The sequence below is a fragment of the Nerophis ophidion genome, linkage group LG11 (assembly GCF_033978795.1).
Source record: "Nerophis ophidion isolate RoL-2023_Sa linkage group LG11, RoL_Noph_v1.0, whole genome shotgun sequence".
Classification (NCBI taxonomy): domain Eukaryota; kingdom Metazoa; phylum Chordata; class Actinopteri; order Syngnathiformes; family Syngnathidae; genus Nerophis; species Nerophis ophidion.
In genome coordinates, this window is record NC_084621.1 from 57,551,357 (window position 1) to 57,623,445 (window position 72,089).

A 72,089-nucleotide genomic window follows, 5' to 3' on the forward strand; every position below is an offset into this window, starting at 1 on the left:
TTCTCTCTTGTTTTCATGTGTTTTTTTTTTTTGCCTTTTGGTTCGGGACCCTTTGGGACTAAGTGACAAGGGGTGGTACTTTCGTGATTTCTGCTGTGCTTTTTTGTGAAGTTCTGGATCTGCCTCCCGGGATTGTTTTGGCAATAGAGACCAGGTGCTGGGTCTCTGCCACACCAGAGTCCGTTTGGAGAGACTGGAGGAGATGCGGATGACGGGACGGACGGGCTTCACAGTGTCTTGGGTGAATGAGCAGGTATCGGACACCTCGGTCTCCTTGGACGTATCCTCGCTCATCCATGCGGACTGGACACTGGCCGAAAGTTTGTGGGCGGTCAAGGGTGGAGTCGGCTCTCTTGGTTGCTTTGTTGGGTCTGCTCCTGTCTCTGGCCATGCTCCCCCCACCCAAGCAGACGATGGTGTGGAACACCGCAGAAGCCACCACAGTCTATATGTTGTTTTTTTGTTGTTGTTTTACTTTTGTAGCTGTGTGTAGAAATGGCTGGATGTATCAGCTCTGCTCTTTTAATGTATTTAATGTCATTTAATGTTTTCCTCTTACAAACATGTTTATGTGTGCTATGGCTATGAGGTTTTTTCTTCTTCCTTGGCCTCAGTCTGGACCCTCTTTCCAGGGGCCCAGGCTTAGCCTGAATATTTTTTTTCTCATCCCCCCTCAGCCTGTTTCTCACCTTTTTATAAGGAGCGCCGGAAGTTGGCAGACCCGTCAGCGATCCTGTTCGGTCTCCCTGTAATGTTTGTCTGATCTTGAATGGGATTGTGCTGAAAATCTTAATTTGCCCTCGGGATTATTAAAATATTTCTGATCCTGATTTATCGTTAGTTTTTAGGCCAAAATGCGTCCGTTCTCCCTTTTCTGTCTACACACTGTGTCTGTTTGTAAGTACTCCATGATTGTGCACTGCCGAACATGCTCGTCTGCTCGTAAAACCAGCAATGACACGACATGATGACAACGGGTTGGGGCGGACCGCTACTTTTCAAAGGCGGTATAGTACCGAATATGATTCCATACTATGGCGGTACTATACCAAGACTGGTACACCGTACAACCCTAGTGCAAATGTGTGACCTCAACGCAAGCAGGGCCACAACAGACAGTCCAACTCAGCAGCTTTTGCAGAGTTTAATAAATGACTTTAATTGGCTGTAGAGATGTGCTCCTTTTAAGGAGGCTCAAATATTCCATTTCACCTTCTTTCTTGTCTCTGTCACACACAATCTAGCTCCCACGCGCACACACTTCTGAATGAAGCCATCTCTTTACCTTTACTCACAGTTCCTGGGTCTGCTGTGGCTAATTAGTTGAGTGGGGTTTTAGGTTTGGTAATTAGACAGAGGCGGGAGTGACGGGGGCTGTGGGAGTTGGGGAGTTGAGGGTGTCTGACTGACTGCAAAGAAAGAGAGTGGACTGTCTGGATCCTGGCAGCACAGAGCAGCCAGCGAGTGTCCCTTAGGCATCTGGTGGTGGAGCACCAGTCCACACAACAGCCGTGATGTCTTTGTTTTGCGCCACATGTTACTGCAGGGGAGAACTGTGGGGAAAAAATAGGTTTGTGAGAGTAAAAGGAGAGACCTGTGAGAATTTCGCTCGCTCGTAGTTTGGACATCATCATCATCGAGAACTTGGAATTAAAACTAAATCGAAGAGCCAGACAAAGTTGTAATTTTAGAGCTGTTAAATCTGGAATATAAACTATTGTATAATAATAATAATAATATTATTAATAAGCTTTATTGTATCCGAGGAGAAACTGTCTTGGACATAAGACACAGCGTTTTGCATACATGCATACAAACATACAGTTCATCCGACAATTCAATGACGATAGTGAACAGTGCGCATATCAGTTAGTTATGAGATCACACATTACACTTCCCCCATATATATTAAGTAAAATTATTACTTTTTACTAGGACTGTCAAACAGTGACAATATGTCAACGCTTAATATATCCTGCGGCGTACCCCAGGGATCAATACCAAGAACACAATTGTTCAAACTCTATATAAGCGACATTTGTAATGTAACAATGTAATTAAAAAGAGTCCTTACTGCAGATGACACAAATAACAAATAATTAAAAGAGATAGTTTGACAAAAAAAGATTATCCTTAGATCGCACTAAAACTAAAATAATAATATTCCGAAACAGCAGGAGAGAAAGACAAATACAAAGAGATGGAGGAGAAATTGAAAAAGAAAAACATATCAGATTTGTCGGTGTAATAGATCAAATTAACTCCATTCATCCATCCATCCATTTTCTACCGCTTATTTCCTTTCGGGGACACGGGGGGGCGCTGGCGCTACAATCGGGCGGAAGGCGGGGTACACCCTGGACAAGTCGCCACCTCATCAAAGGGCCAACACAGATAGACAGACAATATTCACACTCACATTCACACACTACGGCCAATTTGTTTTAGTGTTGCCAATCAACCTGTCCCCAGGTGCATGTCTTTGGAAGTGGGAGGAAGCCGGAGTACCCGGAGGGAACCCACGCATTCACGGGGAGAACATGCAAACTCCACACAGAAAGATCCCGAGCCTGGATTTGAACCCAGGACTGCAGGACCTTCGTATTGTGAGGCAGACGCACTAACCCCTCTGCCACCGTGAAGCCCTCAAATTAACTCATTTAGTAAATTTAAAACATAAGGTGGCAAGAAGTGTTTCTATAATGAATAAAGCTATATATGTTCTGGACCAAAAATCACTTCATATTCTTTACCATATCTGAGTTATTGTGTAGAAAAATGGGGGAATAACTACAAATGTACATTTCATTCACTAACTGTGTTACAACAAAAAACAATTAGAATAACACATAATGATTGATCTAGAGAACATACAAGTCCTGTATTTATTAAATCCAAAATATTGAAATTCAATCAATCAATGATTTGGTGCATTTGCAAACTCCTAAAAGTTATGCGCAAAGCAAATTATAATCTGCTATCCAAAATATACAACATTTCTTCTCAACAAAAAAGGAGAAATAGAATTAAAGAGAAAAACCCAAGTGTATGTACACACAACCATAAAAACCTTTTATCATATCAATATGTGGAATTGAATTATGGAACGCATTAAGAAAAGAAGTCAAATAATGTACTAATATGATACCATTGAAGAAACTGTTTAAACTACAAGTGTTTACAAAGTACAAGAAAGAAGAAATGTGATATACGTCTTGAACTTATCGAAAAAAGGATATCATTTATCTAATTGAATAAATCATAACCGACTTTTTTATGAATAGAACTATTGTATTTAGAATGCATCAATGTATTATGTACAAATTGATAACAGGAAGTGAACATCCATCCATCCATTTTCTACCGCTTGTCCTTTTTGGGGTCGTGGGGGATGCTGGAGCCTTTCTCAGCTGCATTAGGGCGGAAGGTGGGATTACACCCTGGACAAGTCGCCACGTCATCGCAGAGGAAGTGAACATATGTGTTACTAATTGCTGTCAAGATCGCTGAATTTCCCCCAGGGATCAATAAAATACTTTCTATTCTATTCTATTCTATTCCATGCAGAAAAGGGTTAGGATTAAATAAACTTTGATTATTTCTACTCCTTTTTGGGACACTTGGTAAAGAAATATGAAAATAACTATAAGATGCGATGTATCAAATTTGAAACGGTTTATATGTACAAAATAAACCAACTAAACAAACAATTACAACATGATTAATCACGATTAATCACAAATGTACTTTTTTTTTTCTTAAATATTTATTTTTTTTAATGGTAATTTTTAATACATTTTTCACCATTTTTCTGCAACTAACTCTCTGACTTGTCACTAGTTTCTCTGTCAGTCTAAGCTTCGGCGTGTGGTGTCAACTGCGGGCAACTGGGGCCGCAATAAACCAGCAAACCTGTGAGAAAAGAACACACTACCTACCGACGCAGACGCGTTTTGCTTTATTGTGAGCAGAGAAAAGCAAGACCACTACACGTTCAAAAACAGGCCTCCAAAAAAAAAAAAAGCAACTTGAAACCCACAAACTTTTCAAGCTACTTCAGATAAAAAAAAGTAATTTGTAATTTGCAAAAAAATATACGGAAATAACTTGGGTCTTGTGGAGCGAGCAACCTGCCAGGGCTTCGAAGCGTACCTTGCCATTCAATATAACCTTTTCTTTGTCCACTTCTGCTCTCTATTCGTTCCAGTGACTAAACATCAGCTGAAACGCCACTTCTTTTCCACTGACTGAGGGTCGCAGAGGACGCACGTTGATAACGCGATAAAAAAATAATAGTGTTGTTAAAGAAAATATTCATTAACCTATTGTAATCTTGTTAACTTTGACAGCCCTACAATGTATATACATGCATCCCTGTGGATATTTCAAACATGGTCTTCACTATTTAGGGAAAAAAAAAGTACTGTAGTAGTAGCGTTGAACCTATAAGAGACACACTTTGTCATGAGAATAAAAATATTTTGTAAAATGTCTAAAGAATTATATATGATGGACACATTGCTTAACCTATTGTACTATAACAATCTACAACATGGGTGTCAAACTCTGGCCCGCGGGCCACATTTGGCCCGCCGTATAATTTCATTTGGCCCTTGAGGCAATAACAAATTAACATTAGAGCTGGCCCGCCGCCGTAACACCACATTCACCGCTAATACTCATACTCGTCAACCCTCCCAATTTTCCCAGGAGACTCCCGAAGTTCAGTGCCCCTCCTGAATTTCTCACGAGTTCCACCCGGACAATAATATTGGGGGCGGGCTGTAAAAACACGGCTTTCGGCGTTCTCTACATGTCGCCACGTCCGCTTTTCTTCCATAAAAACAGCGTGCCGGCCCACTCACATAATATATGCGGCTCATACACACACACAAGTGTATGCAAGGCATACTTGGTCAACAGCCATACAGGTCACACTGAGGGTGGCCGTATAAACACGGTTAACACTGTTACAAATATGCGCCACACTGTGAACCCACAGCAAACAAGAATGACAAACACATTTCGGGAGAACATCCGCACCGTAACACATCATAAACACAAATATCCAGAACCCCTTGCATCACTAACTCTTCCGGAACGCTACAATATACACCCCTGCTACCACCACACCCCGCCCCAACTCAAACCCGCCGCCGAAAAAAGGCACTAAATTTGTGTTTTTATTTTATTTGATATGCCAATGATATTTTTTTATTATTATTATTTGAAACTGGATTTTGCATGTCACTATAAAGTTATAGAAGACTTGCTTGTTCAATATTCAATGCAAAACTTGTTTGGGTCCCTATTAAAGGGTTAATTTGTTCAACCTCAGCCCACGGCTTTGTTCAGTTTTAAATTTTGGCCCGCTCTGTATTTGAGTTTGACACCCCTGATCTACAAGGTTAATACAGTTGGCTTCTCTTTCTTCTCCTTCATTTATCTGCTTTATTTTCCATTTCATGTTATCATTGCATATACGTATGTTTGAACAATTGTAGTGTTGATAATAAAAGTAGTTATTGTTAAATTTGTTATTAAAAGTGCTATTTATATTGCTATTTGTATTGCTCCATTTGTAGTGTAATAGTGTTCACTGATGTTGTTGTTGTTGTCTTAGCCACCTCTTGTCCCCACAATTTTCTCCCTCCTGCACCAAATAATAATATAAATCAATTTAATAAAGTCAAATACAAATAAGGCAACAAGAGAAGTATCCCACACTTCTCTTTTGTAAAGTACATTTGTACAGCTAATATGGGCACCTACATCAACAATGTGATTTGCCTGAAAAGCTGGACAGTAGGGGTGTGGGAAAAAATCGATTCGAATTTGAATCGCGATTCTCACGTTGTGCAATTCAGAATCGATTCTCATTTTTAAAAAATCGATTTTTTTTTTTAATCAATCCAACAAAACAATCCACAGCAATACCATACCAATGCAATCCAATTCCAAAACCAAACCTGACCCAACAACTCAGAACTGCAAACAACAGAGCAATTGAGAGGAGACACAAACACGACACAGAACAAACCAAAAGTAGTAAAACTAAAATGAATAATATCAACAACAGTACCAATATTAGTTATAATTTCAGCATATCAGTGATTAAAAATCCCTCATTGACATTATCATTAGACATTTAAAAAATAAAAAGAATAGTGTCACAGTGGCTTACACTTGCATTGCATCTCATAAGCTTGACAACACACTATGTCCAATATTTTCACAAAGATAAAATAAGTCCTATTTTTGGTTCGTTTAATATTTAAAACAAATGTACATTATTGCAATCAGTTGATAAAACATTGTCCTTTACAATTATAAAAGCTTTTTACACAAATATACTACTCTGTTTGCATGTCAGCAGAATGGGGTAGATCCTGCTGAAAGCCTATGTATTGAATGAGTAGAGAATCCTTTTAAATCGGGAAAAAATTTTTGAATCGAGAATCGTGTTGAATTGAAAAAAATAAAAATCGATTTTGAATCGAATCGTCACCCCAAGAATCGATATTGAATCGAATCGTGGGACACCCAAAGATTCGCAGCCCTACTGGACAGACCAAAAAAAAAAGAATGATATATGATGGGGTGCTTTATATGACATTATACATAAATCTGATTTTACAGAAAAACATGGCAACATTCACCAATTTATCAGTCAATCCCTAGTGGTATAATGGCGAGCTTCTTCCTCTTGCGGCTGAGGGCGAGGGTACGATCCCCGGCTAGACCTGTAGGGGTATTCTGTTCAAACATAAAGCAAAATCATCATGCAATTGTCTGGCAGTGGCAAACCCTAATGGAACAACTTTACAGTCCACAACATAGAATGAGATGCCATATTGGAAATGTATCAGAAGACTCTAAATATTCCAGTAAATACTATAACAGAGCTGTCAAAGTTGATGTGATAATGAGTTAACACAAGTTCCCTTTTAAAACACAGCTGTTTTTTTTTAATCGTTTGATTAACACGTGTGTTGTGTGACCTCGGTCCATACCATAGCAGTGCAAATCATGACATTCCAGTTTATGCTGAATCACTGGAACTAATAGGGAGAAGAAATGAACAAATAAAAAGATATATTGCATGGCAAGTTTAGCGTCGATGCCCTGGCAGGTCGTTCTCTCCACAACACCAAAGTTAATTCCATCCACTGTCACTGTGAGTTAAGTTATCACCGTAGTTACTAGCTGCTACAAGCAGCAGGTTAGCCAAGTCTGCGTATTACTTTCTTCCTCAAGTCGCTTACAAAATGTTTATTTTGAGCTTGTTTCTGAACGTGCGGTTGCTTTTTTTGGGCTTGCTTTTCTCGCCCCACAATAAGGCAATACCCAATACCCTGGAACGTAGTTTGTCATTTCCTACATGTACCCTACAGTTGCATGCAAATGCCTGAGAAAAACAAGTGACGAGATAATAGGAGAGTCTGGTGGCGGTAGGTGTGGAAAACCTGAGAAAAATACCATTTAAAATATAAATATACACTTCATAATGGGATAAAACAGTGCACTAAAGGACTTGAGTAAACCCCAGGTGGAAAAAGTTTTGCGTATGTGTTCATTGTGTGTTGAACATTTGCATAAAATACTGTCCAGACCTACAGTCGTGGTCAAAAGTTTACATACACTTGTAAAGAACACAATGTCATGGCTGTCTTGTTCAAGACAGCCATGACATTACATGACAAGACATCCAGTTTCCAATTAATTCTACAACTCTTATTTTTTTGTGATAGGGTGATTGGAGCACATGCTGTGGGGCAAAAAAGTATTTAGTCAGCCACCGATTGTGCAAGTTCTCCCACTTAAAATGATGACAGAGGTCTGTAATTTTTCATCATAGGTACACTTCAACTGTGAGAGACAGAATGTGAAAAAAAATCCAGGCATTCACATTGCAGGAATTTTAAAGAATTTATTTGTAAATTATGGTGGAAAATAGGTATTTGGTCAACCATTCAAAGCTCTCACTGACAGAAGGAGGTTTTGGCTCAAAATCTCACGATACATGGCCCCATTCATTCTTTCCTCAACACGGATAAATCGTCCTGTCCCTTTAGCAGAAAAACAGCCCAAAAGCATGATGTTTCCACCCCCGTGCCTCACAGTAGATATAGTGTTCTTGGGATGCAACTCAGTATTTTCTTCATCCAAACACGACGAGTTGAGTGTATACCAAAATGGGTACATGGATGACACAGCAGAGGATTGGGAGAATGGCATGTGGTCAGATGAAACCAAAATAGAACTTTTTGGTATAAACTCAACTCGTCATGTTTGGAGGAAGAAGAATACTGAGTTGCATCCCATGAACACCACACCTACTGCGAAACATGGGGGTGGAAACATCATGCTTTGGGGCTGTTTTTCTGCTAAGAGGACAGGACGATTGATCCATGTTAAGGAAAGAATGAATGGGGCCATGTATCGTGAGATTTTGAGCCAAAACCTCCTTCCATCAGTGAGAGTTTTGAATGGTTGACCAAATACTTATTTCCCACCATAATTTACAAATAAAATCTTTTAAATTCCTGGATTTTTTTTCACATTCTGTCTCTCACAGTTGAAGTGTACCTATGATTAAAATTACAGACCTGTGTCATCTTTTTTAAGTGGGAGAACTTGCACAATCGTTGGCTCACTAAATACTTTTTAGCCCCACTGTACTTGTTGGTCACAAAAAACATTCATGAAGTTTGGTTCTTTTATGAATTTATTATGGGTCTACTGAAAATGTGACCAAATCTGCTGGGTAAAAAGTAAGTGACACTATTTAAATATACACTTTTATTTGCGAATAATTATGAGTTAACAATGGACAAGAGGCAATTGTGATTAAATATTTTGTTTGACGACCCTAATATATATAGATATATTTGTTTCAAATACTGAACATTAAAACACAGTGCAGTCCAGTTGTGCCACATATTACAGTGTTTCAACGTTTTCTTAAAAATATACAGGTCATTTGAAATTAATCTCATTAGATTGTGCTCCTAATGAAGCGCCATTCATTTAAAACCATGCACTGTGAAATTTTGCTTTTTAATGGGCAGTGGAACAATGTTTAAAAGTAAAGGATTGATAATAAGGCAAATTCTTGAAATTAAAACAACACGGTTGCACAGAAAAACTGTCCCTAAAAAAAAAGGCTTTTTCAATCTTTAATGTCTTGTTTACTTCCAGCAATTCCAGGTTTCTTACCTATGTTGCCGGTGAGAAGCCTCCGACTGCAACACAATCCAATTAAATAAAGAGTGTTGTCTCTCCAGGTTCCTCTGTTCTCTAATTGGGGCTGTGACTGCTCACTAATCAGCAGAGGTACAGGTGGGCCCTGGAGGACGCAGACAAGGCTTCTCCTGTTAATTGAAGAGATGCTAAACCTGGACTACTCATTGCCATGCAACATAGATGCAAACACAACTCGAGCATGCTAAATTTATCTAAACACTCCTTTGCATCATCTCCCCTCACCTTCTCTACGGATGCATTTTTTTTTGTCTTAAAACAATGCACCATAACAAATATTGATGTTACACAGATGATTGTGGTAATTAAATGATCATAAGCTCAAATAATGTTCTGCTTCTCTCTTAATTATACTCTTTTAAACCAGTCAGAAAAAGGACAATTTTGACTTGATGTTCATTATGCACATGGAAGCTATTAAGGACCTTAAGAAACCTGCACTAAAAACATTTCTCATTTTAATTAATTAACCTGTTATTTTGTCTATTTTCAGTTTTTTTCCCCCTCAAGGGCTGAAGCCATCTTGGCCAGGTGTGTTTGGGATTTCCTGTCCCGTCTGGTGATAGTAGCTGCAGTGCATGCTGGGTCACAGCTGAGTATATTATATAGAGGAAATAACATGTCCACAGCACACCAAGTCCACATTCATACTTGCCAAATAGCAAGTTTTTTATTGTTTTATTTGCTGCCTGATTTGAAAACTAAAAACTAAACTTGCAACTATTAAGTGCATTATCCTTGTAATAAATACATTCAGCATAATGGAGTTTGAATGTGTTACTTACATGTTCTTGCCCTTCAAATCTCAATTTCATACAAAACATATAAAACTTAATGTTAAAACTAATCCACAGTAGTTCCACCATCATTTTGACTGCCAGTTAGGTGGACACATTTTTTTTTATTATTATGTGCAGCTTTGGGGCATGTGAAGGCAAAGATTGATTATGTGGATTGTGTTCCTGTCAGCAACACACAGGCACTAAAATATAAGGCACACCTGGAGCAGTACTCACATTTGACATACCAACGTAAGCCCCTGAAAGACAAACAATGAAGTCTATAAAACATTTATGGTAGATAAAGTGCTGTAGAGTGCTAAAAGCAAGCAGAGTGAGGCATCTGGTCTGAAATGAGTGAAAGTGGGTGTATGAACATTAAGAAAGTGTTGCAGCATCCATTGTAAAAGAGGTTAGAGCTATAAATTAATACACATTTATTTCTAATATGAATCTGTGATTTTACAAAGAAAAAAAAAACGGATCTGACAACATTAAAAAAATTAATGACTTGCTTTTTATTTGCAATTACAAAGTCTCAGTAGCAGGAGAAAAGTTGTTAATAAATCCTTGCATAGCTGTTGTTAATCTTGCAAAAGTTATGCTGATTTACTTCATCACATGCCATAATTAAATCAAAAATGATGTTAAAGTGCAAGAAAGAACTCTTTGGTGCAAAGAATTTCACAATTTACTATCATATTTTGAGAAAGGCGCCACTTCCACCACAACCTTGCCCAGGTTCTTGCCTGCATACATGTAGTCTACAGCTCTGAAGACTGACTCGAGGCCAACAAACCTCCCCCCTTGAGCCAAATCCCCATAATCCACCTCGCACACGAGCTTCCCCTTGGCAAACATCTGCATCATGCTAGCCAGAGCCTCCTTGTAGTCGCTGATGAAGTGGGGAAGGAAGAAACCTCGAAGGCTGGCTGATTTTTGGAGAAGTTTTACAGGTAAAGTTGCTCCTCTGAACTTGGGAATCCCGGATGCAGACTGGTATCCTGATATGAAGCCTATCACTATGAGCCGCCCTTTTTGAGCCAGACTGTTGACCGCCACGTCTAGAACGTTGCCTCCGACGGATTCATAAACCACGTCTATACCTTTTGGGTACTCTGTCTTCAGGGCCTTGACCAGGTCCTCTGCTTTGTAGTTAATTGGCCGGTCACACCCGATAGATTTAAGGAAGCCTGCTTTCTCATTGGACGAGCAGGTGCCGATCACGTGACAACCGGCATGTTTGGCAAACTGCACCGCAAACTGCCCCGTTCCTCCTGCAGCTGCCGTGACCAGAACGGTCTCGCCTTGGGCCAGGTCACCCAGTCGTTTCAAAGCGATGTACGCAGTAGCACCGCTGACCAGAAAGGTTAGAAACTCGGGCTTCACCGAGGGAACAGGCACAACCATCTTGGCGGGAACCACTGTGTACTCCGCAAAGGCGCCATTGTTGAAGTAGGCCACAGTGTCCCCAACGGTGTAGCGGGAGCTGGCACTTAGGCCCAGGCCGACCACCTCGCCAATACCCTCAAATCCAGCGTCGAAGGGAGGCTGTACAGACGGATCATAACGTCCTGCCGTATAATTAATGTCGGAGGCGTTGATTCCCACAAAACTGAAAGACAATGAAACAAAAAGCTTGGAATGAAAGATGAGACAAATACAGTTGAGGTGATGACCCCGACTTCAGATAAATCTTCACTTGGATTTGTTCTGGTGATAATCTGCATTCTCTCTTGAAAAGAAGTAGCAAACTTCACTGACATGAAATGCTTGTATGATACCAAACAATGCATTAAGTGATTCATTGCTCTCAGAAACCAACAACAAACTGCAATTTAGAAACCATACATAATTGTCTCAAGTCAAGGACGACTGTTCTCATCTTTGGCAACATGATGGAAAGAAACGTGAGAAAAGAAGTGTATAAATAAACCACTTACTATACTGTCTTTAAGTTTTGCATTCTGGTCTTATTATTGTGATGTTGCTTGTGCACTTTGAGCTTGCAGATAATGCGTCTGCAAACTACAGCTGGGTCGCTGAGAGAGAGCATCTCTCTATTGGACTAAATTATATCCTGAAATTTAAAGTAAAATTAACTATAGCCACATAAAAACAGAAAATACAAAAGATTAAATTATATCAAATAAGCAGACGGTTGTGACAGTGTTGTCACAATTATTTCAAAACAGACTTCTCTTTACGGCTTTGAGAAAATATTGTCATTAACAACATATGTTTAATGAATGAGTAATTATTGCAGTAGCTCTTATTACAATCATACCATTTATTTGGGGGGTGTTTACTAATTTAATGCAGAATTATGGAGCAAGTAAAAAAAAAAAAAAAAATCACACTTCAGTGCCGCTTATACTCTCACTTTAACATCATGCATTTAACATGAATCTACTTTCTTTAAAAAGGGATTCAATTTGTTGTAAATAATTTAATTATCAATATTTCTGTAAAAGGACTTATTCAACAGAATTCATAGTTGACCGTGTGAAAACTTCTGCTAAAAAAAAAATAAAAATCAAATAAAAAATCAAATGCACCACTTAACTGTATTACTACCCCGCCTCCTCATTCCTTTCCCTATGGTTGTGACCAACAACCGCCAAGTAACCTGACGGTCAAAGGTCTTAGTTTACAAGCAAATAATCCCGATCCTGCAAGGCTATAATGTGATCTTCACTCAGACCGGTGCAAAACTACATTTTATTGGGCCGTAAATGCCACAATATATAACCTAAACGGATTGTGATAGGCGTATTTAACATAAAATCCCAGGTCAAGCATGCAGATCTAATAAAAAGCACAGGTAAGATATTGCTTTTAGCAGCATTTATCACTTTAAACCAGGAGTCACCAGCGCGCTGCCCGCGGGCACCAAGTAGCCCGTAAGGACCAGATGAGTAGCCCGCTGGCCTGTTCTAAAATTAGCTTAAATAGCAGCACTTACCAGTGAGCTGCCTTTATTTTCAAAATTGTATTTATTTACTAGCAAGTTGGTCTCGCTTTGCTCGACATTTTTAATTCTAAGAGAGACAAAACTCAAATAGATTTTGAAAATCCAAGAAAATATTTCAAAGACTTGGTCTTCACTTCTTCAAATACATTCATTTATTTTTTTTACTTTACTTCTTATAACTTTCAGAAACACAATTTCAGAGAAAAAATTCAACCTTAAAAATAATTTTTGGATTTTTAAACACGTATACCCTTTTACCTTTTAAATTCCTTCCTCTTTTTTCTGACAATTTAAATCAATGTTCAAGTAAATTCTTTTTTTTTTTATTGTAAAGAATAATAAATACATTTTTATTGAATTCTTCATTTTAGCATCTGTTTTTTCGACAAATAATATTTGTGGAATATTTCTTCAAACTTATGATTAAAAAAAAAATATATATATTCTGGCAAATTTAGAAAATCTGTAAAAATCTAATTTTAATCTTTCAAAGTATTTTGAATTTCTTTTAACATTTTTGTCCTGGAAAATCTAGAAGAAATAATGATTTGTCTTTGTTAGAAATATAGCTTGGTCCAATTTGTTATATATTCTAACAAAGTGCAGATTGGATTTTAACCTATTTAAAACATGTCATCAACAATAAATATTTATTGTGAGAAAACATTAAATTATCAGTGTTTCCACAAAGATAAATATCATTAATTATTAATAATAACATAGAGTTAAAGGTGAATTGAGCAAATTGGCTATTTCTGGCAATTTATTTAAGTGTGTATCAAACTGGTAGCCCTTCGCATTAATCAGTACCCAAGAAGTAGCTCTTGGTTTCAAAAAGGTTGGAGACCCCTGCTTTAAACCCTACCGTGTGTTTAGTTCCTGTCATCTTGTGATCTAAAAAACGGCTTCACTTTTGCAAAGGAGAGAAATGGTGCAGCATCTCCTTTCCCACCTCCAGCATCTCATCTGCTGGCACTGGTGGGGGCCCCCCATGACTTTGTATTTGCAGGTTGGTGACGTAGACAGACATGAGGACGGAGAGAGAGAGAGGGAGGGAGGAAAGAGAGAGAGAGATGCCGAGATGGATTGATAGACAAATGCAGAGAGGGGCGGAACTTGGAATTACAGTACGGCTCTTATTCCTCACGTATTTTGCCATTTTGTGATGAGGATGATTGCTGCTTCTGGTGGACATATCCGAATCGAGGTAAGTAAGGCTCTGCAACTTCTAGATTACACATTGTTTTGGGTTTTTTGGTGATATAAAACGACAACTTACCGATTCCTTACGAGCAAGTCCGCGTCCCCGGGTGTGGGAACAGGAACATTCTGCACCGACGCGGCTTCTCCAAAATTGGGGCTCAGCTTGTTCACAACCACCTTTTTCATGCTGCTCGGTATGGAAGATCCCTTGAAATCAATGAAGTGCGCCGAGTAGGACATGTCGATGATAGGGCGTCGCGGAACCGGGAGAAGTCCAGAAAGTGAGTCGGTGCCTCTCCGCCTGGAAGCCAGCGACGATAACAACACCGCCGTCCGAGTATTTCTTGCCCACAGAGGCGCGGACATTGCTCCTTCCTCCCCGGGAAATGTGACAAAGTTCACGGGCAACTTGCTTGCTAGCCTGCTAGCGGGCTCGTCCTACGCGCTGGCGTCATTATTACAGGCTCGAACACGACTATTTGCTTCGAAGCTGAAATAAACAATTTGTAAAGCGAGTCCCCCCCCCAAAAAAAGGAGCTTTAATGGCAAAAACGTTGAGAGAGGAGCACAGCCGCGCCACACACTCGCTAGTCGTCCGTGTTTGTCTGCTAAGTCCCGCCCCCTTCTTCTTCTTCTTCTTCTTCTCCTTCTCCTTCCCGGACACAACATGCACTTCCTAGTGAGGTGAAACTAACCATTTCCCTCAACTTAATAATACAAACAACACGATGAAGAAAGGACAAAAACGTCTTAAAGCGACGTCTTTGAAGGGCGCATACATGTAAGCTTGTATGGCCAATTGAATGTATGAGCCACAAATATGTATTTAATTACGTCGTACGTGTAACAAAATAGACTTTTTTTTTTTTTTTTTGGACGTGACGGTGTTTTAACGTCGGTGTGCTTTATGGCCACCAGGCTGCCATTGTCATGTTTCCCCGGCATGGAGAGTGTTGGTTGGGTAAGGGGACAAGACAATTAAAAAGATTGACAGGTAGCCTCCTCTGTCAGGGCTGACGCTGGCGGAGAAGGGGAGGAGTAAAAAAAAAAAATGTAGCAGGAAAAGCCTCGATGCGTCTGTCTATCAGTTGAGACGGTCTGAAAACAGCTTGTGGATCCATCGCGTTTCCGTTTTTTTTCTTCCTGGGGTTCGAACTCGGATCTGTCCCCCCTCCCTCCTTTCTTGTTTAAGAGACAAGCGTGTTACGAGTCCATGTCGCCAAAGCTTTTTTAGATGCATGCGTCTCAAGTGTTCCTTCTCGCCGCATCAAACAGACCCTGCTCAAGATGCCGCGAGATATAATCAATCCTAAAAGCGTAGGTAAGGTATAAATATGTATATTTGTGCTTTGCTATTTTCTTTTTCATTTGAATCGGAGTCCGAACTAGCGAGACGGAATCCGGGATGAGGTGGCGTGTCGGTGCCTGGGACTGTGACGTTAACGCATCTAATGGCTGTCTCTCTCTTTCATCTCTTTTTTTTTCTCCAGGTTTCTGACTTTTAAAAAAAGGGGTGCACAGAAAGGACTCGTTTCTTATCAGACTGGACTTATTTGTTTTGTTTGTTATTTTTGAGTTTTCTAAAGCGCCGCAAACTATCGCCCCGCTACAACTCCAAAGATTTTTTTTTTTTTTTTTTGTAATTCCAGCGGAAGTGAAGTGAAAACTTTGGGTATTTTGTTGAAATTACATCCACGGGGGGGCGAAATGAAGGAAGATGATATTTGATGGACACGAAGGTCTCCTGAGCTGCTACGTAATTTTTCCAACCCCACGACGTTGGAGCCGATCCGGCTATTAAAGTCTAAAAATATCAGCCGGTGTAAAGAGAAGACTGACATTTTCTGCTCTGAGATCAAAACGCTCCCCCCCGAAAAGGGATGATTTTTCACCACTGACAGACTTCCAGTTCTTTGTCATTCCTGCATGAGAAGCACCGTGGAGGTTGACGGTCACTATGCCGAGGAGAAAGCAGCAAGAGCCGCGGCGATCAGCAGGTATAACCCGCCCCCTCTTCCACTGTCATTTCTCATCTCCCTCCAAGCAAAATAGCTTTTATATATATATATATATATATATGTATATATATATATATATATATATATATATATATACATATACATATATATGTCACTTAATGCAGACTATTTGTCGCATACTACTTTCTTTAGTTGTGCTGCATGCCTCGAATCTTATAATTACATTTGACACACATTTATTGTCATACTTTAACTGCAGGGCTATACCTTAACCTGGGTTTAGTTGTCCTAAAATGTGTCAAATTGCCTGCTTATCTTTCTGATTAAAGTAACAGTTTTGGGGACTAAAGAGATCGTAGGAGGTCCAACTGTGTGTGTCTGTTTATGTGTGTGTGTGTGATGAGTAGGAAAGAAAGGGGAGAAAACAGGTGTTTTTTTGCCGTCCTTTTATTATATTAGAGGATTGACGTCCTAGATTTAACTGGTGATTGATCGCCTGTCATGTGACTATTTCTGATCTGTTCAACACTGATAAGCTTCAATACATTTCCGCATCAAGGCAGGTATGCAAACTATCTCCTGTGATGTTGTCAGCCAGACTTGGGGAAAAAAGTTTTGCAGATGAGTTTTTTTTTAATTGTAAAAATCTAAAAAAGCAATGGCGTGTTTATTGCATGAAAATTACAGTATTGCACCTAAGCAAACATCTCAGGTCACGGATTAGGTTACTTATAAATGTGTGCGTTCCCTTTCAGATTTACCCCACATCCACTCCCAAGAACCAGTCTAGTATCGTAATCGATATCCAGTGCTGGAGGGGAGTCTAATATTTACTGTGTGGCCAGCTGATAAACCCAGGTGTTGGCAGAGGGCTGACACCATTGACTTCTAGTGGTTTGGATCTGGACTCCCCTCTTTTTTTTCCTCTCGTCTCCCTGCAGTCTTTAAACAAATGTAAATGAGTGACAGGGGTTTCTACCTCTGTGCTAATGAGGCCGACTCTTTGAAGTTAGGCATTAACAACTGGAGTGAACAAAAGACAGTTACAGAATTTTAAAGAGATTTTGAAATATGAGGTGCAAAGCGAGTCGAAGAGGAGGGCCAGCCGACGAAGACTTTGAACTCGGCAGGTTTTATCTTTTTAAGCGTGGTGCTGCTGCTGGTGATGTTAAAAAGGAGTAGGAGGAGGAGGGGAATGTTGTGAAGGAGTAGAGAACATGCAACCAGTGCTCGCAGTCGACTTATTTTTCTCATGCCTTTCTAGCAAGTGAGTTCTGATCCACGCTTGTATTTGGAGTGCATGTTTGAGTTTTGGTTGTTGCGATATTTTACAACTCTTGAAAAGGTCATCCTTTTGGAATCAGAGTGACTCTCATTAGCCTTTTGCATGAAAACATGACATCTCTTTGACCCCTCCATTTCCCACTATCCAGCTTCCCTCCCTCTTTCTCCTACCACACACCCCATTGATCCATCACATTGTCTGCTCAGTGCCATCATCTGTTGTAATGGTCTATCTCAACTTGGCATACAGTATTTGTTCTACTACCCTGTCAAGTCAACATTCAAATGGGTGGCATCAGCCTTCTCCTTTTAAGAACCCAATATCAGCAAATAACCAAAACAGACATACTAATTGTCCTTATTGGAGATGTTGCTCACCTCCGGGTTCTCTTCCATTGTGCTGTTTAGAAAATTATTCTAAATCAGAGCTAACATGTAAAAATTGTCCATACTTTTACATTAAATTACTGCGTTTTTAAAGCAGTGTCCAAACTTGTAATCATTTTTTTTAACTTATGCCGTCCAACATTTTAAATGCATTCATTACCAGTATTACATTTATTTATTAAAGTGTATAATATGTTCTGCACTTAAAAGTTCCGTAAATACGCTCACCAGTTATTTTGCAGGAACATTATTACTGTAAAATAATATATCGCATAATAGTTTTAAAGCATTTTCATATAGCTACACAAATGGTCCAAAAAAGGAGATAATGTTAGTTTTGTTATTTGTGTTTTCCTCAATGAATCCAATATACAAAAAAATATAAAAGTGCATCAACAAGTGTAAATAAAAACATTGGTGTATTTTCTTCTTTAAATATGTGTTTTAATTTATACACAGGTTGTATCATTAAATGACCAAGGGTTAGTTTGTTTTAAATGTGTAACTAAAAATAACGAATACGATAGTCAATTTTTTATGCGTAGGATGGTGATAATTCTAAAACTGTGCGTGAGTACATTTGGAGTAGGCAGCGTTGGTGGTAAAGTTGTTTCCGTCGGCTTCATTAGAGAGAGCCCTAATTATCTGTGTGGCTGATGGATTTGTGACAGGGCCTAACGATTAATGCTGACAAATTCAGTAAGGTGTCAAGTCCGCAGCTGCCTTGATGTAATCAAGCTGATATTATACAGTCCCATAGCCCCTAGTGCAGCACCAACTCAATTTGCCTGCACAGGTGACAAATGGACTTTGCTACCTGACTAATCACGTCAAGAGACAATGCCAGTTAATGACCTTTAGTAAGCCCTCGCCACCCCTCTTATAACCTTGTATTAAGCAAGCCAGTGGGACCTTAGCACAACACAGTGATCCATTTACTTTTTTCCTGAAAGAGTTTCCATTTACTCTGACTAAAAGCAAAACAGTGTTTATTTTCTTTGATGGGTGAACATTTCCAACTGTTGCCAAAAGTTGTATTTATCGCATTAATTACAACCTACAGCTTGTTGCTTTATAGGTACTTCTGTGCAGTCCCATGGACCGTGTTTAAGCTACAGGCATTCTGTTGACGTCTTTAAACTTTTTGTATGCGTCGCCCTCCTTGGAGTAAATCACCTCCACATCATAACACGGCCGCCATGTACTTTGGCTGCATGAAAGTAAAACGGCATCCTGACTCAGTTCTGTCGCAGCCTCGCTAGAGGCCTCCTGTTTATTCCCAGCTGGGGGCTCGCTGTGCTCAGGGATTAATGATTTTGCATGCTTGGGGTGGCTAAGATTACACAGCGACCTTTGTGCTCTGACTTGATGACACTGTTATGTGATATTCTCCCCCGAAATAATCAGCAATACAGATTTATGTACACCCCTCTCATCTGTCTACATCGGTGTCCTGAAGAGTGTATCATCAGAAGTTGTCCCTGTTTTGGTTGATAGTGAATAAAATAAAGACGGTCCATTTTTTTTCTGCAAAATAACTGTCCTAAATTATAGAGTGACTCAAAGTCATAGGCTTTACAACTTCTAAAAAAATAATTAAAAGTTGTATTAGATTTACATGTTAACCTTGTGTTTATGTGTGAGAGAAAGTGTAAACATATGTTCCGAGAGTGTAGTTTAGCAAGGACGGGTGTTAGTTTTCCTGGAATGAATAACTTGAACCGGTGTAATGCTAACCACACCATGTTAGTCATCGTCTGCAGGAGGACCTGTTTTCAGAGTCATCCCTTCCCCCCTTTTTTGTTCCCCCACCGGAGCAAAAAAAAAAAAACAAGCATGGAGAGGAGCTCCATGTATTTCTTACCTCCAACTGTCAAATCTGTTGACTCCTCCTAATCAAAAGAGGAGCTGGAACAGATATTGATCCATTACCGCCTGTTTTTATTTTCCTGCTTCAGTCTTACGGTGTGTGTCCAGAGTGTTCCGTCTGTGTATGTGTGTGTATGTGTGTGTGTGTGTGTGTGTGTGTGTGTGTGTGTTTATGTGTGTGTGTGGTATTCAGACGCGGCTCGAGGTTACTATAATTGGAGCAGCCGTGTTGTTAGCAGGTGGCATTGATCAGTTTCATAGATAGCCACTTTTTCCTCCTGGGTCACCTCACAAATTGTTAAATTTACATGTGGGGTTCAGTCCATTCAAAGGTTAAACTTAGTCTTACTTTCATGTCACCAAAGCTGTGTGTGTTTCTTTATTGGCTGGGCTCGATATGCACCGCGGGATTTGAGCATTAGTAAAGTAGTGTTGCAGCGATAGTGTTGATTATAAATTACTAATGAATGGTATTATTAATGTTTTAACAGTGTTTTTTTTGGTCAATAAGTATATATAAAATGCAAACATTTTCAATGAGAACCTCTCTTTGTGCAGCTCTTTACCCAGAGCTGCCCCCAGGGCACTCTGCCAACACGACTAGTGGTTGTGTTGCCCTTGCTGCACTTCACACACACAAAGACAGACATAAACCCATAGACAAAAACACACAAACAAACACGTCGGCCTAACGCTTAAGTGGAGTCGGCACATATCTGTGGGAGGTCATATCGGAGGTGGGTTAGTATGATGGGAAATCATATAATTAAAGTAGCCAGATGTGCTTTGTTGCCTGCCATGCGGCACATAAAAAAACATCATTATGTCATGGGATCCTGAAAACAAAGCAGAAAAAAAGGCTGAGAAAATTAAGTTTAAAACAGATAGAAAACTGCTCTCAGGGACTGAGGTGACAAGCAGCCGTACTCCTGACTGCCATAGAAAAACAATTTCTTCCAAAAAAATAAATGTTTTCATTTTTCACTGTTGGAGCAAAGCTAAACTTGTTTTTTTTTTTTTTTTTTAGTTTGGCACTTAAGATGGAATTGCAACCTTTGATAAATGATCCACGCTGGCTGTCATCAGTTCTTTATTATGAATTACTCTTTATTTTTATCAACAGCAAAAGTGTTCAAATGTAAGATTCTTTGGAAAAAGAAAATGTTGATACGCTACATGTTTTTTCCCGTTCGGCTCTTAATTGAAGACATGAGGAAGATGAGAGGGGAAGTGTTCAAGAAAAGTAGTCATGCAACATTTAAAGTGCAAAAAATGACATCTCAAATTTTCTTAAGTATTGCATTTTTTTTGCCAGGGTGCGTTTCTTGATCAGCGCTTTCGCCCCTCAAGAGGCTATGTAGAAGACAGCTACAGCCACGTTTAACATGTTGCTTCTATCAATAAAATATGAGCAATTACAGAATATTTTGTCTAATAAGTATTTGAATTCCTCAGTGCAAGCAAAAAAAAAAAAACTCTTAAAAAACATGTAGCTACCCACTCATTACATCAGTGAGCAGGGGGAGTGAGAGGCACCGCTTTGATGTCAACAAACAAACAAGACAAACAAGACTGGTCCTCTATAGAAGAGTCCTATCCAGGGACACCCAAACCCTGCACACTGCGCCGTCTCTTCATCCTCTAATGCTGCTCCCCTTCTCCATTTCTCTCTCTCTCTCCACCTCTTTCACTCACCTCTCATCTCTTCCATTTACTCTGCACTTCTCGCTTCTTTTTTATTCCTTGGTCTTTTCCAGTCATTTGCATGTTTTTCCTCTCACATCCCTCCCCCTGCCAGATAAATAGTTGATTTTCTAACACTCACAAGCAAGCAAAAATAAGACAGAATATTGATTAATTTAAATAATGATATTCAGATTTGTAATATTTGTTTATAACGTGAATACAGTTTAGTAGTTATTAGTGGGGGTTATTTTAATACTATCAAATGTATATCATGAAATCGAAATATTGTACTGCAAAAACTGAAATCTAAGTAAGATAAAATATCTCAAATAAGGGTGATATTTGCTTAATTTCTGTCTGATAACATATTTCTTCTCACTAAGCAGATTTCATGTTAGTCTTTTACTTGTTTCAAGGGTTTTGGTCCTAAATGATCTCAGTAAGATATTACAGCTTGTTGCTAAGATTTTTTGACCTATATTAAGTGAAACATGCTTAAAATTAGAATCTCAACAGTTGCAAAGCTGTGTCATAAACACTCACAAGTATAAAACTACTTTTTTAAAGTAATAATTTCTTATTTCAAGCATGAAAATAAAATCATGATGCCGAGCACATATCATTATGTCAAGATAATGGCACTAACATTTACTTAATTTAAAAAAATATTTTTCAACATATTGAGCAAAAAGGTTTCTTTTTTTTCTACCAAGAAAAATACACTTGTTATTAGTGAGAATATACTTATTTTAAGGTATTTTGGGGTTCATTGAGGTTAGCTAATTTTACTTGTTTTGGAAAGTCTTGACAAGCCGAATTTTCTTGTTCTATTGGCAGATAATTTTGCTTGGTTCAAGTAAAATACCCCTCATTTTTCTATTTTTTTTTCTTGTTTTTGAACACTGACTTTTTGCAGTGTGTTCACTTTAGGGATGTAAAGATAAATGGTCATTTTGATAACCGCAGTAAACCTGCCGACAGTGAGTGTTACCCTTAAAATTATCCAAAAATCGTGACTGGTAGCTGCGCTTTGATAAACCCACAGACTGACTGGCGCCAGTTAGCTAGCTTAAATGCCAACTTGAAAACAAGAGACATTAACGTTTTTCTCCGTTAGGAAACAACATATTTCAATCCAAACACATAACTGTCTGAGTAACTAACACATTAAACTGCAAGCTGTGCTCTCTTTGAACGGAGTGATTGTTTGATACTTAGAGAATTACGAAACAGTGTACCCCACCTTCTGCCCGAATGCAGCTGAGATAGGCTCCAGCGACCCCCTGCGATCCCAAAAGGGACAAGCGGTAGTAAATGGATGGATGGAAGGTGCTTTTATTGTGTGTTCAAGGACCGCTGAACAGTGTCAGAAGACACAACGCCCGCCCAGAATTAATAAATGAACATTATAGATTCTATTTGTTACGCACTTTTTATTTAAATAAATCTTACAAAGGGCTACAATAAAAGCTTAGCCATTAAACAGACAACATACAAATACTTCAACACCATCAGTGAAGTATAAGAAACAGGAAACATGCAAAATAGTTGGTTTTCTAACGGTGTGTCTATTTATTTGTTATTTAAAAAAAAATACTAGGTCAAAATATTTCAGTGTGGGTTTAAGTACTTTTTGAGCACATTTAACAACACCGCAATAATAATGATAACCGTGATGATTTTAGTCAATATACCCGTTATAGGAAATTTCCGTACGGTTACATCCCATGCACACAACAGTTTAACGTTGCCTAATGTCACATTATTGTTCATAGAAGAGTTCAACGTGTATTATAGGAAATAGTTTCTAGGAGCATCAAGGAGGACTTATGGTTGGATGGCAGTGAAAAGGGTGGGGGGCACAGCTTTTAGGACGGGTATTAGAGCTGACAGATGAATGAGACGATGGACAAATTCTCCCCCAACAGCTGTGACCGCCACCATTATCTTGACAGGTGTCAATTAAGAATTACTGCTGGCCAAATGCCTCCACCCCACACACATACACATGTAGGTCCCTGCATCACAGCAACGCTACAGCCACACACAAACACACACAATGTCCAGCTGTCGACGTGCGAGAGAAATAACATTTTACCCTTGTCAGTGTTGTCACAGACCCTAAAGCCTTACTCCTATTCCTCTTTGAAGCAACAGCCAGCGGGAGACACTTACTGATCAATACCTCAGTGTGCTTGTGATCATGAGGATGGTTTTGTCTGTCTCTGGAGGGGTGGGTGGGGGTGTCCAGTTTTTGACCCATCATGGTCAGAGGAACTAGGGAGTTTGCTCTGTAGCTCTGCTTACTTTGCTAAAACAGTACACACATATAAACAATTACAAAAACATGTACGTCCACAATATTATGACCACAATCTAATCAGATTAAAAATGAGAGGTCATAATTCTATGAGATTTGTGCGAGATGTGTGCTTTTTCTATAATGTGTAGTTTTTTGTGAAGTATAGGCATACTTTATTGTACTTTATTGCCCTTATGTGGGCCTACCGAGGATGTCGTAGTGGTTTGTGCAGCCCTTTGAGACACTAGTGATTTAGGGCTATATAAGTAAACGATTGATTGATTGATATACTATACCACTATCCAATCCAATTAAATGATAAATGAGTTGTACTTGTATAGCGCTTTTATACCTTCAAGGTACTCAAAGCGCTTTTACACTACTTCCACATTTACCCATTCACACACACATTCACACACTGATGGAGGGAGCTGCCATGCAAGGCGCCAACCAGCAGCCATCAGGAGCAAGGGCGAAGTGTCTTGCTCAGGACACAATGGACGTGACGAAGTTGGTACTAGGTGGGATTTGAACCAGGGACCCTCGGGTTGCGCACAGCCACTCTTCCACTGCGCCACGCCGTCCCCCAATTACTGTATATAGTGGAAATTTGTGTTTTATTTACTTTGTATTCTCATTCATTACTTGTCTATTTGCAATTATTTCATTTGCTCAATTTTCTTATGTTTTCCAGAGTGTTCTACTTATATTTTCTTCTTGTAATTGAGCTACTGTATCAAACAATTTCCCGTTGTGATTAATAAAGTTTGTGTAAATCTAATAAGTTTAACTTCTTGAAGTTTACATGTGAGCTGGAGACTATCCCAGCTTACCTTGGGCGAGAGGAGGGTATACTCTTGATCAAAACCAGAGTACCCAAAGAAACCCCATCTTAGCACAAAGAGAACATTCAAGCTAAGGCTGCACGATTAATCCACATCGACTCGACATTACCGGTTTAATTAGTGTGATTACGTAAAGAGATTTGAGTTTTTATCATTATTTTTTTCTTCACCATCACTGGCATTTGAGTGGCAGCCATGTTGTTGAGCTTTGCTTTTTTTTGTATCTTGCTTCAAACAGGGAGAAAAACGCCTCAATCTATGTATCGCCCTTAGATCTCGAACGTGTTCATTAAACAGTAGAATTAACTGAACGCAGGGAGCCTTCTTTTTAGTCATTCACAGTCTTTGTCTCTGTGGGAGGAGAAGAGAGCGAGGTGCCAGCTTACCCACACACAGGAAGCATGGACAGGCAGCCTCTCTACTCACAACTCGCCGCAAAGTAACAACAAATTAGGAGAAAACAATACGGTTACAAAGCCAAACGTCCTGTTGTGACAATATCCATCCATTTTTTACCGCATGTCTCGGGGGTGCTGGAGCCCACCCCAGGTACACTCGGGATAGTTCAACACGAACGAGCGAGAATGCCGTAATCACGTGATGGCAACATAATGTCCGACCTAGTTTTTCAAACTGAGAAAAATGCCCTATAGGATGTTCAATTTTTATTTAAGTTAATTTTTACCTTACAGAAATGACTAATTTTTATTTTTGTCTATTCATTCAGGATAACAAAGTTATTTACCTCCCCATTACAGTACAATTGTAAACCATTCTACATTAATGAGAAATAAATGTGTATATCCTTTTAAATGATTACTTTCATTATTATGTATAATGGGTATATTACATAATAAAGACTGTAGTTTTAATTGATTATTTCTACAGTTTAAAACTTTGATGTAGAAAAAAAGTCTGTAGTCTGTCAGCAGAAAGTCAAATATTTTTTAAAGTAAATTATTACACATTGCTCTTTGGCACCTTTTAGACAAGAATATTTGAATTGTCATTGTAAAATTAATATAAATGCGTTCACTCGTTATTTCCGTAGTTATATGCATTTTTATGTATTATAGATAACATTTTAAATCAAATCTCAATTTTAGAGAGAAACATTTTCAAAATCGTGCAGCCATAGTGCAAACTCTTTACAGAGATGTCTACCACCATGCTGCTCAAAATAAATTAAATTTGACACTATTAATACCTTTGTCAAGGCAGAACTTTGGCCTCAATAGTTGGGCAAACGGTCATGATTGCCAGGTAGTGTATTCTAACACTACCAAATACGTAATTTTTACCAAATGTATGAAAACCAACCTGCAGTTAGTTGTGAACTGAAAGGCATTTTTCATAATTGAAAATATATACAATAGTTTGTAGTCCATTCACTTCTTAGTTTTGGATTAACTGAGAAGCCACTTGCCTCCCGTTCCCGACCATGCTGGATTACACATGGCTGCTGTTATATTGCAGTCTCCATATACCATTCTCAACTACCAAGTTTCAGTTTCTGTGCTAGCTCGTGGGTTTTAGATGGTTTGCTTCATGAAAGTGCACTGAGTATAAGGCCATGTCCACACCAACATGGATACTTTAAAAAGTGTGTTCCGCAAATCAAGGTTTTTGTGTTTAAAACTGAGTCTTTTTGAAAACTTACGTCAGAGTAGAGAGTTTCAAAAACTATGGCTCATTTGCCATTATCTCATCATTTTAAACCTTATTTAGCAACAGAACCTGGAAATGTTTAAAGTACGTGCACTGGCAGATAGGCTTGCCTTTAAACATGCACAGGCTTTTAAAAAAAACAACTTTTGTTTCCTGTATACAGTGATTTTGAAAATAATGTAAGCTTTATTGTGCATCTGCTGGTTTGCTATATCTTGATGAACCCAGCCATTAATATTTCACCAAGTCAGCTATGGCTGCTTTTTGGGGCTTCTGATTGTAGACAGTTTGTTTTGAAATGTCACTCATGTGATTGAAGATTGTTGTAACACTGAAGTGACACACATGATTGGCTAGTGTGGTTGTGATGTGCGTTAGAAATACACTTTGTTCAATAACCTTTTCTTTCAAACACCGCATTTCTAATTATAGACAATATCACAGACATGTGTGATGTATTTTAAATGTCTTGTATAACTTTTTGGCATACTGCTCTTGGTGTTTGGGTTCTCTGATTCATGCTGTTCAGTTCCAGTACAGACTTAGCACGAGGCTGTTGTGCAGAAATAAGACACATGAATGGCACAGTAAAAAGGTGACACGACTACAAAAATTTCTCTAGGAATACACACATGGATTTACATACTCTCTTGGGAGTTTTGGATTTCAGCCTCAAATAAAAATTCCACACAAAAGATAGTATTGCTGTTATTTTGCTACTTGCGCTCGATTTTGCATATCACATTTTAAAATAAGAGAATCCCTTTGGGGGAAATTTGTTTTTAGAATTCTATTCTGCATCCCTGCTTTTTCCGCCTTAGAACAAACCAAACCTTGTCCTTTCATTTTATTTAATTCTTTCTTTAGGCCTCGCTCTTATGTCTCAAACTGGCAATGGCCTGCTCTGGGTGATTATCAGACCTGAAAAAATTCTCCATCTCCATGCAAATCACTTAGCATGCATGCTCTCTTATCATTCTTGCCTTGCTCCCGTTCACCCTAAACGTTTGTGTGTAATCAAAGTAAACGGCAGCTAAAGCTAAAAGGGAAATGCTCTTTGTGGAGATGGATGGAGGGATTAAATATTAACCGGATGCGGCTGACTTAAGGCAAGTGTTTTACATAGCTGCTCTTGCCGCAGATGCCGCGCATTGATTCCATCTCCCTGGCGCCCCTTACCCATTTGGCTGTTCGCTGTTCATTTTTCACTATCATGGTACTAGCTGAGCTTTTAGAAGAGAATATGAGACCAATGACTGGTTCACTCGTCCACCTCGAATCCCCCCTGCCTCATTGTGTAGGGGCAGGTGAGATGGATGATAGCAATTTGAAATTTTGTTTGTGCGTGTCATCATCGAGATTGTTTTTGGTATTACCATGGTGTAACAATTCCGGTGATTAATAGAGGTGAATGTGTGCAAGTGGGAACACAGAAATAAGGGAGACGCGACGTTTGCAAGTTCTGCCTTTTTCTCCCTCTTGAATGTGTTGTTTATAAGCTGACCTTGAGGTCTAACACCGCTGCCTCTGGCCTTGCAAACTACCACACACTGCCCTTCTCGTCGCCTCATTTCCTCATGCCGCTTTCTTCATCTCATCCAGCTGTGATTTTAAGACAAACATCAAACCACTTAAAACAATGTTTAGCCAAAGAGTAAATTAAACGAAAAAAAATGTCCACAGTAGTTTCACTATATATGTAGTTGGATATTAGTAATAGGAATGTTCTTTCAAGGGCAGTGGCCACTGGTTGTGTGTTTTCAATGTGTTTGTTGTCCACATGTGTATGGCAATATCCTGTTGGTAACAGAAGCAGCTTGTTAATAGGGGTGCATACCATTGGTGGTAAAACCCTCTCTCTCTACTAACCACACACTTGCAAACACTGCTGTTGACAGCATTGTGAGGGCATTCTAGTATTTTTTTAAATGCAATGTTAGTGCTGCTATACCCTGCAGTGGTCTGACGTCGGCACCACTCATCACTCAGCCCTAATGATGCCTTGTTCCCCCCTCCACAGAATCTAACCCTACCAGAGAACACATCTGACGGGGTCGTGAGCAGGTCATGACCTCCAGGTGGCTGCAGTCCGGACAATAACTGAACTCCATGTTGTTGTTTTTTTTTTTCCCGTGTTCTTTTTTACCATTTGGCTTAGTTTCTTCTACCTCAGTTGGATACAACACACATGGTCAGGAAAGTTCATTGCACATTATACAATTAACTGCCATTCCACCAAAAATCCTATAAGGTATCTATGTGTTTGAAGCCGGTTAACCACTAACAGTCCATCAATTTTACATACTCCTTAATCGGTGTATTGTCACTTAGAGTAAAGCCAGTGATAGCAGTTGATTAAGTGTTACTTTAAAAGCAAACACAAATGCAATATTAAAAATTTTGATTACCAGTAGTTGGGAAAATACCTTAATTTTAAAGTATTTTTTATTGAAGGTTTGTAGGCAACGTTTTTGATTTCTTACATTTTCCAATCATTTCTGCTCCCCAAACATTATTGTTGGATGTGACTCTGTAATTCTCAGTCATCATTTTTGGGCATGTTCTTCCCCCCCAAATCATATTGTTGTATCGGGTGAATTGCGTATGAGATGAAAATTTAGAGGCGTCCCTAAAAAACATCCCCAGGTCGCGGTTGCCTTGTGCATGTTAGTTTTTTTTATTCTCCCTTTTTGGCTGGTAAATCTCCAGGGCACTGATAACAGGTCAGCCGTTGAAAGAGAGAGAGGCTGTTAGTGTGTGTGCATGTGTGTGTGCGTGTGTGTGTGTGTCTCAGGAGGGAGTATATGATCAGAGCATGAATAAGAAAGTGTGTACAAGAAGAAGAAAGACCAAGATTGGTCCTATTATACTTTAGCCCACCCATTGTGTGGGCGATGTATGCAGTGGAGGGGTCAATCGGATGCTGTGATAGGCTGTCCGCCAGGAAGGTGGGTGGGGGCAGGTCTCGCGGGAACAGCTCATTGGCTGGAATCCTTTTGCTCTGCAAAATAACATCTCTACATCTCTTCAATGTTTTCATCGTTTGAAGATTGATGGTGCAGGCTTCTTGCTTTTCAAGTGCTTGTGTTTATACTGCGCGTTTGCATGTGTGTGTGAGTGGCTTACTTTTGTAAGTTCAACCCCAGTTCCTGTGTGTGTGTGTGTGTGTGTGTGTGTGTGTTGTGTACAGTTTAGCTGCATGTGCTCATCCTCTAGTCAAACACATGGATGACAGATGACCCAGTGGGAGACACTAATCATCCTGCATAACTGGAATTTTGTCCCCCTACACACTTTTTCTCTGTTCGCCTCCTTTACCTCCTTTCCTGCAGAAATTGTGTGCATTGTTTATTTCTTCAGTTTTTAGCCACACATTTCGATTCAACTCTAAACAGGTGTTGACCCCTTTCTTGAAGTTCTGGCTTTTCACAGGGTCATAATAGCATTGTCACTTGTTTGTCTTGCGTGATTGTGTGCAAGTGAAAATAACTCTAGCTTTAACCTGGCGTCATGCACTTTTATTGTAGAGATAGAGAGGAGGTGGGAGCTCACTAGACCAGGGGAAACCTACATCCTCATATAAAAAGGCCATGCACTCAGCCCAGGCTGAGAGGAGGAAGGAGAAAGCAGAGAGGGAAGGGACGAGAGAGCCAGACAGACATGGGTAGAAGGAGAGAGAGAAAGAGGGGAAAAAAGTTGATTTCCTTTTTCAGCAGAGCCATACATCACAGGGCCTCCCAGCTGCAGTGTCACAAGCTGACAGAATGACATGTGTCATTTATCAAAGGGGCCAGGCGGGGGCCTTGGGAAACGTGCACCACAAAGCCTGAGAGAGTTCATTCCAACACTCAACCCTCCCTCTCTCCCTCGTTCCCTACCTCCCTCATCTCTGCTCCCTCAGCCCGCCCCCGCCGTTCACTCTTCTCATTTTCTCTCCTCGTTACACCCGCCCTCTTTCCCAGAGCCTACCTCAACCCTCCCTGTTCACTTGTGCCAAAAATTGGCCCCGTAATGTTTTTGTCTTGTCAGTATTTGCTCCAGCTGTGTGTACCTGTGTATTGTTGTATCAGTAAATAAAACAAGAGCCCACCAGTATGCTTAGAGAGTTGCCTGCCAGTGTAACTTCCTTACAAATATAAAAATATTTATTGAAAAACAGTTCATATATTTCACAATTATTGAAAGTTCTCACAATAGTCAACAACACTTCATTCCTGAAGTACCTGAAAACAAACAAACCTTCTGGTTACACGCTCCCTGAGACTACATTGGAATTCTGCAATGCTGCCACAAAAGTGTTGTTTGTCAAAGGGATTACTGCTTCACTAACTGGCTAGGCCTACTTTGGAGGTCTGAAGGGTCACAGAACCCTCATAACCCTGTTAAATAACACATTACATTGCAAGATGTAATGTAAACAGGAACACTTGGTAGACCATAATTGATGTCAGTTACAATATTGCTGAGTCGATCCAGTCTAGCATGCCTATTTAAAACTTTTTGAGTTCAGGTGTTGGTGTTGCATACTTACTCCTCTTCAGCTTCTTCTGATTCATCATCGGCTCACCTTACACGAAGCCCTCATTCGCCCTCATCAGTCCGTTCCAGGTTTAACTCCATCTGAGCAACTTCCACAATCATTAAATCAGCTCACCTGCATCTGCCTTTATTGTGTTTGTGTTCTTATTACTGCTGCAAATTTTGATACACCTCCAAAAGATAGTATGTTAATAAAAAATCCTATAGTTTGCATAATAGTAGACAGTTGTCTTCTGACAGGTCAAGCATGAGATTGTTCAATAACTTTGGGCAGAATGAGGTGATAAACAAACAGAAAACATAAGACACAAGACACGACAGAACCTTTAATGACAGTATTTATGTTTTCTGACTTAGTCTGCAGGGGTTAAAAAACATTACATGTCATGAAAGTGAGTATTCAGTGGCGGTGTCACTGAGGGGTGACCCTACTATGGGTCATAGATAGTTCATTCTTTTAAACTCCCCAGTTAGTCCACTAAATCCTTCCCGCCCCCTCTTCTGTACACACAGCCCAAGGTAGAGTGTCATGTGGGAGTTCCGATGCAGAGAATTTTAGCCGTACAATGGCCAAGAAAAGTGTTTGCTTTAAAGCAGTGTTGAATGTTAAGCTGAATGGTGGAGTTATATACTTTCTGTGTATCAGACACTACTGTTAAAGGGGAACTGCACTGTTTTTGGAGTTTTACCTATCATTCACAGTCCTTATGTGAGATGCACACAAGTTTCACATGTTGTTGATCCATCCTAACTCATGAATTAAATATAAATTAAAGTCAGCTAACAATTGACCATATGGGAGTCGCTGTTTTATCCGTCTAAAAGTGCTCTATAACCATTCGAACACCTCCATTAACGTTAAATACACAGGCTATAAGTATGTATGCAATGTACTAACAGGCACCGTCAGAATAACATGGAATATTTATGTATTTTTCTCATTTCAAGAATAGGGCGGCACTTAAGTTTCATAGATGCATCACAACGTTCACTGTTTCTTTCAACAACCACAACACTACTACTCATGGCAGACTTCATGAGACAACAAATATAATAAAGCAAACACGTACTGTACACGGTCTGCTCTCACTAGGATGCCTGATGGGATGTAAAATTTTTGCCGATTAAATGAAGAATTAATTATATTTTTTGCAAGGGGTTAAAAGAAAGCCAGTGCTGCAAACTGGCATTGTTTTGTGTCTTTCTCGCCATGGCAGGTTATTGGGTGAATGCCACAGATGACCATTTTATTCAGTTTATGTACACAATCTTTTTCTATCCTGGTGAGAGGCATGATTTAGAATTTAGAATGTAACTTTCTCTAGCTATCTGGCTATCATGAGCAGAGCAGCTCAGAATTCAACACTGCAGCTACATAAGCTAGTTAGCGCTCTTAGGACACGCTGTGGCTGAAAATAGTCTGCGTAAACACTTAACAATATTGCTAATATTTGATTAATAGGTTACAAGATGTAAATGGAGTATTTTGGTACTTTTTGAATGCATTTTTCAAGTAATTTAGAGGCTAAATGGTTTACTTCCATTTGCACCATTCCTAGCCACCAAGACTGAACTGATTAACACACATTAGAATGAAAAAAAAAAAAAAATACATGTGTTCTTGTCTCTTATAAAGATTGTGAATGATGCGCAAAATAAAAAAAAAAAAGTGCAATTTTTTTTTTTTTTTTTATGCTTTCAAAGGTCCTTGCACTCTGATTACACTCAGTTCTATAATATCCATCCATCCATCCATCCATTTTCTACCACTTATTCCCTTTCGGGGTCGCGGGGGGCGCTGGCGCCTATCTCAGCTACAATCGGGCAGAAGGCAGGGTACACCCTGGACAAGTCGCCACCTCATCGCAGGGCCAACACAGATAGACTAGACAACACACTAGGGCCAATTTAGTGTTGCCAATCAACCTATCCCCAGGTGCATGTCTTTGGAAGTGAGAGGAAGCCGGAGTACCCGGAGGGAACCCACGCATTCACGGGGAGAACATGCAAACACCACACAGAAAGATCCCGAGCCTGGATTTGAACACAGGACTGCAGGACCGTCGTATTGTGAGGCAGACGAACTAACCCCTCTGCCACCGTGAAGCCCCAGTTTTATAATATCTGGACACAATTATTGGGGTCTTTGACAATTACTGACAATAGTAAAATATTGGGTTGGATGTACTATTTGCAGCTTCCTATCTGGAAAGGCGTTTTCGACTGTGTCTTTTTGTTGTTGTTCATTTATTGGTGTGGTCCGTGGTTGCTTGTTTTTCTGGAGTTTAGGACAGCAGCCATTCCCCCTCCTTTTTCTCTAAAGACAAATACTAGTCTGGAGCTGTAAACATAATAAAATGTCTCAACATTTAGAATTGGATTTTCTTTTGTAATTTTAGCCTTTGTAACAAACAGAAGTGCTTGTGTAGTAGACACCAGCTAGTATGGCTAGTATTAGCCAAATTCTTACACACGTCTTAAGAAGTGCGCCACACAGTAAGTTGGCCCTGGCTTTTAACTTGATGGATAGCTCCACTCGATTAACTCTCCTTCGATGGGGATATGAAGTCGCTAGTTGGAGCCTAGCATGTGCAAAGCTGCTCTGTACAAGATGACCACTATTACTCATGTTAGGCCTACTTTGAAATAAATGACTACTTTTCCAGGAAACAGTGAATACTTGTTTTTAAAATGTGTGTAAATTTTTATTTTTTTTGTTTGCTAATTTCTTACCACATATTAAGTATGTTGTTGGCAACGGAGGCAAAAGTATCTGTGCATGCAGAATTAAACTAATTTTTGTTGGCAGATTTGTCTATGTACATTTGTCATCTTACTGCGGGGGTCGCACAAAGAAGCCGAGGTCTCTCGTGTCTCACTGCACATAGCCGCAAAGACTCACTTCTTTCACTTGTAATTTTTACGACAGAGCTACTGCAACATCACGTGCTGTGCAATTTCAATGTTTTTTTTTCTATTTAAAAATACATTCGTACATAATAGAAAATGAGAATATAACAGGGTCTCGATTAAAAAAGTCAATTCCAACAAGACTATTATTATTAAATGTACATTTTTTAAAGAGGGCACTATACATGACACAAAAAGTACACTTTGCAATTGGCAGCATTGTCAATTGATGTAAATAAAATAGTAAAGTAGTTAAAATGTTGATCACACTGTTATTTGTTAAATTTAAGGGTCCCTGCAGATTGGGCAGGTAGTGACTGTCGATTGTCACCTTGGTAACAACTGACCGTTTTGAAATATTGTATCCTTGATATGTGTATGTTTATGTAATGTCCAACATTATTCTGTTGTTGAAATAAAGATTATTGGAATAAATACTTCCATGGTAAAAGCATGCTGTAACGCGGATCAATTTTGCGCTCATCCAGTCAACATTCTGCACGTAGCTTGGATGCAGACAGTGGGACATTATAGTACGCTGACAGAAATAACTCAATGGTCTGCTTTAATATCAGCCGTCAAAACGCACCAGCCCAAATGCATCCACCTCCTATTTCCATCTTTCCAGTATGAGGTCAGACAAAAAGCCCCTTCCTCTTCTCTCCTCCTCACTACTCCTCCACCAACCCTTCTCGCCTCACCATCAGCATTTCAGAAGATTGATGTGTCTTTAAACCAGAGATTGATTGTGGATATCTGAGTTATGGCACCATACATCACCGCTGATGTGATTCAGACGAGCAGAATTGAACAAAAAAGGTGGTACTCTTGAACTCGTGTGTGGGTCCTAGTGGGACAGCATGGACACAGTATAATAGCTTGGAGATGACAGCGAGCGCCTTGGTCTCTGTCCGCCAATGCATATATACTCACCGGTACCTCCATAAGTCGGCCTTGCTTAGCAATTCTGCCATGTGTTTGTTGCGTCTGGCTGTTTCTCATCTTTATTGTTAACTGTATGCGTTTCTGTGTGTGTGTATGTGGATGTCCGCATCGATCTCCTGTGATGTGATCTGCCTTCAGAGTCCTTTCTCATCGCAGTCTGATTTACGCTTTCATTAGAATCTTAGTACAACCGCCCCTTCTTTTTGTCTCCCTCCTTCTGTCTGGTCACTCTTGGAGACACACACACGCACTGACTATTTCCATGCACTAAATGAATCTGATTTCTGAAGTAAATCGGCTCAAAAGAAGCATTCTACTACCCATGGAAACACTTTAATCTGATCGTGTTTGGCTTTTTTAAAGTCGGACTAACACACTTAGATTATGCGATTGAAAACCCGATCTCTCGAATGGGTGTTTGCGGCCGCAGGGAAGCCTTCATGTCGCGCATGCACCAGTTACACTGCGTGAGACAACCCAGAAGCGGATCCCGTTCAGTAAAAACAAAGGCAACAACTGGAATGAAAGAGAGACTCATTATTTGCTGTACAAATGAAAAGAACGGAACATTTTGAAGTGCATCTATGGGAGAAAAAAAGAAACCATTTGACTGCCAAATAAAAGCGAGTGAGATGAAAAAGAAGGTATATGAGGCTAAGAAGAAAGCGTACACACACCTCTTGACGCTGCATTTGTGTATTCCAAATTGGTTAGCAATAACTTTGTATTCGACGCAACTGGCAAGCTTGTACAGAACAATAGCAACCCTCATTTGAAATTGTATCTGGGCACAAACAGTCTTATCCTTCACTTTAAAACTCCTTCCATCAATCCACAAAGCGTATTCAATGAACTCCAAGGCAATCAAAAGTTTTCTTTCCATTCTTCTCGCAAAGATTTCTTCAAAACATTTGTCTCCCACAAGTCTTTGTTCAGAACAGCATCCGAGACCTTCTCAGTAGTAGTGTCATGTTTGTTGCACAATATAAGACTTTTTTTTTTTTTTACGCTGTCTGCTATACAACATCAGCATTGCCATTAGAGACGTAATGTTTGTAATCCGTGGCAGCAGCCATCAGGTAAAACGAGAACTCGGCTGTTGGCTTGTAAGGTGCCGCAAAGATGTCTTGTTTTGGTGTGACGTCATAGGTCAACAGTAAAAGAAATACAATAATCCATGCTAAAAGGTAATAAACGACCCCCCAGTGTATGGAAGGCACACAGTGTGTGACCAATAGTTGCATCAGCGAGTGTGCATGGACACTGGGACCTCACATGTAGGTGTGAAAATGCAAAAAAACCCAACAAACTATTTGAGAAAAAAAAATGCATGGAAACTTAGTCAACCTGGTAGGAAAATTTGCAGTTACTCTCTGTTCTGTTTGTCATCTTTCTGAGTAATATTGCATTATTCTGTAAGGCTTTGCACATCATTGTCCTCTACAAGTTAAAGCACTGTGGCGGTTTTGGAGTTGCTTCCCTACCCCCAGGCAGCCCCACTCGACTCAAAAGAGCCCTCATTGTGTGTGTCTTCTTTTATGGTGCTCTCTGAAAGAGAGGGATGCACTCCAGTCCGCATTCAAATGCACGTGGTAGAGCAGCCAACAGAGCAGGACAAACACCACAGGTTGTAAATGCTTTGAAAAAGGTGTTTTTTGTGTGTGAGGGCTGCACGCGAAGATGTGCTACTCTGAACGTGTATGACCGTGCAGGCTTCAGCAGGTTTTTTCACTTTCAGTACATAGCCAGCTACTTTACTGCTTTTTCCCCTCAATCCATCTGTCGTCTGTTGTTGGAATGACTTTCTTTCCACCTCCACTAAGAGAGGAAGTTTTGCTTCTTATATTTTTTCAAACCTACACCATTATCAGAAGTCAAGTCATGCAGAAATGTAAAAAAAAAATGAAAAGAAGAAGGTAATCACACTTTGTGCGGGTGCTTTCGTCGTCAGTCTGTGATGGAAACGGGTCTAAATATGAGATTAGAACCTGCCGGTGACTGATGCTATTAGGCAGATATGCCATAGACTTTACTATCTCCCATGAAGGATTAGTGCAAATTATACTGGGAGACAGGCCTGATTTCTCCTCTGCCTGCCTCGATGTGGGCATTTGAGGCACTCTAAGTTGACAGTGTCTGTCTCTGCTTAGTTCTCCGAGACAGGTTGTGTGACAGCTGATGCCAAGCAAGGGCTTAAAAAGTGCGTATGTGTGGGTGTCTGTTTGTGTGTTGGAGGATGTTTGGTCTGTGTGTGCGCGCACGCTTGAGTTTGTGCCACTGTGAGTGGCTATGCAATATAGAATTAACTGATGAAAAAGTGCGTTGTGCATCAATGACATTTCCTGTACCTTTTTTTTAACGAGGCAGGTTCTCTTTGTGACAATCGGGAAAAGCTCATTTTAAGCTTGGTAGCATCCTGTTTTAATTCTACACACTCTTATCTGGCTTTCTTCTCAATAATTAACATGCCTATAGAACTCTTCAATGTTTATTTCACTATGAAGGGGAAAGAAAGCTGACCATGTGTTTGATTTCAATGTTAGATTTGGAGTCATGCTGAAAAAAACACAGATACAATAGCTTTATTTTTAATTAATTATTTCCTTCATAAAAGTTCTCCATGACTAAGTCTGTGGCGTGCATTAATTTGCATGTAAATCAATATTCTTTATCAATCTGAAGTGTTTAAACTATAATTGATATTCCTGCTCGCTTTGTTCACCTCTGTGGAATGTTTGAAGAAACATGCAAATACTTACCGTTTGAGTCGCGCTGTCTCCGCTTGGCGTGCTGATTTAGTAGGGTGACCTGCCCTTTAGTGTTTGGTTGTAAACTAGAATGGAGTTATAGGCCTTCGCCTTGTTTTCTCCCTACTGTTTCTGCACTTTTGACAACAGACAAAGCTGCTCTTTTCCTGCCCTCAAGATATGTCCATGCCGCAGCTGTTAGTCATTTTACTTGTGACTAAAGCAACCATTGCAAAGCTTAAATGCAAAAACAACAAGTAGCCTAAAATGAAGTAAGATTTTTTTTTTTTAATCCCTTTTGTAAACACTTTTATTCTTCACTTGGCCTTTTCTCATTTGGTCTATCGTTCCTTTCATATCTAGTCCATATCTGCTCTCACAACGTTCCCGTCTAGGCCCCCTCTGTTTAGTTGGTGAGCTGTTATGCTCAGGTGTGCAGAGTCAGCAGAATTGGTGTTCAGGAGTAGATTTACTCTGATTAAGGTGGCGCTTGATTACGTGCACATGCGCAAAGCAAAATACTCTGAATAAGTCCAGTTACTTAAGATTTATATTTATTTAAATATTAACTTTTTTTTTAAATGTTTTTTTTGTCAAATTTATTTTATCTTTTTAATCCAATAATCACATTTTGGGAATTGGATTAATCATTATTAATCAAAGGTGATTACTATCTTACATCATTGAAATTAGCACAAGAAAAGACCCCAGTATTTGTACACCAATGCAATTTTATTGTCAGAATGTCATCCAGGAACTTTGTAACAGTTTTATTTAAACCTCTTTTAGACTGTATTTTGAACTGAAATTTGCTAGCGAGCATTCGTTTACTGATGTACTGGTTTTTGTACTGACGTATGCATTGATCTGATCACTGAGCGTATAGTGGTTAAAGAGAAACTGCACTTTTTTTGGAATTTAGCCTATCGTTCTCAGTCATTATGACACAAGACAATAGATGTTATTTTTCATTTTATTTTTTGCATTCTATATATTAAATAATTGCAATCTTTACTTACAATGGAGCATATGGGAGACGCACAATTCCGCCTATGAAGTCCTTAAAAACATCCATACACCTCCATTGAGGTTTTGTATACATTATGTAAGTATATAAGTGATGTTGTAACATTTAATTGAATATTTACGTATTTTGATAATTTTAAGCATATGCGGTGCATTAATTTCAAAAATGCATCACAGCGTTTGCCTTTTTTTCTTAAATACGGTGAACTGCTCACTGCAGACTTTATGAGAGCAAACAAACATGATAAAGCATCACTTACTGTACAATGTCTTCCGTCATTAGGATGCTAAATTGTAGGATGTTTTTATATTCCCATTTAAATGAAGAATGGCCATAATCCTCATGAAGAAAAGGGGTGGGGGTTTGGGGAGGGTCCAACAGTCTTTATGTGTCGTTCTGGCCATTTCCGGACCCTAAATGGCTGTCAAAGTGTACTGACATTTCGGATTACCTACTCAGACTTCTTCTGTGAAGGTGAGATGCATGATTTATAATCTACAATAAACGTCAAGGGAGCAAGAACGCAGCAGACTACTCGATGATGTAAACATTGGCACACACGTTAGTGACCACGGCACTGCTATATATAGTTAGTCTGCTTTAGCGCTTATAATAATAATATAATTAAAACTTGGTTAATATTCAAGTCACAAAATGTAAATGGAGTATTGTTGGCATTTTTTGAATGGTTATTTATTGGACTATACGGGCAAAATGGAGTAACTCTCATTGGCTCCGCTTTCAATGGACTTTTATTTACGTTTATTTACAAGTTAGAATGCATAAAAAAAGAAATCCATCCGTCATGTCTTTCATAATGATTTTGAACGATAGGCAAGATTCCAAAAAAGTGCAGTTCCCCTTTAAGATAAAAGAGCTTGTACAGTCAAAGTGAATTGCATAATTGATCTAAGTATATGATTACTCTGATATGTTTTGTGATTAAGCACATGAGTTAACTCTTTAATTTTGACAGCCCTAGTTTTTTGGCATTGTTGTAAATCTGCGCTGCACATACAAACAGGTGTTTTTAATATTTCTAACTATCAGTAACTTTCTCAGTTTTATTTGGTATATGCAGGGGCGCCGAAAAGGGGGGGTAAAGGAGACGGATTCTAGGGGCCCATGATGGAGGGGGGCCCAGAGAGGCCCCTAATGATGATGAAATTATAATACAGAGGGATCCTGTAAAGATACAGGGGCCCTGTAAAGATTATTTTCATGGGGCCCAAAATCCCTAGCGGCGCCCCTGTGTATATGCTACAAACAGAATAATCAAGTTACAATTAATACACATAACAAAGGATGTGAAATTAGCTTTTGCTTTGTATGATGACTGTGTTGTGTTAGTAGGTGAAGTGGAATGTCACGTTGCAAAAGGTGTTTTAAAGGGGTCTGAAATCTTTTGAAACATTATCGGATTGTTGATTGTAGTCTTTCATGTTGACTCTGTTCTAGAAATGTTAAAGGCGGTGCTCAGGTTACGGTGTCAGTGACATTTTGTGGTAACAAACACACTCCCATAATTTATTACTCTTGTACCAAAAGCTAGAGGCAAAGTCATAATAGTAGTGCATCCAGGAAGGACTGTGTTCCTTTAACCTCCATTGTGTCTCCTAAACGCGAGGCAGACCATGTTGTTAGTAGCGTGTAAAAGAAAAGGTAAGGGGGTTGCCAACTTCCTGAAAAAAAAATAAGGGACACCTTCTTGGTGGGAGAGGTGTTCGGAAAAAATGTGTTGCTTTATAAAAAAAAAAAAAAAAGCAACCAACTGCGTAATCTGAGTTGTCAACATAACTCATGGACGGAGTTGGATTAAATTTCTTGAAAATATCCAAAATAGGTCCTGGAACAAGTGCTTTTGTAGTTTTTATTATTGTCCATTTCTAAGTTTGTAAAAATACCTATTGTTGACATTCATCCTGTCACCATAGAGTTGAGGCAAACAACCAGCCATGCATTTAGGGGTTGGTCAAGGTTTATGCCGTTAATGTCTAGTTTTTTTCCTGAAATGTCAAATAATGCTAAAAATAACCACAATATAGAACAAATCTTTACCTTAATTGCTATGGTTTTTTTCGAAGAAACGTTAAGCACTATTGCGTATCCGTGAGCATGTTCAGTAGCGTTAGGTAGCAAACTTTTACGGGTAGCCTATTTTCTCAGAACATCTTCAGTCCTACCTGCGTGGCCAATTGTTGGGAAACAATACTATTTGACTCAGACTTAAATTTAATTAAATGCGTGTTTTTGAATAGACTACCTGGGAAAAAATTTCGAACAACTTAAGTTTAATGCAATATTTAAAAATATAGAAATAAAGCTTTTAATTAGAATGATATTTTGCTTTACTCCAGGTTGGTTGTTGGTGTTGCCTGGTTGACAACAAAGTGGTCAAGGTTTTCACTGGTATTTTTGTCTTTGGTATTTTTTATGACCACTGCTAGCAGCATGCGGTTTAACGTCACACAGTCCTCCATGGGCAATAGAAAAACGCGGCGGCATACCACACAGTGCTCTTTGTAGACATAATTGTTCAGCTTTTCCAGCCACATATTTTAATTTTTCCTATCCAGTTTGTATTTCTGCAGCCTTTTAATTTTTTTCCTTGGATGAGAAAGCTTATTAATAAGGCTGGTACACGTATGCATAGCCAAGCATCGGTCTCAGAGTGATCCCTGTCAGCCATGCTTTTGCGTTATCGTGTGTTTCCCTCTGGTATATTCGTCGCACTAACCAGTGCCTCAACCAATGAGATTAGTCAAATTCGGTGTTGTGAAGGTCACGTTGGAAGGTGATGTCAGCTCATTAGTCTCGGAGTAGGCAAGGGCTGCCACTTTATCGTAAAATGCAGTATAAAGCGCCCTGTCATGCAATAATTCCATTGACATTTCGAAGACTGTATTGCTTTACACAGTATTACAGGACAAAGTGCATCCCTTTACAGATTGATAAGGGACGTGCCTTGTTTGTCTCGAGCGTTCCAAGCCAAAACAGCTTTGGTCAAGGCGCAACGTACCGAGGGAAAGTTCCTGCCCCACACCGAAGCTACTTTATAAGCTACCATTATCTGGAAATGAGGGAAAGCCAGCGAAGCCAGTCGTCAGTTTGTGAGGTATTTACATGATTAAAAGTTCAAATGTGAATTAACTTTTCTCAGAAACTGCATTTTCTAAACCGATACAAAACACACCTTCTCAGAAAGTTGAGACACAGTGGATGTTTCCGCACAATTCTTTTGTTTAGCCACTCAGGCAAATCATATTCTTGATGTAGATGCCCATATCTGCTGTACAGATTTATTTAACATAAGAGAAGAGTGGGATACTTCTTCTGTTGCCGTATTTGTACTTGATTTTATTAAATGGATTTATGTAATGTTTGGCGCAGCCGGTCCGTAACAGATAAGACACAGGGGGAAATATCAGGGACAAGAGGGGGATAAGACATGGCATGGCGTAGTGGGTAGAGGGGCCGTGCCAGAAACCTGAGGGTTGCAGGTTCGCTTCCCCCCTATTGACATCCAAATCGCTGCCGTTGTGTCGTTGGGCAGGACACTTCACCCTTACCCCCGATGCCGCTCACACTGGTGAATGAATGATGAATGAATGATTGGTGGTGATCGGAGGGGCCGTAGGCGCAAACTGGCAGCCACGCTTCCGTCAGTCTACCCCAGGGCAGCTGTGGCTACAGATGTAGCTTACCACCACCAGGTGTGAATGAATGATGGGTTCCCACTTCTCTGTGAGCGCTTCGAGTATCTAACAATAGAAAAGTGCGATATAAATCTAATCCATTATTATTATTATTATTATAAATACGTTATGTACAAATATATTACGAAAATTATAGCAAAGAAGCAGTTAGTGAAGTAAATATTAATAACACAGAAATGACAATGAACATCATTGCACTACAAATGCAGCAATACAAATACCAAAAAGAAATAGCACTGTTGATAATGAACAATAACAATAATTACCTCTATTATCAACAATACAATTATTTCAAATGCGACTATACATATCTGTAATTAAAACTTGAATTGCAAAAGAAAGCAGATAAATGGATGGGAGAAAGAGAATCAAACTATATTAACCTTGTTGACGATGGCATTTTTAAGTCTCTTTTTGGACATATACCACAATAATATCGCACCATTGCCTTAATGCCGTGATAATATTGTACTGTGAGGTTTTTATATTGTTACGTCACTACTAAGCAGCGTTTTGGTCATAGAAGCTTCCTCTTTCCAATAATCTTGTTTCTCCCTCCCTTGCAATGTTCAAAACAGCCGCATGGAAACAAGTCAAGAATTGTTTCGTCTTCATACCTGTTTTGTATGAATCTTGGACGGGATTTTTGTCTTACTGTATTTAAATGCCCTTCACTGTGTACTGCGTGAGGGACTTAGGTGGGAACTTAGATTATGCTACACCTAAACTCAATTTACAGCACTGTCATAGGAATGGAATTTATTTGTAGCCCAAGGACCACTCATAATTTATTTCAATATTTTTTAGCAGTATCTGCAAATTTTTAACCACTTTTGTCTGCAGAGGATGCTTTTAATTAGTCTATGTCAGTGGTTCTCAACCTTTTTTCAGTGATGTACACCCTGTGACATTTTTTTTATTCAAGTACCCCCTAATCAGAGCAAAGTAGTTTTGGTTGAAAAAAAGAGATAAAGAAGTAAAATACAACACTATGTCATCAGTTTCTGATTTATTAAATTGTATAACAGTGCAAAATAATGCTAATTTGTAGTGGTCTTTCTTGAACTATTTGGAAAAAAAGATATACAAAATAACTAAAAACTAGTTGAAAAATAAACAAGTGATTTAATTATAAATAAAGATTTCTACACATAGAAATAATCACCAACTTAAAGTGCCCTCTTTGGGGATTGTAATAGAGATCCATCTGGATTCATCAACTTCATTCTAAACATTTCTTCACAAAAATAGAAATCTTTAGCATCAATATTTATGGAACATGTCCACAAAAAATCTGGCTGTCAACACTGAATATTGCATTGCTGCATTTCTTTTCACAGTTTATGAACTTACATTTATATTTTGTTGAAGTATTATTCAATATTTCTAAAGGATTTTTGAATTGTTGCTATTTTTAGAATATTAAAAAAAAAATCTCACATACCCCTTGGCATACCTTCAAGTACCCCCAGGGGTACACGCACCCCCATTTGAGAATCACTGGTCTACGTTTTCCTCAACTAGCATGGGATTCACTTTTCATGTATCTATTTATTTCCGAGCTTTGTGCTTATATTTCCCCATATAGAAACAGTCTATGTCCAAGTTTGTCACTGCTTGATGGATTGCATAGTCCTCTTTGCTCAGGAGGAAAAAGGGGGATGGTGAAATCAAGAAGGAAGGAAGGAAAGGAGAGGAGAGGAAGCATTGAGTTAGAGGATGAGCAAGAGTGGTGCGGTAAGGTGCAGGAGTGAAGGACATGGCAGCTTAGTGCTGGCCAAAAAGACTGTGCTGAACACCTGCTCCTGTCTCCAACGACCCTTCAACCTCCTCATTACCTGTCAATCCATCACAAGGCAGCCAGATCAAATGTCTGCTGAAGCCAGGCCTTGCAAAGGGAGGGAGGGGAAATAGGGAGGAGCATTGATGAAAGAATGGAAGGAGAAAGACAGACGGGAAGTAAACAACCTTTTGAAAATCTGATGATGATTTAACAGCCTTATTTTCAACAAATGCAAACTAGTTCTGTTATTTGTGTGCACAGTGTGTTATTTGATAAAATCACAGTGGAGGACATTCGTGGCGGACCGAATACATTTAGGAAATGTAGAGTAGGCAGTAAAATGAAAACAGTAAAGCCAATGTATGGGTATAGTACAATTTTTTCTTAGCATTCTAGCACTTTCTCTTGTCAACCCAATCCACCCTTTACTAAATTCTGGCCTTTTGATTGGCGCGTCAGTATAAAAGCCTTGAATCTTCTGACAGACATGCTGGAGTAGGAGGTGGAGCCTGCAGTTTCAGATTACAGCGATAACACAGCCGGAGTATAGCTGCAGGTGGACGTTTTTGTCTGTTTTGTACACTACTGAAACACAGTATTTTCCTCTGTGGTCATGAATAGATTTATTTTCTGTGGAGTTTGTGTTGACCGAATGCATGTGTTTTTCAAAAATCTAATGAATTTGAACTCTTCAAGGTGCAAGAGTGCACACATGACTAGTGCTGGCCCTCTATTTCTGACCCTGTTGTCTACTCCCTCCCTACTATATCCTTCTTTTCTCATTTTTTTTCCCCACCTCTATCTCCCTGTAAGTGTGTGAGCTGTGGTGATTTACGGTAATTATCCATCGTTGGGTCATGTATCAGGCTGGCCGTTGCTAGGAGATGGAAGCAGCTGCTACTGGCTGTTGTCTTGTCCTGGATTGTGTGTGTGTTTTTCAATATACCTATTGTTTGTGTGTGCGTTCATGGGGATTGGAGTGCACGCTCGGGGGTGCATTTGTTATGTGTGATCAGGTGATGCAGGGATTTAAAAAGTGCAGGTAGCTCTGAAGAAAGGGGTGCATGGGTGAGAGGAGAAACATTAGGAGAGATAAAGACTTGGGCGATGATGGGGCCAGAGGTTGAAAAAGGCAAGATGGAATATGAGTCTGTGTTTAGGGAGGAGTGTGAAACTTTGAAGACACAGTTTGCGTGTGTGGGAGCTGTAGTTTCAAAAATACTTTTGTACAATAGAATATGATCTGTCAATATCTGCTTTTAGAGAGATATTTAAGATCAATTTGGATTGACTAAATCATTAAATAGTTCAGTGTTATTGGGAGTGTAGTTTTTTTCTACATCCCTACAAACTAATACCAAAACAGTACACATATACCAAAAAAAGCAGATTTCATACACCACCATGAATTGATTAACATGGACCCCGACTTAAACAAGTTGAAAAACGTATTCGGGTGTTACCATTTAGTGGTAAATTGTACGGAATATGTACTGAACTGTGCAATCTACCAATAAATGTATCAATCAATCAATCAAAAAAAACACTATGTGCACTTGTGTCATATTGAAGTGTACAGTGGTGGGTTTATGTTTAATCAGTGAAAGTAGATTGTAGTTTAAAATAGTAGTCAAACCAATAGGGAGTTGTTTTAATATGTAAGACAGAGAGGGGTGTTAAGGAGCTAAAGTGGAGTGTACCTTCTATTGGCAGGCAGTCATCACACAGATGGGTACTGGATCAGGTCCCCCCGCTAAGGGACCTATTTTACTTCCATTTGGTGTGGTAATCCACCATAGCTCATTGTGTTCAAGCGGTTTCAGGTTTCATGACCTACAAGGAAGCAGACATGAACTCAGGTATATAGGCCAGCCAAATGTTACAAACGTACATAAAATAGCAGGGACCGAGGATTGATTTTAAGTGCATATAACAGGTTTGTGTTAGAGACATCTGTGTTTAAGCCACATGTCCATATGACAGAGCAACTGTAAATACAGCTTCCACTCTCCCATACCGGCCTAATTAGCACCAGTTAGCATTTGTCATTGTGTTTAGGGGAGAAGATTAGGAACACTTCTCAATTAATCTGCAATCAGTCTGTTTGTTAATTAGTTAACCTGTTCTAAGTGGCCTTCAGGGCTCCTGTGTAATTAGATGAGCCGTTGGGAAGTAGGCCTGCATCTTGATTTGACCTGAAATGTACACACATGCATGCAGACACACAAATACAGTACATTGTATCTAAAACCCATAACGCAGACAAATTCTTAAATGTATGTCCAAGTAGTAAGCATGTATTACTCAACTCTTAGAAAAGTAAAGAGTAAATACGGTATATACTGTACTCCCAACTTTTCAGGTGCAACAACATTCACAATCATTCACACCAAATCGAATATCTTTGTCAAAGTGTTTTTTTTTTTAGCTCAGTTCAAAGCCATTTGTTTACTCTGCTGCCTCCTGACATTGTCTATGGTAATTAAAGGAGCGCCCCGAAATTTATGGTTTAATTATACAGAGCTTGTTATGCTGAGAAGACCAGGAAGGGCTGGTATGCTCAATAAAAATAAATAAATTCCTCACGGGTTTATTGAACCTTCCTTCGTATAGAGGCTGCGGTCCTTTCAGACATTCAGGTGTGTTACTGACTTTATGTGCTTCTGGGTATGCCTTTGGTTGTGTGTGTTTATTTATTTGTTGTGCCGTGGCGGTTCTGTACATTGTGAGAGTGGGTGAGAATGAACATGTAAAAAAAAAAAAAAAAAAAAAAAGCCAGATGAATTACTATCGATTGCTGCTGGTTCACTGTATTGATCCCACGGCATGTTAAAGCCTCCTGTACTCCATGAAGAACGCTCAGTCAGTCGGTGTGGGCAAAGTACACACTCGCTCAACTGACACACAGCTGTATATACTGTAAATACCTCCCTGTTATTGTATGCATGTGAAAAAAGAAGACAATATTTCTTACAGTACCAAGCACTCAGCGCTGTAATTGAGAGTGATCTTGGCTATGGCCCACAAACTGCTTCTCTGAACCGATCTTTGAGGTGGGTATAAATAGTGCTTACTCTATAAATAAAACAGCTGTACCTTTAACACTTTCTTCTGTACTCTCTCTCGCTCTGTCTCTAAAACACACAAACACATGCTAACCATATGCACAAGCTTCTTGGATGTCCCAACTTTGTCCACACACAGTCACATAGAAAAATACTCTTACAAAGGCAGACCTTCCATTAATCCATGAATTACATTTTAGAGGTCAGGTGGAAGGATGTCTGCGGGACTTATTGATGTATTTACATTAGAGCATGACCTCTGCAAGCTGAGCACTGACTACCTGTCTGCCCTCTGACCCCTTCTGCATGACCTACAGTCATGTATTCCCAACGTTAAACCCCCAATAGATACATTAAGGCATGATGTTTTTATTCAAGGTGAGCAAGACACTGATTGAGGATTTTCCCATAGCACTAATAGTATGGCAGCTGTTAAATACATTGAACATGAGCCACCCAGGGAGATTTTTTATTTACTTTCTTAAACTGACTTTACATAGTTCTATGACTAAATATTTGCCGGTAAGGCAGAATTTCCAAAATAAGCCAATTTGCACAGCACTTTATTCACATTAACACACCACTTTCTGCTTAGGTCCATTATGCAGCTATATGTATCTGCAGAACAACACGTCCCATCTGCTGCTATCTGCTGAGCTCAACTCAGGCTAGAGGTGTTTTGAAATGGGCTGGAGAAAGGGGTGAGAGATAAATTGGTACATCGAGCCGGAATGCTGCTGCAGTTATTTAAGGCCCTGTAGGTGCTGCCTGGGCCATATGCTCCCATTATTCCGCTTGGGAGGGGTTCATGTGGGCATGTGAGCACGTCTGGGAGAGAGGAAGAGGATGATGGGACTAAAAAAGAAAGAGGGACAGGATGATGGGAGTCAACGGCGGAAAGGTGGCAAAAGTGTTTAAGGAGAGCCCCTTTATGGAGCGTTTTTTTTTTTTAAAGAACGGAGACTGCTGCGGTGAGATGAACGAATTAGTAAATGATCGCCTTCACCCTCAATATCAAGCTCTTTCACTGTCGTCTTTGCATAATTAATCTCGTCAAATGTTGAGGTGTGACAAGAGTAGAACTCCTGAACTCCTAAACTTGTAGCTTGAAATCTTCGCCGTGGTTGGTGCATCTCAATCATATTCATAATATCAAAGTGTACTAGAATCTATACCACACCTACCTTCATTCACCTCAACCATGTGTATATAAGGGAGTGGAAATATCAATACATATCCATTGGTGTTGCAGATATTTTCCACTTAACAAAACAAAGCCCAGGTACAGAGCTTTGTTATTAGCTTCATATACCCATCTCCTTTCTCTCCGTCTGTCCTCTCCGCCTTCCCAATGCAGTCTCCTGTCAAAATGAGGCCTGTGTTCTTGAGTAGGGCATGGCTCTCATGTTAGCCGCTTCATGGGAAGCACATCCCAACATTCCCTCTGACACGCCGGCAGCAACATTACCATAATTGGCTTTTCTACATGACGGGACAGAGGAAATAATAATGTCATTTTATTTACAGCCCTCTTGTCCCGGTCCGAGAGCTATCACCCCCACCCTCCCTCCGCCTCCAACCTTCACCACGGCACTCTCTCCTATCTGCCACACAAAACTCCTCCTCTTTTTTTTTTTTTTTTATATCACATCTCCGTCTCACCCCTCCTTTTTCTCTCTGTTCAGGGCGCGTCTCTTTCTGCCACAGCGTGTAGGTCAAGTGATGGCTTTTTGATCAGCTCCTGTCTGAAGCCATCAGTGTTGAGAGGCACGTAATGGAGAGCAGGGTGACAAACAGAATCTGGGGAAGGAATAAGACTGCCAGTTTCCTATTAGGAGCCAGCCTAAACGGCCCGGGCCGATGCCCCCCGCCCCACACACCCACAACCATCTCCAGCAGCATTCTCCACAGCAAACGCACTCTTGCACTGGCTAAATCACATGAGTGAAAGGGCCTGTGATTGGACATTAGTGCTGCAAATGACTGCCATGATTGCCCCCTCTTCCCAAACGCACATCAAATAAATAAAGAAACGTGTGCAAATAAATAGAAGAAGGGGTGTTGGAGAATTGGGAACGGTGAGGAGAAGCTGACTGGTTTCATCTCTTCCTTTTCACTCTTGTTTCATCGCCCTTCTGCCTTTCTTATCTGGTTTGTTTGGCTTTGACAGCGGCCAAATGGTGAAGCTCTGCGAGCCTGACAGAGAGTGTTATTGATTTAACAACCAAGCAGACTCTCTGCAAAGAAGAGGGAGAAAGCCTGGAGAAAAAAAAAAACGGATGGGTGGAAAACAGATAGCAAAGTTTTGAAACTGAGTGATGTGTTGTTTCTTCACTGCTTGCCAAAATGCAGACGTGTACTTTTGTTGGATTCAATGTGGTATCGTTTACAGAAATCAAGTCATAAAGAAGTCAAACTGTGTATGAGAGAGAATGTTTTAGAGATGATCTTTTCGTAGGTCACGCATGTGGTCACTCTGTGAGGCCCAATGTTTTATTTAGGCAGGATAAAGGATGCTTACTGCCAAACTTAATCAACTGTCCTCGTCTGGTCTGCCCTGCAAGAACCAGTTTTAATGACAAAGCATACCAAATTGCACAATATTTTAGGCAATGTCCATCCAGTTATAACGGGCATCTAGGATTTCTTTCCTTTTATTTGTAATAATCATCGCCCGATCTTTCAGCCTCTTATTACCACTCAAAGAGTCCTTTAGCCCAAAGAACATTTTGTTTTCTGAGACATGAGAACCTACTTTATAGCACCATAATGTGTGTGTCAATCCTTTTTTTTTTGCATTATGCTGTTCAAAGAGTCTTTTATGACATCCAGAGGGGCTACTAGAAACCTTTTTAGTACTTTACATATTTCAGATCCTGCTTTGTATGAACTGTGTGCGTAGATACTGAAGATGAGTGATTCACAGGGATGCAAATATCCTGACTCTCTGGTATGCGTTGTTGGTGATCTCGTATGGCTGGTGGTGGGGGCTTGATCGCAGCAGTTTGTGACAGAGAGTCTGTGGCGCTATCCTGGCCACGCTGCCGCCTGTCTCCTTGATGGCAGCACGTTCTCGAGCAAAAGTGACAAGTGCTTTGGTGCCCGTGCAGATGGCCCTACTCACAGCCATCACCCACTCTACAAACCAAACCGCCAGGGATGGCAGCCTTAGCCCACCCTATGCCCGCCCCTTCCTGATGGTGTAACGTTTCATATGCGTGTCCAGAACACAAGGGCGGGGGGTGTTCGCTGGCATAATCTGTTTGCCAGTTAGAATCACACATCTTCAAGTAACAGTGATTGAAGCGACACCTTTGATGCGAAGCACTTAATATTTTTACCTCCTCATTGCCAATTCAGATTTCAGCATACTGTCAGATGAGCATTTCAAAGCAGAGACGGAGATAATTTATTTGAGGCTAACTTTAACCACGTTTCATCACTAATGTACATTTATGGTTTGCAAAACAATCTGGTTACTGCCTATGATTTTTACAGATGTCTCTCTCTGCCACTCTTTTGTCTGCATGCTTTTGATAGCTCCCTCTTTGTTGTTTCCATGACAACATGGCAGGACAGGCATTGATTGACAGGGATCGTCAATGGGTTCCCTGGCGACCTGCTCATCGCTCGAAGCCCCTCCCTATTGCAGTCTGTGTTTTGTCACTCATCTGCAGATTTTTCTGCTTTTTCTCTATTCTGCTGCAGTCACTGCGTGTGTGTGTGTGTGTGTGTGTGTGTGTGTGTGTGTGTGTGTGTGTGTGTGTGTGTGTGTGTGTGTGTGCTTATTGCCAAATATTGGGGTTTAGCAATTTTTTGGACTGCAGCTGACGTCAGTGACTCAGCTGGGTAATTCCTACTGTACGTTTGGGTACATGACAAATTGATAGCCTTTCTGCAGGATGCATTGAATATTAGATGGCTGATACGCATTGATAGCCACATTCTCTGGAAGCAGGTTAGTGTGGGAAGGCACTCTAACAGAAGATGGTAAAGACGTGCAGATGTGATGTAGAGAGTACATCACATAATGCTAATCTGCTGTGTTGGGGATTTTCAGGAGTTTTAGAAACTGTCTCGGTCTCACTCTGTCAGTAGGATTGAATGTAGCCAGGTTCTCCCGTAGTGCTCTCATTTCACTGAAATCTTGTCAGGCATTGGGCGGAGTAAGTTGCTCATTTGGAGAGGCTGTATCAGCAGCACACAGCACACTCAAATTTATAGACAATATTATGGTCGGCGGTCTCACGTTTGCACTGTAACAGCCAGCGAAGTATGAGCTGCATTGTGATGGTGAGCGTGCAAGCAAACGTGCGTTTGCAAACAGGCACTTACCGATGCGCTCACATGCACATCATCACATAGTCACAGTGCATGGTGCAGCTGCTCACCTCCCCCACCTCCTCCACCCATCTCCTCTCAGGCAGCAGTAAATGGTGCCAGTGTATATATATCAGGTATTATGTCCACTTAGATTATGATATGACAGGTTAGCGTGCCGTTTGAAGCTGACAGCACATCTGTTTCATCAGGAAAGATTGATACTGGCATCTAGGACACACATCTCACCATGCAGGAAGGAGATAAAGGAAGAAGCTAGGGGGCTGTCTTTCCTGTCTCCCTCACCCTCTCTCTCTTTTCTTTCTCCCGCATCGCCCTCTTGTCGCCTAGAAAACCCACCACTTCATTCTTACTTTTCCTTCTTCCCCAATTTGTACTTTTCATTCAGTTGTTTTACTAACCACTTCATGTCTTTCCAACATACGGAAGGTTGTTTGTGTATTCTCTCTATACACACACATGTCCTGTTCCTCTACCTGATGTTCTTTTACATGTTTCCTGTCTGTCTGACCCATATTTCTATCCTGGACAATCACTTGCAGCCTGATTCCAAACACCATTGTTTTGTCAGTTTCTGTGCTTATTGTCTCAAATAGGAGTGACCTTCTGCTCATTTTATTAGGTTAGGAAAAGCTGCAATACCATCCAATTAGGGTTTTTTCTCCCTATCCAGATCAGTGGCATAATCTTAACATTTGAGGAGTTGAACTTCACGTACTGGATGATTGAGAGGCAATAAAGCTAAGAGAACAGAAAAACAAAAAGGAAAAAGGGAGTTAGACATGCAAGCATGCAGCTGGCTAACAAGGCCAAACAGCCAGTCATTTCCCGGGGAACATGAGGGATGTGTGAAGGAGTAGGGAGTTGGGTAAGAAAAGGACAACTGTCAGAAGCGCTGTGATTTATATTTCCCTTGGAGGCTTTTTTCACCACATGCTTTCAGAGCCACATGTGTGTAAAGTATAACTCGTGCAGGCATACATGGAGACACAGACGCATAATTGCAATGGTTAAGAATAAAAGGCCACATTTCTTACAGAGTGTTGTTTATCCAGTAGTTCTTTTCAATGTACCATGAATGCTGAAGTTTACTAACGCCCATCCTTTTCTATTTTTGTCTTCTAGCGTACATGCCCGAAGATGAACTTAAGGCACCTGCTCACGATGATGAAGAGCACCTTCAGGATGATGGCCTCTCATTAGATGGTCAGGACACTGAGTTTCTGTGCAATGAGGAAGAGGAAGATGTAGGAGGGCAGCCACCTAGTTACAGAGACTCGCCACTCAGCAATGGCACCAACCCTGATGCTGGATATGGGTCCCCGCTGAGTGATGCCAGTGACCGACTTACAGACTTCAAAAGCCCTTCCTCTCGGGATGGTCAAGAGAAGGAGGGTGCAACTTTGCCCTACACACCAAACAACGGCCTCTCTTTCCAGGATAGCCTGGCTCAGATGAAAGCCGTCTATGCAAACCTCATATCAGATGCCTCTTGGTCCAGCATTACAATGGACATCATGAAATCCAAGTCTGCTGCAGCTGGCAGTGTCAGCACTGTCCTCACCAATTCAGAAGCTGCCTCTACTGCCCCAGTCTCTACAAACACAACAACGACTACAAACAAGAGCAATGGGATCAACATGATCAACAATCACCACAATGGCAGGAGTTCCAGCGCCACTGTCAACCACACCGGCACTACAACTGTTAACACTAATAGCACAGCAGCTAGCACGGTTAATAGCCACACTGCAACCAGCAGCAATGGGAGCAACAGTGCAGGGGCTAATAACGGCAGTGGCGTGGCCTACGACTGGCACCAGGCAGCACTTGCAAAAACTCTTCAGCAGACCCCCTACCACCTTTTACCAGAGCCAAGCCTTTTCAGCACTGTCCAGCTGTACCGCCAAAACAATAAGTTGTATGGCTCCGTATTCACTGGTGCAAGCAAATTCCGCTGTAAAGACTGCAGCGCCGCCTATGATACATTAGTGGGGTTGACGGTCCATATGAATGAGACTGGCCACTATCGAGATGACAACAAAGACAAAGAGGAAGATCATGGAAAGCGCTGGTCTAAACCTCGCAAGCGCTCCCTAATGGAAATGGAAGGGAAAGAAGATGCTCAGAAGGTGCTAAAGTGCATGTACTGTGGCCACTCATTTGAATCACTGCAGGATCTCAGCGTTCATATGATTAAGACTAAGCATTACCAGAAAGTGCCTCTCAAAGAACCGGTGCCAGCATTGGCAACTAAACTCGTACCAACAGCCACTAAAAAACGAGCAATCCATGATGCTATAATATCTCCATGCTCCCCAGACTCTATTCATACTGGTGGTAGTGGTGGAACTGTATCACTTGGGGATGCTAGCAAAGATCCAAAAGCAGCAGCTAACCCTTATGTAACAGCAAACAACCGCTATGGCTACCAGAATGGTGCCAGCTATACATGGCAGTTTGAAGCTCGCAAAGCTCAGATCCTCAAATGCATGGAGTGTGGTAGCTCGCATGATACGCTACAACAACTTACTGCCCACATGATGGTCACGGGTCACTTTTTAAAGGTCACAAATTCCGCATCCAAGAAAGGGAAACAACTGGTGTTTGATCCTGTGGTGGAAGAAAAGATTCAGTCTATACCACTACCACCAACCACCAACAAATTGCCTGTTCCTAATAGTGTCAAGTCTCAGCCTGTGTCCCCTGCCCTTTCGTCTTCCTCAGAGGAAAAGCGGGACGTAAGTGAGGATGAGAAAGTGGAAAGTGGGGAGCCAATGGACAGAAAAATCAAGGAGGAGAAAGATGACACGGGTGAAAAAGTTGAGGCAGATGCCACATCATATAAATATCTGAGAGAAGAAGATCTGGAAGAAACTCCTAAAGAAGGTCTAGATATTCTTAAATCCCTTGAAAATACAGTTTTAAGTGCCATTAGCAAGGCCCAGACAGGCACTCCAACATGGGGTGGATATCCTAGCATTCATGCGGCTTACCAGCTCCATGGTGCTTTAAAAAGCTCTGCTACTCTTCTGCCCCCCACAATCCAGAGTGTCCAGATGCAACCAATGTTTAACAGTGGGATTCGAAACCTTGTGAGTGACCCCAGTTCAGTCATCCACTCACCTCGGAGCCCCTCATCCCCCACTCCCCTAAGAAGTAACGTCACTGCTATGGAGGAGCTGGTCGAGAAAGTGACGGGTAAAACTGCCACTGTAAAGAAAGAGAAAGAGGAGAAGGTGGTGAGTGCGGAGCGAAGCCGGCCTCCATCATTAGTAAAATCTCCCTCACCGGCCCTGAGAGAGCAGCGAGATCAACTGGTCTCTCCAAGTGATCTCACTGGCAGTAAACCATCTGGTATGAGGAGTACCAGCCCAGGCAGTGAAGATTCTGAGTTTATTTGCAAGAAGGAGCCTAAAGAAAGTATTGTGGATGTCCATAATAACAATTCAAGGAATGGCCCCGAGACATGTCAGTCTCCAGTAACTAACGGCAACAGTCTCGGCATCATCACTGATCACTCACCAGGAAGTCCTTTTATCAACCCCCTCAGTGCACTCCAGTCAATCATGAACACACACCTGGGTAAGGCCTCGAAAACTGTATGCCCAGCTGCAGACCCACTTTCTATGCTGTACAAAATCAGTACTAGCATGATGGATAAACCGGCCTTCAACACACCAACTCAGGGCAAAACCGCTGAGCCCATCAACCACTATCCTTTGTATGAAACCAACGACCAACCTATGGACTTGAGTAAACACAAGTCTTACACTAACAGTCACAATAACAACAGCAGTAGTGTGGCGAAAACTCTTGTAAATGGTAACAAACCTCTCATTACCCTCGCTGACACAGTTTCTTCCCCCCTGAGAGAGAATGCTCTAATGGACATCTCTGATATGGTAAAGAACCTCACCGGGAGACTTACTCCCAAATCCTCAACTCCTTCTTCTATCTCAGAGAAGTCAGACGCTGATGGCAGCGCATTTGAAGATGCTCTGGAGGATCTTTCCCCAGTGCAGAAGAGAAAAGGGAGACAGTCCAACTGGAATCCCCAGCACCTCCTTATCCTGCAGGCCCAGTTTGCCTCTAGCTTGCGAGAGACCTCTGAAGGACGCTATGCCATGACCGACCTGGGCCCTCAGGAAAGAGTCCACATCTGTAAGTTCACAGGCCTCTCAATGACTACCATATCCCACTGGCTAGCTAACGTCAAGTACCAGCTGAGACGGACTGGGGGCACCAAGTTTCTCAAGAACATGGACTCATGCCAGCCTGTGTTCCTCTGTGGTGACTGTGCTTCCCAGTTCAGGACTCCCTCCTCCTACATCAGCCACCTTGAGTCTCACCTGGGCTTTAGTTTGAAGGACCTGTCCAAACTGTCAACTGAGCACCTACGGGAGCAGCAGGCTGCCTCAAAGGTGATCACGGACAAAATGACATTCAGCAGTCCTCTGTCAGCCTTGACCACGTCAGAGGACGACATTGGCTCCGTGTACCAGTGCAGACTTTGCAATCGGACATTCGTCAGCAAACACGCAGTCAAGCTGCACCTCAGTAAGACCCACGGGAAGTCTCCCGAGGACCACCTGGTGTTTGTCACAGCTTTGGAGAAACTGGAGAAACTAGACAAAATGGAAACTGTTTAAGGAGGGTCTCAGTGATTGACAGCTATGGAACTGACTAAAATTTCATTGCACTAAAACAACATTGTTCACCGTTACTGCACTGGGCCGAACTGAGCCAACAGAAAGAAAAAAAAATGAAATAAGTAAAAAGAAATGTTCCGTTGTGATTAATGCCTGACTGGACCATGTTGATTTGTTGTTGTTTTTTGTTTGTTTGTTTTGCCAAACCTTTTTTACACTTATTTTGTAATATATTTATATGCTATATGTCCGATCTGTGCATGTATTTTAGTGACGCAAGGTTGAAATGATTTTAATATTCCTCATTGCAAAAATACAACTACTGTGTCAATGGTAAAAGCGAAAATGCATTGGAAGTATGGAAATTTGTAAAATACTTGATATGAAGAAGAGGAGAATTAAATGTATACACCAAAATAATTAAAGAATACCCCTGAAAGACTGAAGTAGCACCTTAGATATTTGAATTTTTGCATTTGTAAAAAGTACATGTCTTTATAACGTCCTGCATTTGAGATTGATACCTTCCCCCGATCACATTGGGTTCATTTTTGTTGAAATGTTTTTTGGAGAAGAATGGCTTGCTCATTATGTATAAAAAAGATTATATGAACATTTGGAACAACTGAATTGCTGCTTCAAATGAGTCAAAAGTGGCCATTGTATGCAAGTTTGCTCAAAAAAACAACTTTTGTTGTGAGGTATCACCTATTGTCACATTTCATTGCTGTTTTGTTCAACTCTTCAGTTTTTTTATTAATTGTATTTTTTTTAATTTTTATTTTTTTAACCGGTGTTGCTTTCAGCTGTAAAGAGAACAGTTGTAAATGATTACCAGTGAAATGTCAGAACTCCCATTAGCCATATCTCATTTAAAATGGACTCGGCAGTCTTTGTATCTTAAGGTGTGCGCATTCTCTAACTTTTATATTGTCATTTTACGTACTAAAATGATTAAAAAAAAAAACAACAAAAACAAACAAAGAACAGATTGTGTACATAGATATATGCTCTAGAGCTACAAAATGTCTTTTTTTAAAGAAAATACAAATTTAGCTTCTTTGGCTTGGTTTACAGAAATGATTTTAATTGTACGTGCATCCAATTTGATGCATGGAATGGTGTGGAAAATAAATAAGCGATGCACAATGACTATACATTTCAATGTTTTATCAACATTATTGTAAAAGAAACAACAAAGAAACATTTTTAGCGCAGATTAGATTGTTTCTTTTCCTTTCTCAATTGTAAAATAAACCCCAAAGCAGTTGTTAACAGTCATGCATTTGTGGTTGTGTATTCATTTGTCATAATGAAGCATCACGTTTCATATGTATAAGACACTCTGGAGCATCATCGTTGCTGCAAATTAAAGGAATGACGCTAAAAACTGCTAGCCCGGTGTAATACATTTTTTCATTTTTTTTTTTTTTAGATTTTAACTTCCCTCCTGACTCGTACTATTTGTGTTATAAACCGAATCTGCTTTGCTCTTTTCAAAGCTAGAGAAAATCAACTGGTGTGAGACAGCTGCAGCATACCACTATTGATTATGATAATGTTTAAGATGACAGGAATGATAAGAGCCTGTAAGAGTGCCTATTGTGCAGTAAGAAACCCATGCTCTGCTTGTGACTGGCCCTTGGAGGGCATGCTCTAAAGGGCCAGTGTTATATTAATTAATGACAGCAGTGTACTCTAACCAGTGATCACATCAGAAGGGTGTCTGTTCTGCTTGATGTAGTCTCCTGACACTATAAAAAATAAACTCAAGGTTTTTTTTCAGTTTTTTTTTTTTTATCACACACAGAATACATGCTGCCTCTTTGCTTACTCTGCTCAGTTGACTGTTATGTGTTTTCATGACATGGACACAATTCACACTAAATAAACATAGGTGAGACAAGCCGTTATCATTAAAGGGGAACATTATCACAATTTCAAAAGGGTTAAAAACAATAAAAATCAGTTCCCAGTGGCTTGTTTTATTTTTCAAAGTTTTTTTCAAAATTTTACATCTCCCGGAATATCCCTAAAAAAATCTTTAAAGTGCTTGATTTTCGCTATTTGCGATGCGACTGTCCATTTCCCTGTGACGTTATACAGTGCTGCTAATACAAACAAACAATGGCGAATAGCACAGCAAGATATAGCGACATTAGCTCGGATTCAGACTCGGATTTCAGCGGCTTAAGCTATTCAACAGATTACGCATGTATTAAAACGGATGGTTGGAGTATGGAGGCAGATAGCAAAAACGAAATTGAAGAAGAAACTGTAGCTATTGAGCGAACAGCTGTTGACGCTATTCGGCCATAGCATGGGTGTACCTAATGAAGTGGCCCAGAGCATGGCTGCCTTATTAGCATCGCCGGTAAAATGTGCGGACCAAACGATCAGGACTTCCGCATCTTGTGACACTGGAGCAACTTAAATCCGTCGATTGGTAAGTGTTTGTTTCGCATTAATTGTGGGTATCTAGTTTCAAATGTACATACAGCTTGCATAAATAGCATGTTAGCATCGATTAGCGTAGCATGTTAGCATCGATTAGCTGGCAGTCACGTTGCGACCAAATATGTCTGATTAGCACATAAGTCAACATCAACAGAACTCACCTTTGTGATTTTGTTGACTTAATCGTTGCAAATGCATCTGCAGGTTATCCATACATCTCTGTGCCATGTCTGCCTTAGCATCGCCGGTAAAATGTGCAGACACTCTGGCACATTCAATGGGGGTCTGGCGGCAGACACTTTCGCATCTTTGGGCCAGTTGTGCAACTTGAATCCCTCCCTGTTAGTGTTGTTACACCCTCCGACAACACACCGATGAGGCATGATGTCTCCAAGGTTCCAAAAAATAGTCGAAAAAACGGAAAATAACAGAGCTGAGACCCGGTGTTTGTAATGTGAAAATGAAAATGGCGGGTGTATTACCTCGGTGACGTCACGTTCAGAGGTCATCGCTACAAGACCGATAAGCAGAAAGGCGTTTAATTCGCCAAAATTCACCCATTTAGAGTTCGGAAATCGGTTAAAAAAATACATGGTCTTTTTTCTGCACCATCAAGGTATATATTGACGTTTACATAGGTCTGGTGATAATGTTCCCCTTTAACATTAATTGTTACAGTTCCTTAACACAATCTGCCAAGGACCATGTTACAATTCACACATGAATGATGCAAAAAAGGCAAATTTGGTTTGTTTTCACAAAGCGTCATGAATAGAAGCATTTTTATTCCAGATGTGATTTAAGTTGGACTTTTGACACAGGTGAAATATAACGTCACATTATTGAACTAACTCGGGTCGGCAACCAAAATTGTTGAAAGAGACATATTGGACCACAAAAACGAAAAAGTAATCTGTCCGGGGCCGCAAAAAAATTAAAAGCCTTATATAAGTTAAGTTAAAGTTAAAGTGCCAATGATTGTCACACACACACTAGGTGTGGCGAAATTCTTCTCTGCATTCGACCCATCACCCTTAATCTCCCCCTGTGAGGTGAGGGGAGCAGTGGGCAGCAGCAGTGCCGCGCCCGGGAATCATTTATGGGGATTTAACCCCCAATTCCAACCCTTGATGCTGAATGCCAAGCAGGGAGGCAATGGGTCCCATTTTTATAGTCTTTGGTATGACTCGGCCGGGGTTTGAACTCACAACCTACCGATCTCAGGGCGGACACTCTAACCACTAGGAAGTGTTATATTGAAGGCATCACGTGATGTAAGTGTCTATATTAGCAATATTAGCCGACTATCAGAATAACTATGGGTCACAGGCTGACGCAAATCTTCGTTGACAGAAATGTTGAAATATAATATGTATTCCACACATGTTTACCAAATTGGAAAACTCTAGTAAAACTTCTCAGAGGGTGAGATAAGTCCCGGGAATGACTGGCTTTGAATGGCCAAAGGTAAAGATGCGTGTGTCCAAGTTAACGGAATTGGCGGGCTGTATTCTTTTAATAGATTTATTACAATTTTTGTGAGCTGGATTTGCTGTGGTCTGGTACAACATCAGAAATGCAGCCATTATTACATACAGACAATGTGTCATGAAACATGGAAAAATAAACTAAATGCACAGAGGACATAAGTAAAGGAAATTAAATATACTTACAAATGAGGCATAATAATGCAATATGTGGATACAGCTAGCTTAAATAGCATGTTAGCATCTAATAATACTAATGGATTAGATTTATATCGCGCTTTTCTATTGTTAGATACTCAAAGCGCTCACAGTGAAGTGGTAACCCATCGTTCATTCACACCTGGTGGTGGTAAGCTACATCAGTAGCCACAGCTGCTCTGGGGTAGACTGACGGAAGCTTGGCTGCCAGTTAGCGCCTACGGCCCCTCCGACCACCACCAATCATTCATTCATCATTCATTCACCAGTGTGAACGGCACCGGGGGCAAGGGTGAAGTGTCCTTCCCAAGGACACAACGGCAACGATTTGTATGTCAATTGGTGGGAAGCGAACCTGCAACCGTCAGGTTTCTGGCACGGCCGCTCTACCCACTACACCATGCCGCCCCAAAAATCTATTAGTTTGCAGTCATGCAGTGACCAAATATGCCTGATTAGCACTCCACACAAGTCAATAACGCCAACAAAGCTCACCTTTGTGCATTCACGCACAGCATAAAACGTTTGGTGGACAAAATGAGACAAAGAAGGAGTGGCATGACACACGTCCTTCTGTGGCGGCGGCGGAGAAAGTTGTACATGTGAAACTTGAGACACAGTCCACGCAACGATGAGTTCAAGGGCTGCTGAAATTAGTAGGACAAAAAGGCGCTCGCCAAATACTCCCATCAGTGAAGCATTAACATATTAAACAGTGGGCTTTCTAACAATTGGGAAAGTTGGTGTCATGTTTGTCTGCCTACAGAAACTATATTACAACAAAAAACATATTTTTCACCAATTTTTTTTCCATTCCCATACATCTTCGAAAAAGCTCCATGGAGCCACCTGGGTGCCGCTAAAGAGCATTTATTACTGGCAGTTTATTATGGTTGACCTCGCCATATTAGTGTATCACCTCAGGGGGTACATTGGATTTTTTTATGCACAGTTCACATGTTAAACATTTTTTTTTAATCAAATTCAAATGGTAAAAGTATTTTTATTTATTTAAAAAAAAAAGCTGATACATCCCAATTTTTAATTTTGATTGATTGCGATTCATCACAGTTGACAACATCGCCTTGGGTTTACTTCGCCGGGTTTACTTGTCGCCCGCTGCTTATTGCGGATGTACTAATAGCGTTGTTGCCAATGTCTGCCTGAAAAATTTGTTTTGCTTGTACAACTTGTGACTCCCTGCTAAACATGCACATTACTTGGGTTTTATCTAAAGTCCCGTTGGGGTGAATTCTGAAACAAAATTTGCCAGCGTGACCGGTTGGAGTGTCTTAAACCAGCGTTTCTTAACCATAGGGCCCATTGTTGGGCCAGGAGCGCCCCCTATATGTGTTTCTCAGCTGTGGTACGTATGGGCCGCAGCGGTACTAAGTTGGAAGACACTTCTTCACCACTTGTGGTGGTGATGACAATATCAATACCGATATCAAACAAACGGAAAAAGTGAAGACATAATCATAGAGAAGTTTGTTAAATGCAAAATGTATGACTAAAGTGGCGAAGCTGTATTTACATTTGCACTTTTAACTCTATTGACTGTTTGATTACGGAATATATTCATTTATTTATTTTAGCAGAACATAATTATTTATGATTCCCTTCCTATGCAAAACATTTTCTTAGTACTTATATTTCTAATCAGCCTTGCCTAGGTTTATGTGTAACATTGTTTCATATCATTTAACAAGGTTGTGAACTGTAAGCAGGTTTGATATAATTATTGAATACCATTAAGATTACTAATTCAGTGTTGTTAACATTTGACTAGTGGACAAGTTGGGCACAGAGCACAAAAAGGTTAAAAACCCCCGTCCTAAATCGTCTTTTCACTGACCTATGCGTTGACCTGATCATTGACCGCATAACAATCCCTTGGTCAAAGTAAAAGAATGTGCGCCATCAGAATAAATTGTGTGATTAAATGATGTGTGTATATATATGAATATACATTTATATAAACAAACTCCGTTTCCATTTGAGTTGGGAAATTGTGTTAGATGTAAATATAAACGGAATAGAATGATTTGCAAATCCTTTTCAACCCATATTCAATTGAATGCACAAAAAAAACAAGATATTTGATGTTCAAACTCATAAACTTTATTTTTTTTTTTGCAAATATTAATTAACTTAGAATTTCATGGCTGCAACACGTGCCAGAGTAGTTGGGAAAGAGCATGTTCACCACTGTGTTACAACACATTTTCTTTTAACAACACTCAATAAACGTTTGGGAACTGAGGAAACTAATTGTTGAAGCTTTGAAAGTGGAATTCTTTCCCATTCTTGTTTTATGTAGAGCTTTAGTCGTTCAACAGTCCGGGGTCTCCGCTGTCGTATTTTACGCTTTATAATGCGCCACACATTTTCGTTGGGAGACAGGTCTGGACTGCAGGCGGGCCAGGAAAGTATCCACACTCTTTTACTACGAAGCCACGCTGTTGTAACACGTGGCTTGTCATTGTTTTGCTGAAATAAGCAGGGACGTCGATGATAACGTTGCTTGGATGACAACATATGTTGCCACAAAACCTGTGTGTACCTTTAAGCATTAATGTTGCCTTCACAAATGTGTAAGTTACCCATGCCTTGGCCACTAATGCACCCCCATACCATCACAGATGCTGGCTTTTGAACTTTGCGTCTATAACAATCCGGATGGTTATTTTCCTTTTTGTTCCGGAAGACACCACGTCCACAGTTTCCAAATATAATTTGAAATGTGGACTCATCAGACCACAGAACACTTTACCACTTTTCATCAGTCCATCTTAAATGAGCTCAAGCCAAGCGAAGCCGGCGGCGTTCCTTGGTGTTGTTGATAAATGGCTTTCGCTTTGCATAGTAGAGTTTTAACTTGCACTTACAGATGTAGCGACCAACCGTAGTTACTGACAGTTGTTTTATCAAGTTTTCCTGAGCCAATGTGGTGATATCCTTTAGACACTGATGTCGGTTTTTGATGCAGTACCATCTGAGGGATCAAAGGTCCGTAATATTGCTTCCGTGCAGTGATTTCTCCAGATTCTCTGAACTTTTTGATGATTTTACGGACCGTAGATGGTAAAATCCCTAAATTCCTTGCAATAGCTCGTTGAGAAAAGTTGTTTTAAAACTGTTCGACACTTTGCTTACAAAGTGGTGTACCTCGCCCCATCCTTGTTTGTGAATTACTTAGCATTTCATGGAAGCTGCTTTTATGCCCAATCATGGCACCCACCTGTTCCCAATTAGCCTGCACACCTGTGGGATGTTCCAAATAAGTGTTTGATGAGCATTCCTCAACTTTATCAGTATTTATTGCCACCTTTCCCAACTTCTTTGTCACGCGTTGCTGGCATCAAATTCTAAAGTTAATGAATATTTGCTAAAAAAAATTATTATTTGTTTTAACTTCAAATATGTTGTCCTTGTAGCATATTCAATTGAATATGGGTTGAAAATGATTTGCAAATCATTGTATTCCGTTTATATTTACATCTAACTCATATGGAAATGGGGTTTGTGTATATATATATATATATATATATATATATATATATATATATATATATATATATATATATATATATACCATTACCTATTTTTACAGTATTGGGTTAAAGTTGCCGTTTTAGACGAATGTGTCCACGTTTCTGACGTCAGTGGGACAAGTGACTGAAAGCTGTCAATAAGTTCACTGGTTTTTTGTTGGTCATTCATGGAGTTTTTAATCTCACTATCGCCACTTCAAGCAAATTATGCACGGCCTCAGAACTTTGTCCAATGACCACTAGTTCCCCACACATTCCGGCCAATCAGCATTTTTTTTTTCACCAATCAAATTTGTCTCTAAACGACACAATTGTCATCCTCTCGCGTAGCTCAGACTTTCTTCCTGTTTTTGTTTATGGCGTTAAACCTTCTGGGTAATGTAATATATGAACATCTACTTCCTAGTTTACAGGTACTTATATAAGTATTTAAGATTTATCTCTGACAATTAAGAACATATTTTTACTGGCAGTATTTACCTGTTGGAGATGTTAAAGTGTGATGATAATCTCACTCTCTCTCATTTATCAGCAAAAGTTATTATGGATCGCTCCCAACAGTTGACAAATTCTCTTCACATGCTGGGATAAATAAGTGGGGGAATAAATAAATATTTAAGATGGACAAAAGATTTTTCAAGCATAAAATAAATACAGAGAATGTCTGCAAATTCTAAGTCCTTGGTGATGTTTCTTAAAATAGTCATCATTGTTACCATTACTTATCTATTTTTCTTTTTAATTTACAGCAGTACTCCCAAATCTACGGCCCACAGGCCTGCCAGCGTCCAAAATCCGGCCCGCGGAAATCCGAAGTTAATTAAAAGAAAAAAAAAAAGAAAGGTTTTATTTTTTTTAATTCCTTTTTTAAATCTGTCCTTTCTAATCCATGTTCTACCGCTTGTGACTCTCTGTGTCTCCTAGCCGTCTAAAAATGCATTTTCCCATCGATATCGTGACATCATAGCGATCGGAATATATATATATATATATATATATATATATATATATAGAGTGCTCAATACCGGGGTAGAGCGGAATATACGTTAGGTCAGGAAATAAAACACAGAGGCTCTTTCATCCCTACAAGCCTGTTTCGCAGGTTTTCCTGCACTTCAGGGGAGTTTCATTGTTCTATATTATTGTTTGTTTATTGTAGGGATGAAATAGCCTCTGTGTTTTTATCCGACCCCATGTGTATATGTATATATATATATATATATATATATATATATATATATATATATATATATATATATTGTCCAGGGTGTACCCCGCCTTCCGCCCGATTGTAGCTGAGATAGGCGCCAGCGCCCCCCGCGACCCCGAAAGGGAATAAGCGGTAGGAAATGGATGGATGGATGGATGGATGTGTGTAGGTGTGGGAAAAATCACAAGACTACTTCATCTCTACAGAACTGTTTCATTAGCACATCCAACACGTACGTAGGATTAACCGAAGGAGCGTTTAAAACCAGATGGAATAATCACAAGGCCTCCTTTAGAAACCAGACTTTGCGGAATTCTACAGAACTCAGCAAGCAGATTTGGAACCTCAAAGACAATAATGTTGAATATTCAATAACATGGCAAATTCTTGCATCCAGCACACCTTACAACAGTGGTAATAAAAGATGCAACCTGTGCTGAAAAGAGAAACTCTTTATCATATATCATCCAGACCTGTCATCCCTCAACAAGCGCAGTGAAATCATTTCAACATGCCGCCACAGACGGAAACACCTCCTAGGTAACACATGAGCCAATCACCACACCCTACGCCTGCCTGTACCCACCCACTCTGTGCCCTATATAAACCATTGTATGTGAATGCGTCCATTAAAATCTCCTGATGATTGAGGGAACCCCTCATGAAACAGTTCTGTAGAGATGAAGTAGTCTTGTGATTTTTCCCACACCTACATATTGCGCTCTACCACGGTATCGAGCACTATTCTCTGGATAATCCAATCAAGACACACATATATATATATATATATATATATATATATATATATATATATATATATATATATATATATATATATATATATATATATATATATACATATATATACATATATATACATATATACATATATATATATATATAAATATATACATATATATACATATATATATATATACATATATATACATACATATATATATATATATATATATAAGTCAAAAGGTTTTGGCACCCCCTAAACTACAGTATTATCATTATTATGAGTAACAATAAAGTCCATCCATCTATGCATTTTCTACCGCTTGTCCCCCTTTGGGGTCGCTGGAGCCTATCTCAGCTACATTTGGTACACCCTGGTCAAGTCGCCACCTCATCGCAGGGCCAACACAGATAGACAGACAACATTCACACTCACATTCACACACTAGGGCCAATTTAGTGTTGCCAATCAACCTATCCCCAGGTGCATGTCTTTGGAAGTGGGAGGAAGCCGGAGTACCCGGAGGGAACCCACGCACTCAAGGGGAGAACATGCAAACTCCACACAGAAAGATACCGAGCCCGGGATTGAACTCAGGACTACTCAGGACCTTCTTGTTGTGAGGCAGACCCACAAACCCCCGTTTCACCGTGCTGCCCAAGTTACAATAAGGTACAAAAAAAAAAAAGTACAAGAATAATCTTTGAGTATGTGCCTACTTTTGAGACTGTGCAGTATTAAATGGAGTAAAACATCAATACAGTATTCCAAGTTGTGTTTAAATCCTGTACTTTTGAGGTCAACAAAGGCTGAGGTTTCAGTAAATGTTTGCTGTATTTTAGCCATCATTTTGCTGTGGTCCAATACTTCAAAATACATGACTTTTCCTTAGAGGGTTTTCATGTCAAATTAGAAAATTCCAAGCAGGACATAAAAGTTTCGAAAGGCATTAACACAGTTCGGATTCTTTATTTCAATTTTGCTGCTCAAATCCCTCAATCGAATTCAGCCTCAAACAATAATACCAAACATGTAACGTTTTGTTAGAATTTTGAAGGCATTTTAATGAAAGTATGTCATCGTTTTCAAAAAATAGTTTTAGTAATTCAAATATGTGACATGATTAAATTGCTTTCAAAAGGCTCAATAAATGTTTTGTTTTTTTAATTTGAGCAAAAAATACAAAAATATGAATCCAAAATCTTTTTACACCCTTTGAGACCTAGAGTATTTTGCCCTGTTTTTATGTCCTGTTGGGCTTGTAAGATCCATCCATCCATCCGTTTTCCACCGCTTATTCCCTTTTTGGAGTGGCGGGGGGCGCTGGTGCCTATCTCAGCTACAATCGGGCGGAAGGCGGGGTACACCCTGGACAAGTCGCCACCTCATCGCAGGGCCAACACAGATAGATCATTTCAACAAATGTCCCCAGAAGGTTAAAACATTGATGAATTCATAAAATTACAAGTTGATTAATTAATTTTTACAACATTTCAACTTTTGTCACAACTTTTTGAAAAAGCTGCTGCAAATTCAGAAATTTTAGGTCATGACCATAAATTAAAAAAAAAAGGCCTGCAAAAATCCTGGGGAACCGATATTTTAAATAAAGACAACTTGAAAATTGCATTCATAATTTGATCTGGCAGTATTTTCTCATGTCTCCTTTATTTTCAGTCTCTGCTCTTAGTATTTGTGACTGTGAGTGACTTAAATACTCAAAGGGTACTTAGGGCCAAGTTGTTTGTGCACTAAAACGCGTGCAAAATTGATAGCACACGCAAAGCTGATCCACCAAACGTGTGCAAAAGTGGATTGCATTTGTTAAGTGAGCAAAATAAGGCGTGCACTCCCTTTTTGAGTCTCTGTCTTCATTAATATGCAAACAATATGCTTATCATCAAAACACCCACAATACTGGGAGGAGAAAATGCAAGTTTATTATACAGCATTTGAAATGTGATTCATCAACACATCACCGTTTTGGGAGCACTATTTTGTGTTTTATTTAGCAAACGTACGCGCAAACTGACACATTTACAGTGGGGCAAAAAAGTAATTAGTCAGCCACCGATTGTGCAAGTTCTCCCCCTTAAAATGATGACAGAGGTTTGTAATTTTCATCATAGGTACACTTCAACTGTAAGAGACTAAATGTGAAAAAAAAATCCAGGAATTCACATTGTAGGATTTTTAAATAATTTATTTGTAAATTATGGTGGAAAATAAGTATTTGGTCAACCATTCAAAGTTCTCACTGATGGAAGGAGGTTTTGGCTCAAAATCTCACGAAACATGGCCCCATTCATTCTTTCCTTAACACGGATCAATCGTCCTGTCCCCTTAGCAGAAAAACAGCCCCAAAGCATGATGTTTCCACCCCATGCTTCACAGTAGGTGTGGTGTTCTTGGGATGCAACTCAGTATTCTTCTTCCTCCAAACACGACGAGTTGAGTTTATACCAAAATGGATACATGGATGATACAGCAGAGGAGTGGGAGAATGTCATGTGGTCAGATGAAACCGAAATAGAACGTTTTGGTATAAACTCAACTCGTTGTGTTTGGAGGAAGAATTAACACCAACGACTTGACTGATGATCATTATCACATAACTTATTCAGAAAGTATAAATAACGACAAATAAAGATAGAATACTATTAACCGCAACATGTAAGTGTAAAAAACAACAACAACATTATGATTAGTAAATTTTCAGAAATAACAAAGAAAACAATATGTAGTTGTCTTTATTTTTAAGTTACGGTGCAGTGAATTTTCTAGTCCAGCCCACTAGGGAGTAGTTTTTTCTCTATGTGGCCCCTGACTAAAATGAGTTTGACACCCCTGATGTACACTGCAAAATGTCAATGTTCAAAAACAAGAAAAAACAAAACAAAAATTAGGGGTATTTTATTTGAACCAGAGGCGTCGCCAGACATATTTCACTGGGGCACGTGCCCCACTGTTGATCTGCAGTGCCCCAGTAAAAATTTCACCAATAAAAAAAAACGCTTCTGAGTTTTAAGTCTACATAACATAAACAGCGCACATACTACTTAGTATGGTAATTGATTGCTACTGTATTCACTCCACGAAACAATGAGCACATGGCTAATTAATATGGTAATTTATTCACGTGTGGATCAAGACTTCAGTTGAGAGAGAGAGAGAGAGAGAGAGAGAGGATGAGAATCATTGCGTGAGGTAGGTAACGTTAGCCAACAACAATTTGTTAATTACATTATTTTGATTTTGATTTGACTCAAACTGTAACTCCTAGATGGATTTAAGAAAGTTATTCACCCGCAGCAGACAAGAAGCAGCAGGAATGAAAATTTTAAGTGAAGTCCTAGCTAGCTAGGCAACATCATTGTCTTAAGTTGATGCTAAGTTAGCTAACGTTATTCCTTGTATCAAGACAAACATATTCATTTGCTGTACGAGCTGTCGGGGGAATTTCCAATGAACATGAAACATAATGTTGGTTATTGTCTGCTGGTTCTGCATCAATGATGATTTGGGGTAAGCATGTGTGAGTTGAGTGCTTCTCAAATGGTTTATCTTCAGGAAGAAAAACATTTTTCCATATGATAAAGTCGTGAGCCAAATTTTTAAATCATTCAAGTTTATTTCACAGAAAAATAGCACAGTAGACTTGTCTTGTTAATCGGTGTGACTTTGAGTAAAATAATCTTATTTTGTCACCAGAAAAATGGCTACAGCTAAAGCATCTGGTTTTGTTTCCAGAAAAAATAGTAACATTTCTGTATTTGTTTTCAGAAAGATGGCTGAAAATATCGGGTTTTGTTGCCCCATTTAGATTTTTTTTAAAATATATTTCCATGTCTGTCCTGAGTCCTCCTCCAACTTGTTAGTCGGTTTGCCTTTTGCTAAAATACTCACTAATAGTCACTACAAAAATGGCCAAAAATATCTGGTTTTGTTGCCACAATTTGATTTTTTTTTCCCTAAACTTTTTTTTTTTCCATGCACACATCTGACTGCGACTCACTGAAAATGACACACAATCCACTTTTATGTCACGACCCAGCAGTTGGGAACCACTGGTCAACTGTATAACAGTTACTGTAATATTTCCATGTCTGTCCAGAGTGATTGACCACTTTGCAAAAATGAAAACGAGACGTTACAGTTTACTTCTCAGAAAGTGATTTCCTGAACAGACACACAACAGTTGTTCATTTATTCTACTACTGTGGCTTTATTGTTTTGTGTATATTTTATAGTTTTGTGTATCTGAAATAGGATTAGCCACATTGCCATAAATGGAAATTAAATAATATAAAAGAACCCAGAGATGTAGGGGTGCTTTATTTTTTGTTTTACTTTTGTAGATGTTAAATTTGCAGATGATTACTGCAATAAATATTTCAAAAAGATTCATTGCTCTTCCTTTTTGCTTTTACCAGTAGCAGTTTAGAAGTCTGGAATAAAAAAGTGCACAAGTAGGTCAAATGCATTAGTTAATTTCAGGTGGTTAATCAAAGATCCATACAACATAATCTGATATGATTTCATAGTTTAAAGCACTATTTATTTATTTTTTATGATAAATAAGTGCTAAAAAATGTGTTTGCTTGCGCGCTTTGCACGCTCACATGAATTATTTGTGCCCCAGGTGTGCCCCAGTACAGTATTAGGTCTAGTGACACCCCTGATTTGAACTAAGCAAAATTATCTCCCAATAGAACAAGAAAATTCGGTTTGTCAAGACTTTCCAAAACAAGTAAAATTAGCAATCCTCAATGAACCCCAAAATACCTTAAAATAAGTATAAACTCACTAATAACAAGTGCACTTTTCTTGGTCGAAAACATTTTTTGACCTTTTTTCTCAATATGTTGAAAAATACTCTTAAATTAAGTGAATGCTAGTGCCATTATCTTCACATAAGGATATGCGCTCGGCATAATGATTTTTTTTTTATGCTTGAAGTAAGAAATTATTACTTTAAAAAAAGTAGTTTTATAGTTGTGAGTGTTAATGACACAGGTTTGCATCAGTTGATATTGTAGTTTCAAGCATGTTTTACTCAATATAGGTCATAAAATCCCAGCAAAAAGCTGTAATATCTTACTGAGATCATTTAGGACCAAACCTCTAAAAAGAGGTAAAACACTCTAACATAAAATCTGCTTAGAATTATCTTATCAGACAGAAAATTCGCAAATATCACCCTTATTTGAGATATTTAATCAGATTTTGCAGTGAAGATGCACGACTGCTTCTAAAATGTCCATAAAAAGTGGTAGATGTCCCCTGCACGTTTGCAAATTTGTACAATTGCAGATGCAGTCTTAGTAGATCACACTCCGACTAATTGTACCGTATTTTTCGGAGTATAAATCGCTCCGGAGTATAAGTCACACCTGCTGAAAATGCATAATAAAGAAGGAAAAAAACATATATAAGTCGCATTTTTTGCGGAAATGTATTTGATAGGGACGTGGCGCAATGGGAGAGTGACCGTGCGCAACCCGAGGGTCACGGGTTCAAATCCCACCTAGAACCAACCTCGTCACGTCTGTTGTGTCCTGAGCAAGACACTTCACCCTTGCTCCTGATGGTTGCTGGTTGGCGCCTTGCATGGCAGCTCCCTCCATCAGTGTGTGAATGGGTAAATGTGGAAGTAGTGTCAAAGCGCTTTGAGTACCTTGAAGGTAGAAAAGCGCTATACAAGTACAACCCATTTATCATTTATCATTTATAAAACCCAACACCAAAAATAGACATTTGAAAGGCAATTTAAAAAAAATAAAGAAAAATGAACATCAGGCTGAATAAGTGTACGTTACATGACGCATAAATGACCAACTGAGAAGGTGCCTGGTATGTTAACGTAACATATTATGGTAAAAGTCATTCAAATCACTATAACATATAGAACATGCTATACCTTTACCAAACAATCTGTCACTCCTAAAAGTTTTAATCCTGGGTTGTCAAAATCAAATACAGAGTGGGCCAAAATATCAAACGGAACAAAGTCGGGGGCCAAGGTTGAACAAATTAACCTTTAATAGGGACCCAAACAAGTTTTGCATTAAATATTGAACAAACAAGGCTTATATAACTTTATAGCGACATGCAAAGTCCAGTTTCAAATTATCCATCCATCCATTTTCTACCGCTTGGCCCTTCTGGGGTTGCTGGAGCCAACCTCAGCTGCAATCGGGCGGAAGGCAGTGTACACCCTGGACAAATCGCCACCTCATGACAGGGCCAACACAGATAGACAGACAACATTCACACTCACATTTACACACTAGGGGCAATTTAGTGTTGCCAATCAACCTATCAATAAGAATTAACAAATATCAATGGCATATCAAATTAAATTAAAAAAAAAATTGGGGGGGGCTGGGTTTGGTGGTAGTGGGGATGTATATTGTGGCGTCCAGGAAGAGTTAGTGCTGCAAGGGTTCTGGGTATTACGTGTGTTACGGTGCAGA

The 72,089-nt window shown here is 39.8% G+C and overlaps 2 protein-coding genes and 1 long non-coding RNA gene across 5 annotated transcripts; 1 reads left to right on the plus strand and 2 right to left on the minus strand.

The window, feature by feature from the left end:
* Positions 1-1,114: 1,114 nt before the first annotated feature.
* Positions 1,115-9,372, minus strand: LOC133562301 (uncharacterized). The gene is made up of 2 exons (XR_009808879.1): positions 9,220-9,372; positions 1,115-1,553 (listed from the first exon to the last, which is right to left on the minus strand). It is a non-coding gene; the product is annotated as an uncharacterized LOC133562301 (long non-coding RNA).
* Positions 9,373-10,537: 1,165 nt separating this feature from the next.
* On the minus strand, positions 10,538-14,854 carry LOC133562300 (prostaglandin reductase-3-like). Its single transcript, XM_061916338.1, has 2 exons — positions 14,297-14,854; positions 10,538-11,658 (listed from the first exon to the last, which is right to left on the minus strand). Exons 1-2 carry the CDS (start codon positions 14,584-14,586, stop codon positions 10,728-10,730), a joined length of 1,221 nt encoding a protein of 406 aa, XP_061772322.1. The 5' UTR covers positions 14,587-14,854; the 3' UTR covers positions 10,538-10,727.
* On the plus strand, positions 14,095-57,750 carry tshz1 (teashirt zinc finger homeobox 1). Of its 3 annotated transcripts, none has more exons than XM_061916336.1 (3): positions 14,095-14,224; positions 15,711-16,217; positions 52,439-57,750. In XM_061916336.1, exons 2-3 carry the CDS (start codon positions 16,178-16,180, stop codon positions 55,963-55,965), a joined length of 3,567 nt encoding a protein of 1,188 aa, XP_061772320.1. In that variant the 5' UTR covers positions 14,095-14,224; positions 15,711-16,177; the 3' UTR covers positions 55,966-57,750. The 3 variants fall into 3 exon arrangements, with proteins under 3 accessions (XP_061772320.1, XP_061772321.1, XP_061772319.1); XM_061916337.1 differs by lacking the exon at positions 14,095-14,224 and adding an exon at positions 14,876-15,001; XM_061916335.1 differs by lacking the exon at positions 14,095-14,224 and adding an exon at positions 15,075-15,541.
* The last annotated feature ends 14,339 nt before the right edge of the window (positions 57,751-72,089 follow it).

Coding starts and splice junctions, on each gene's coding strand:
- LOC133562300 (XM_061916338.1), bottom strand. CDS start 14,586: ATGTCCGCGCCTCTGTGGGCAAGAAATACTCGGACGGCGGTGTTGTTA. Junction 11,659..14,296: donor GACTTGCTCGTAAGGAATCG/GTAAGTTGTCGT, acceptor ATTGTCTTTCAG/TTTTGTGGGAATCAACGCCT.
- tshz1 (XM_061916336.1), top strand. CDS start 16,178: ATGCCGAGGAGAAAGCAGCAAGAGCCGCGGCGATCAGCAG. Junction 16,218..52,438: donor AGAGCCGCGGCGATCAGCAG/GTATAACCCGCC, acceptor TTTGTCTTCTAG/CGTACATGCCCGAAGATGAA.